At 40.4% G+C, this 62,525-nt stretch overlaps 2 protein-coding genes across 2 annotated transcripts; one reads left to right on the top strand and one right to left on the bottom strand.

Moving 5' to 3' along the window:
• Window positions 1–6,078: 6,078 nt before the first annotated feature.
• Window positions 6,079–36,799, bottom strand: LOC124268197. Its single transcript, XM_046703223.1, has 5 exons — window positions 36,695–36,799; window positions 15,927–16,000; window positions 13,585–13,787; window positions 7,176–7,400; window positions 6,079–6,853 (listed from the first exon to the last, which is right to left on the bottom strand). The coding sequence occupies exons 2-5, from the start codon at window positions 15,988–15,990 to the stop codon at window positions 6,374–6,376; spliced, it is 972 nt and encodes a 323-aa protein (XP_046559179.1). The 5' UTR covers window positions 15,991–16,000; window positions 36,695–36,799; the 3' UTR covers window positions 6,079–6,373.
• Window positions 36,800–39,936: 3,137 nt separating this feature from the next.
• LOC124268196 (putative tRNA (cytidine(32)/guanosine(34)-2'-O)-methyltransferase) lies at window positions 39,937–56,282 on the top strand. The gene is given in 12 exon segments (XM_046703222.1): window positions 39,937–39,960; window positions 40,501–40,626; window positions 41,981–42,050; window positions 43,128–43,197; window positions 43,199–43,231; window positions 45,810–45,888; window positions 46,310–46,362; window positions 46,838–46,891; window positions 49,723–49,825; window positions 51,132–51,215; window positions 52,322–52,425; window positions 54,417–56,282. Coding segments are annotated over 11 exon segments (1,068 nt in total). The 5' UTR covers window positions 39,937–39,960; window positions 40,501–40,505; the 3' UTR covers window positions 54,714–56,282.
• The last annotated feature ends 6,243 nt before the right edge of the window (window positions 56,283–62,525 follow it).

Raw genomic sequence — 62,525 nt, 5'->3', positions numbered from 1 at the left:
AACATGGTTATTTTGAAAGAAAGAACAATAGCAATTGTTGGGACCTTATGTGATATCGACGTTTAGTTAAAAAAGCTTCAAAAATATATATATTAACAAACAATGTGCTTAAACGAAAAAACACTTTTTATATCATTTTGACAATAAAATGACCTGACGGTGGAGTTGTTGGGTTTTAAAATACAAATATTAAACAGCGCTGATTACACTTTTACAGCATTGACAATACCGTCAATGTCTAAATATTTACTCCCCTTTATGAAATAGCGATACTTCAGTTCTCTGAAAGAACTTTTCAGAAAAAGTCAGATCCAAAAAGGTCAAGCTCTGCGATAAAAACAATCTCTCACCACCAACTTATCTTTTCGTCAATTATTGAAAAATATCATCATAGGAAAATCCTTATAGCCCATAATGAAAGAAGCAAACAGTTTCTTACCGGCCATGAAGAGAACAACGAAGAGACCAAGGAAAGTTCTCATGTTGTAGTAGTGTTGTGTTATTAAGACACTGTGACTATCACAGTTTGTGGATAAGTTTTATAGGATCCACAACGCCTTTAATCCGATTAAGAACCACAGGGTGGTGGCGTGTTAGCCTTGCCGCTGTCTCCGTGGTAAGAAAAGCCGCTGTGTTCGCCGGGGGAAACACCACATGTTCGACCACATCATGCGAAGACACCATATTGTACCATAGCTTTAGAAACAACTCGATTTTGATTGGTAATTAACAGATTTCTATTCACACTTACGACCTGTAGAAACAGTCACAGAAGCTGATATCTATTTAAAAACATTATATTTATTCACTGATCATGAGCAAAGCTTCCAGATATGCTTGTATTTACGTTTAAGAATATATAAACGGCCATTAAACATTCAACCAAAACAGAGAATTAGAATAGTGGAATTTTTATTGCATGGCATTAGGTGGACATCCATGCTCCATATTTGATTAGTGTGAGTGAGTTTAGTTTTACGCCGCTTTTAGCAATATTCCAGCAATATCAGGGCGGGGGACACCAGAAATGGTCTTCACACATTGTACCCATGTGGGGAATCGAACCCCGGTCTTTGGAATAACGAACGAACGCTTTAAGCACGAGGCTACCCCACCGCCCCATGTTTGATTAGAAAACTGTGTTGTGTTTAATTGTTTCTGTCATTCAGTGGAGGACAGTGGTATGTTGGTTTTTGTATTTGGACTGTGAAGCATCAGTAGGCTAATCTAGTAGTTTCTTGAACAGCATGGATTAAATCAGCATGGAGTGGAACATTCCAGGAGGTGGTTATACACAGTAGGTGGGGCAAACACAGGTGTATCACATCTCACATTACATCAAGGTGTGAGTCAGTGAGTTTAGTTTTACGCCGCTTTAGCAATATTCCAGCAATATCACGGCTGGGGACACCAGAATGGGCTTCACACATTGTACCCATGTGGGGAATCGAACCCGGATCTTCGACGTGAGGAGCGAACGCTTAAACCCCAGGCTACACCATTGCCCCATATTACATCAAGACTAGCTGTCTGTGAAGTTCGTTATTTCACCCTGATCATCCAGTCAAGCTTCTCTTGGAAGCCTGTCGCCAGTTGCTGCCAGGTTAATATTTATTATTATTATTATTTACTTAAATGCTGTTACCGCCGCTATCTTATACTGTCATCGCATTTCTATTGTTTTTACTGCCATTGTCATTCCGAAGCAGTAAATCGAATCGTAGTTTGTAAAAATCGAGTTGTAAACCGTGTTTATTTTAGAAATCATTTCTATGTTGTTTGTTGTTTTCACATAAAATGATTTTGTGTAGAACTGTAATAATTTAAAAATCAACACGAAACAACCAATTTTGCATCATGGAAACGTTCATGGACAATGGTCAGCAAAGTCGCCTGCCGCGAATCACGAGTCACTGACATATTTCATGTTCTGGCATATTTTATAAGACACAGGACGGCAAGGTAACTATCGAGAACTGACACTGAAGTGTTGATATATCCTGATAAGGAATCGCGGTCAGAAGCCACGTTGCTACTGGGATGAACCTTTCTGGATGTGCATAATTGTTCACAAATGCTGATGGAGTGGGAAATACAAGAAAAATGGCTCCCACGAGAAAGTCACAAACAGCCTAAAATGCGATTTTCCAAACAGTGGGCATTGTCTTGGAAATCAGGACGACAACAATACCGTTTGACAACGTCACCAACACTGACAACAGGTACACAACGTCACCAACACTGACAACAGGTACACAACGTCATCAACACTGACAACAGACACACAACGTCATCAACACTGACAACAGATACACAACGTCACCAACACTGACAACAGGTACACAACGTCATCAACACTGACAACAGGTACACAACGTCACCAACACTGACAACAGGTACACAACGTCACCAACACTGACAACGGGTACACAACGTCACCAACACTGACAACAGGTACACAACGTCACCAACACTGACAACAGGTACACAACGTCACCAACACTGACAACAGATACACAACGTCACCAACACTGACAACAGGTACACAACGTCACCAACACTGACAACAGATACACAACGTCACCAACACTGACAACAGGTACACAACGTCATAAACACTGACAACAGGGTACAACGTCATCAACACTGACAACGTCACCAACACTGACAACAGGTACACAACGTCACCAACACTGACAACAGGTACACAACGTCACCAACACTGACAACAGGTACACAACGTCACCAACACTGACAACAGGTACACAACGTCACCAACACTGACAACAGGTACACAACGTCACCAACACTGACAACAGATACACGTCACCAACACTGACAACAGGTACACAACGTCACCAACACTGACAACAGATACACAACGTCACCAACACTGACAACAGATACACAACGTCACCAACACTGACAACAGGTACACAACGTCATTAACACTGACAACAGGTACACAACGTCACCAACACTGACAACAGATACACAACTTCACTAACACTGACAACAGGTACACAACGTCACCAATACTGACAACAGATACACAACTTCACCAACACTGAAAACAGATACACAACTTCACCAACACTGACAACAGGTACACAACGTCACCAACACTGACAACAGATACACAACTTCACCAATACTGACAACAGATACACAACTTCACCAACACTGAAAACAGATACACAACTTCACCAACACTGACAACAGGTACACAACGTCACCAACACTGACAACAGGTACACAACGTCACCAACACTGACAACAGATACACAACGTCACCAACACTGACAACAGGTACACAACGTCACCAACACTGACAACAGATACACAACGTCACCAACACTGACAACAGATACACAACGTCACCAACACTGACAACAGGTGCAACACTGAACGTCACCAACACTGACAACAGGTACACAACGTCACCAACACTGACAACAGATACACAACGTCACCAACACTGACAACAGGTACACAACGTCACCAACACTGACAACAGATACACAACGTCACTAACACTGACAACAGGTACACAACGTCACCAATACTGACAACAGATACACAACTTCACCAACACTGACAACAGATACACAACGTCACCAACACTGACAACAGATACACAACGTCACCAACACTGACAACAGATACACAACGTCACCAACACTGACAACAGGTACACAACGTCACCAACGCTGACAACAGATACACTCCGAAAATTGTGAAGTGTGTCGATCACAAGTAGTGCCTGATCTATGGTGTATGACAACGTTTTTCTGCCTTAGACCAAATTAAGATAATACGTGTAATCTTGCTCTGCATCTGTTTATGAGGGGCGATGGGGTTGCCTAGTGGTTAAAGCGGTCGCTCGTCACGCCGAAGACCCGGGTTCGATTCCCCACATGCGCAGTGTGTGAAGCCTATTTCTGGTGTCCTCCCGCCGTAATATTGCTGGAACATTGCTAAAAGCTGCGTAAATCTAAACAATCAAAGGACATGTCACTAAAACAATTTCAATCCATTGTGATCGATGGTTGACGCTTATTTGAAAAAAACGGTATTGATTCCCTTACTCATTGTGGCTTTCGCGGCGATTCGCTTATGACTTGTAAGTCACAATTAAATCACTCTTCGAAATAATTTGTCGAAAATAATCCCCAAACTCCAGGTGTGGAATTTCTTGTGTACGTCTGTTCAGGTACAAATATATATGAACTTACATAGTAGTATTCCCAGATCCCAGAAAATATTGAGAAAGTTGTTTCGGCAAATATCTAATACATGTATATAAATTACAGAAGTTTTACTCGGGCCGTTGGAAGGAGGTGACCATTTAAGATGTCAACATATCGTTCCTTCGTGAAATTGCCAGTGAAAATACACAACGGCGTCACTCCACGTGATGATATCCCACCCCGCATGTGAAGTTTCGGGCTGTTTTGGGCGTTTCATCAAAAGACAACATTATCCCAATCATGATTTTCGTGAGCCCTTCACCAGTTAAAACGTCTTTCGTTTAGTGCACCTATCACCCATTGTGAGGGAATTTTTCACCCAGTTAAGTCTTTATAATTCTTGTCTAAGGGTTTCATTACATACCCGAGGACTTCCTCTATTCATCATCTCATTTCTAATATTCTCAACGCATTTCTGTTTTCCCCAACTCACAATCTGACCGTCGTCGGCGATCTGTAGTACTGAACTACCTTGGCCTCCCTGCCCCTGTCTTGGGCTGAATCTCTGACTCCTGACTGAATATTCTTCAAAGTTCTGTATACTGTAGACAGAGGAATGTCATGTCTACCAGCTAACTGTTAATTTGCATAAGTCACATCCCTTTCAAAGTCATATCGGCTGTCAAATCTGCTACACAGGGGGAGATAACTCTTGATGTAGTTAGGTTCATTCTCAAGCCTACAAGAGTTGCCTCCCATATTGAGTACCTTACTACATAATGTAACACCTATTTTAAATTCAATTATCAGTATTAGGAAACAAAGATTTTCTCAATAATTTCTGGGAAAATTGTAAAAGGAACAGATTTTAACATTCTGATCAGTCAAATGACCGCACATTGAACCCTTTTGACAATCTTGCCCTATGTTTCTTCGTAACGGGGCTGACTTCAACGACAACAACATCAATGTGACAATCATTTTCCAATACACACGTGGTTTGAACTTATTTCACACGGAATATAACGAATTAACTTGATTATTAATCACAACAGGCGTGCATGGATCGGCCCAGAAAGTGTTGTAAGGGTATTGGACTATCGTCACTACCGACAGAACGTGTTTGGCCGTACTTCTTCTAATTAAGTCGATAATAAATAAACAACACATTTGATATTAAACAAGAGTTGTTTTTAGTGGCGTATACAGGAATGAAGACATCGCCGTTAACACGATGTATGGGATTTCGTCTATGGCCTGGCTTGAGACAGATAGTTTCAACTTGTCCTTTCAAGACGTCACTAGTATCGGATGAGTGAAATAATGAAAGTTCTTACAGTTTTCACGACGTACTTCCGGTTACTAGGGCTTACCACTGTGCACTGATGTCCTTCCGGGTCTATAGATTTTATCCTGGTGCCTCTATGTGATTCCGGTTACCTGCGCATAACCACTGTGCCACGATGTACCTTGATGTTTAACTACAATGCATCCATGTACTTCGGTTAACAGGGCCTACTTCCAGGCTTTCAATGCTGAAATGAATACTACGGGAGTGCGACGACCAGGTATAGTCACAGAAGCCCCAAAGACATTTGGATGGTGATTGTAGGGGTTGTGAAGGTGGGTGAGGGAGCAGACGCCAACCCTTCCTCATGTTACAATCACATCAACTGTACCAGTCATTCTATCATGTTTAGTGGCTCGTGTTCCGTGCATCCCCTTTAATATACTTGAACCTGCTCAGCGTATTCCTTATCATGTGACCCGTGAAGATCCGGGTTAGAATTGTTCTTCTGTAACCCATGCTTGTCGTAAGAGGCGACTAACGGGATCGGGTGGTCAGGCTCCTTGACTTGGTTGACACATGTCATCGTGTCCAAATTGCGCAGATCGATGCTCATGCTGTTGATCACTGGATTATCTGGTCCAGATCCGATTATTCAAGACCGCCGCCATGTAGCTGGAATATTGCTGAGTGCGGCGTAAAACTAAACTCACTCACTCTTATTACGTACGCGTCTCATCTTTTTCATACAGTTTTAGTATTCCCAACCTGTTCGTGAATACACTATTGTCTTTTATTAAATGTGAACAATGCCATCTGTTGTTGAATTGATGATCACTGCATCGCGCGGACTTCCGGTTTCAGACAACAGATGTCAAGTCCAGTCTGTGTATGCTTAACCACTACAACCTGCTGTCTGCTGTCCCGTTAGAGGTATCCGGTTGGCACTGGTGCCTGGCTTCTCTTCCATTTCTTTATAATGAGGATCTAGCCACGTTGGCTCAAAGTTCAGTTTCGTGACACTCCTAAGCTGGTGACTTCCTATCGTCTGATGTGGATCAACAGATGAAACTGACGAGTCAGTCCTGACGTCACGTGTGTCGGTGACGTAACCATTATTCACGTGACCTTTGCGCTCGTCCTTTTCGACATCCGGGCTTCCGCACGAGCAAACAGGTTTGCCTGCCTTTCGTCGTCGTTTAACACAGACGGTGATGGGGATGAGGAAGGCAATGAGGATGATAACGAGAACGAGGACGCCTGCAAACATCGCTGCCCCGTGGGGTCGGCCCTCGTCGGGGGGATGATCAACCCTTACGGCGAATGGCAAGGGGTTGGACACAATCTGGTTAGTATCTGACGTCACAAGTACAACCTGAAACAGATGAAGGTTATGTAGCGTCAGTTTCATCGAACCGGTTGACACCCGTGAAGATCCGGGTTAGAATTGGTCTTCAGGAGCCCATGCTTGTCGAAACAGGCGACTAACGGGATCGGGTGGTCGGGCTCGCTGATTTGGTTGACACATGTCATCGTATCCCTATTGCGTAGATCGATGCTTATGCTGTTGATCACTGGATTGTCTGGTCCAGACTCGATTGTTTACAGACCGCCGCAATATAGCTGAAATATTGCTGAGTGGGGCTGTTACGACGTAAATTGTAATAAAAACCAATCTATCAACTACAGTGACTTACGTAGAACTGTATTTCTTTTTTCTCCCGCATCACATCAGGGTTACTGACAACAAGGAAGTAGGCGTCGTCCACGTCGATGAGTTCAGTATTGAGGACGTCAAACTCCACGCCGTCGGGGAGGTCGACGATGGCGCCCTGCGGGCGCTTGGTGCCACCGTGTGGAGGCATGATAGTAGTGGTTGTTCTGGGGCTGTCCGTCTTCTTGTGGTGAATAATATCGGGGTTCTAAAACATTGAGGTATTATGGTACTGTTTTGGCAACACGTGCACAATGCTTTTGACTTGTAAGCCACAATCAAAACTCTGATCTAAATAATAACGTTGCTTTCTAGAAACAAATCCACCCAAACCCCAACATTGTATACATTCTTTTGTGCGATACGGAAAGCAGGAGGTAATACGCTTGAATTATCTCGTTCAAGTGGTAGATCTACAAAATACAATGTAGATGCCACAGAAAATAATGGTGGGATTGAGCAAAGGAGATAATGAGGGTATTGTGCAACAGGAGATAATGGTGGGATTCTACAACAGGAGATAATGATGAGATTCTACAACAGGAGATAATGATGAGATTCTACAACAGGAGATAACGATGAGACTCTACAACAGGAGATATTGATGATGGATTCTACAACAGGAGATAATGATGAGATTCTACAACAGGAGATAACGATGTGATTCTACAACAGGAGATAACGATGTGATTCTACAACAGGAGATAACGATGAGACTCTACAACAGGAGATAACGATGAGATTCTACAACAGGAGATAACGATGTGATTCTACAACAGGAGATAATGATGTGATTCTACAACAGGAGATAACGATGAGATTCTACAACAGGAGATAACGATGAGATTCTACAACAGGAGATAATGATGAGATTCTACAACAGGAGATAATGGTGATTCTACAACAGGAGATAATGATGAGATTCTACAACAGGAGATAATGATGAGATTCTACAACAGGAGATAATAACGATGTGATTCTACAACAGGAGATAATGATGAGACTCTACAACAGGAGATAATGATGAGATTCTACAACAGGAGATAACGATGAGATTCTACAACAGGAGATAACGATGAGACTCTACAACAGGAGATAACGATGAGATTCTACAACAGGAGATAACGATGTGATTCTACAACAGGAGATAACGATGAGACTCTACAACAGGAGATAACAACAGATGAGATTCTACAACAGGAGATAATGATGAGATTCTACAACAGGAGATAATGATGATGATTCTACAACAGGAGATAATGATGAGATTCTACAACAGGAGATAATGATGGGACTCTACAACAGGAGATAATGATGAGATTCTACAACAGGAGATAATGATGGATGAGATTCTACAACAGGAGATAACGATGAGATTCTACAACAGGAGATAATGATGAGACTCTACAACAGGAGATAATGATGAGACTCTACAACAGGAGATAATGATGAGAGTCACAACAGGATAATGATGAGATAACAATGAGATTCTACAACAGGAGATAATGATGAGATTCTACAACAGGAGATAATGATGAGACTCTACAACAGGAGATAACGATGAGATTCTACAACAGGAGATAATGATGAGATTCTACAACAGGAGATAATGATGAGATTCTACAACAGGAGATAATGATGAGATTCTACAACAGGAGATAACGATGTGATTCTACAACAGGAGATAACGATGTGATTCTACAACAGGAGATAACGATGTGATTCTACAACAGGAGATAACGATGAGACTCTACAACAGGAGATAACGATGATTCTACAACAGGAGATAACGATGTGATTCTACAACAGGAGATAACGATGAGATTCTACAACAGGAGATAACGATGAGATTCTACAACAGGAGATAATGATGAGATTCTACAACAGGAGATAACGATAATGATGGAGATTCTACAACAGGAGATAATGATGAGATTCTACAACAGGAGATAATGATGGGATTCTACAACAGGAGATAATGATGAGATTCTACAACAGGAGATAATGATGGGATTCTACAACAGGAGATAATGATGAGATTCTACAACAGGAGATAATGATGAGATTCTACAACAGGAGATAATGATGGGATTCTACAACAGGAGATAATGATGAGATTCTACAACAGGAGATAATGATGGGAGATATTCAGGAGATAATGATGAGATTCTACAACAGGAGATAACGATGAGATTCTACAACAGGAGATAACGATGAGATTCTACAACAGGAGATAATGATGAGATTCTACAACAGGAGATAATGATGAGATTCTCTACAACAGGAGATAACGATGAGATTCTACAACAGGAGATAATGATGAGACACTACAACAGGAGATATTGATGGGATTCTACAACAGGAGATAATGATGTGATTCTACAACAGGAGATAATGATGAGACTCTACAACAGGAGATAATGAGATGGATTCTACAACAGGAGATAATGATGTGATTCTACAACAGGAGATAACGATGAGATTCTACAACAGGAGATAATGATGAGATTCTACAACAGGAGATAATGATGAGACTCTACAACAGGAGATAATGATGTGAGATTCTACAACAGGAGATAACGATGAGATTCTACAACAGGAGATAATGATGAGACTCTACAACAGGAGATAATGATGGGAGACAGGAGATAATGATGAGATTCTACAACAGGAGATAATGATGAGATTCTACAACAGGAGATAATGAGATAATGATGAGATTCTACAACAGGAGATAACGATGAGATTCTACAACAGGAGATAATGATGAGATTCTACAACAGGAGATAATGATGAGATTCTACAACAGGAGATAATCAGATGATTCTACAACAGAGGAGGAGATAACGATGTGATTCTACAACAGGAGATAATGATGTGATTCTACAACAGGAGATAACGATGAGATTCTACAACAGGAGATAATGATGAGATTCTCTACAACAGGAGATAATGATGAGACAACAGGAGATTCTACAACAGGAGATAATGATGAGATTCTACAACAGGAGATAATGATGAGATTCTACAACAGGAGATAATGATGAGATTCTACAACAGGAGATAACGATGAGATTCTACAACAGGAGATAATGATGAGATTCTACAACAGGAGATAATGATGTGATTCTACAACAGGAGATAATGATGAGATTCTACAACAGGAGATAACGATGATAATGATGTCTACAACAGGAGATAATGATGAGATTCTACAACAGGAGATAATGATGGATTCTACAACAACAGGAGATAACGATGAGATTCTACAACAGGAGATAATGATGAGATTCTACAACAGGAGATAATGATGTGATTCTACAACAGGAGATAATGATGTGATTCTACAACAGGAGATAATGATGGGAGTCAGGAGATAATCTGAGATTCTACAACAGGAGATAATGATGAGATTCTACAACAGGAGATAACGATGAGATTCTACAACAGGAGATAATGATGAGATTCTACAACAGGAGATAATGATGGGAGTCAGGAGATAATGATGAGATTCTACAACAGGAGATAATGATGTGATTCTACAACAGGAGATAATGATGAGATTCTACAACAGGAGATAACGATGTGATTCTACAACAGGAGATAATGATGTGATTCTACAACAGGAGATAATGATGAGACTCTACAACAGGAGATAATGATGAGATTCTACAACAGGAGATAATGATGGGATTCTACAACAGGAGATAACGATGAGATTCTACAACAGGAGATAACGATGTGATTCTACAACAGGAGATAATGATGAGACTCTACAACAGGAGATAATGATGAGATTCTACAACAGGAGATAACGATGAGACTCTACAACAGGAGATAACGATGGAGTTCTACAACAGGATTCTACAACAGGAGATAACGATGGGATTCTACAACAGGAGATAATGATGAGACTCTACAACAGGAGATAATGGTGGGATTCTACAACAGGAGATAATGGTGGGATTCTACAACAGGAGATAATGATGGATTCTACAACAGGAGATAATGGTGGGATTCTACAACAGGAGGTAATGGTGTGATTCTGCAACAATAGATAATGGTGGGATTCTACAACAAGGGATAATGATGTGATTCTGCATTCTACAACAGGATAATGATGTGATTCTACAACAGGAGAGATAATGGATGGGATTCTACAACAGGAGATAATGATGAGATTCTAACAGGAGATAGTAGATACAACAGGAGATAATGATTCTACAAGCAGGAGATAATGGTGGGATTCTACAACAGGAGAAAATGGTGGGATTCTACAACAGGAGATAATAATGGGATTCTACAACAGGAGATAATTGTGGGATTCTACAACAGGAGATAATGGTGGGATTCTACAACAGGAGACAATGACTGGATTCTTCAACAGAAGATAATGGTAGGGCTCCACAACAGGAGATAATGATGGGATTCTGCAACAGGAAATAACGATATTATTCTCCAACACACGACAACGATTGGATTTTACAGGAGATATTGATGTGACTAAAACAAAATATAATGATGGGATTCTACAAAGGAGATAATGAGGATTCTACAACAGGATTGTGCACAACAGGAGATAATGACAGTAGGAGAAAATAATGATGATTCTACACAACAGGAGATAATCATGGGATTCTACAACAGGAGATAATCATGGGGTTCTACAACAGGAGATAATCATGGGATTCTACAACAGGAGATAATGATGGGATTCAAACAGGAGATAATCATGGGATTCTACAACAAAAGAAGATAATGGTGGGGTTCTACAAAATTCTACAGATAATGATGGGATTCTACAACAGGAGATAATCATGGGATTCTACAACAGGAGATAATCATGGGTTCTACAACAGGAGATAATCATGGAGTTCTACAACAGGAAGTGGATAATCAATGGGTTCTACAACAGGAGATAATCATGGGGTTCTACAAAAGGAGATAATCATGGGGTTCTACAACAGGGGATAATCATGGGGTTCTACAACAGGAGATAATCATGGGATTCTACAACAGGAGATAATGATGGAATTCTACAACAGGAGATAATCATGGGGTTCTACAACAGGAGATAATCATGGGGTTCTACAACAGGAGATAATCATGGGTTCTACAACAGGAGATAATCATGGGGTTCTACAACAGGAGATAATCATGGAATCTAATCTACAAAAGGGAGATAATCATGGGGTTCTACAACAGGAGATAATCATGGGGTTCTACAACAGGAGATAATCATGGGGGTTCTACAACAGGAGATAATCATGGGGTTCTACAACAGGAGATAATCATGGGGTTCTACAACAGGAGATAATCATGGGAGTTCTACAACAGGAGATAATCATGGGGTTTCTACAAAGGAGATAATCATGGGGTTCTACAACAGGAGATAATCATGGGGATTCTACAACAGGAGAGATAATCATGGGGTTCTACAACAGGAGATAATCATGGGGCTCTACAACAGGGAGATAATCATGGGGGTTCTACAACAGGAGATAATCATGGGGTTCTACAACAGGAGATAATCATGGGGTTCTACAACAGGAGATAATCATGGGGTTCTACAAAAGTGAGATAATCATGGGGTTCTACAACAGGAGATAATCATGGGGTTCTACAAAAGGAGATAATCATGGGGTTCTACAAAAGGGGATAATCATGGGGTTCTACAACAGGAGATAATCATGGGTTCTACAAAAGGAGATAATCATGGGGTTCTACAACAGGAGATAATCATGGGGTTCTACAAAAGGAGATAATCATGGGGTTCTACAACAGGAGATAATCATGGGGTTCTACAACAGGAGATAATCATGGGGTTCTACAACAGGAGATAATCATGGGGTTCTACAACAGGAGATAATCATGGGGTTCTACAAAAGGAGATAATCATGGGGTTCTACAAAAGGAGATAATCATCATGGGTTCTACAACAGGAGATAATCATGGGTTCTACAACAGGAGATAATCATGGGGTTCTACAAAAGGAGATAATCATGGGGTTCTACAACAGGAGATAATCATGGGGTTCTACAACAGGAGATAATCATGGGGTTCTACAACAGGAGAGATAATCATGGGGTTCTACAACAGGAGATAATCATGGGGTTCTACAAAAGGAGATAATCATGGGGTTCTACAACAGGAGATAATCATGGGGTTCTACAACAGGAGATAATCATGGGGTTCTACAACAGGAGATAATCATGGGGTTCTACAACAGGAGATAATCATGGGGTTCTACAACAGGAGATAATCATGGGGTTCTACAACAGGAGATAATCATGGGGTTCTACAACAGGAGATAATCATGGGGTTCTACAACAGGAGATAATCATGGGATCACACTAAAGGACAATTTACAACTACAGCCAACAACAGCTTACCCACGACACATTGCGCACGTCAATCTTGAGATATTGCTCCACGTTAGTGACACAGGCTCCGCCCTGCAGGTCCTTTTCTAGGTCCTCCGGTTCCACCGGTATGAGAGCAAACAGCTCCATGTTGGAACACACACGCCCTTCGAACTCCTGCTCCGCTGCATCGATGATGAATGGGTACCGGAAATCGTGGTGGACGGAATGTTCTGCGAATATACACAACAGTGCCAATATTACACCAGCACCTTTTCATCCAGAAACAAGTTCGTTCGTTTTGGTTTTTGTTGTTGTTGTTGTTGCTGTTGTTTGTTTAAGGCGTACTCAGCAATATTTCAGCTATATGACGGCGATCAGTAAATAATCGAGTCTTGACCAGACAATCCAGTGATCAACATCATGATTATCGATCTACGCATTTGGGATACGATGACATGTGTCAACCACATGGGGCATGGTGGGCGAGCTGGCTAAGGCGCCAGGCTAGTGATCCAGCGAGCTCAAGGTGCCGGGATCGAGCCTACCTGTGACCGGGTGTAAAAAACCTTGGAGTCAACTTTGTGTCACATCCCCTACTGTACAGTGCACTTAAAAGAACCCACGAATCCGTTGGTATATGACCAGATGGTGGCCACATGCAAACACCTAGTTGCGGGTACACGGGTAACGTCCCAGTCTACCCAGCTGTGAATGGGTACCTCGTAAGGATGGGAGAGCCGCAGTGCGCCTTGTGGCAGCAAGAATTGTATGATCCCAGGTAAGATGTGCCGTTGAGGTTGACATTCAATGATCGAGGGAAAAAATACCAGCGCCTTGAGCATGTACTGGTCGTGGATATGTGCGCTATATAAATATCCAATAATAATAACCAAGACAGCATAGCAAGCCTAACCACCCGATCCCGTTAGTCGCCTTCTACAACAAGCATAGGTTTCCAATTCTAACACGAATCATCACGAGTGTCCAGAATCTGGAGAGTGGTTTTATGCCGGTTCATACAATATTCATGCACAGAAGGGGGGACATATGCAGTGACATTGTACTCAAGTGGGGAAACGAACGAGGATCTTCAGTATACTTGGCAGCCCACCATCCCTAAAATATATGGTAATCTTCAAACGGTGGTTACAGCTACCTTGGTTGAAAGTGTGAGTGTATTCAGTCCTGCTGCACTAACGCTGTATTTTGTAACTGAGTCAGAAGGAGCATGGTTTTAAAATATTCCAGCAATATCACTGACTGAGGGGGGGCCTAGTGGTTAAAGCATTTACTCGTCGCGCTGAAGACCCAGGTTCGATTCCCTACATGGGTCAAATGTTTTGAAGCCCACTTCAGATGTTCTGCACATAGTACCCATATTAGGTACACACGGCCCCGAATCAAAGTGGATCATGAATGAATGTTGTATAAGGCCACATTCGGACATATTCAGGTTAACGAAGATTATATATTTATGGATGACAACTTCTTGTTTATTCCATAGAGCGTTGGTTCTGTGTAGATTCTTACACCGTTATCAAACTAACTGTTTTAAGAATGTACACGAACAAGAAGTTGTTATCCATAAAGCTGTAATCTTCCTTACTGACTTTCCAACTTCATACTGTCGCTCCAACATTTATTATTCCAGGCATATGACAGCGCACAGTAGATAATCGAGTCTGGACCAGACAATCCAGTGATCAACAGCATGAGCATCAACCAAGTCAGCAAGCCTGACCACCCGACCAGCCTCTCACGACAAGCTATATAGTATCAGTCAGTGAATATTCGAGTCTGAACCAGACATTTCAGTAATTGACTGACTGACTGAGTTTGGTTTTACGCCGCTGTTAGCAATATTCCAGCAACATCACGGTGGGGGGACTCCGGAAATGGGCTTCACACATTGTACCCATGTGGGGATTCGAACCCGGGTCTTCAGCGCGACGAGCCAACGTTTTAACCACTAGGCTACCCCATAGCCCAACTTCAGTAATTGACATCCTGTGCATCGATCTACGCAATTCTCTACTTCAAGCATTGTATTTGCTTGTTTCTTGCTCCACACCACACTCGGCACTGTTCCAGCTATATGGCGGCGGTCTATAAATAATCCAGTGATCAACAGTATGAACATCTATCTACGCAACTGGGATACAATGACTTGTGTCAACTAACTCAGCGAGCCTGACCACCAAATCCCGTCAGTCGCCTCTTACAACAAGTTTGGGTTTCTGAAGACCAATTTTAACTCTTTCTGGGTTCAGGGTCTTGTCATTTGTGCTTAGTTCGGTTATATCACGGAACTTCTATGGAAAATGCTACATCTTATTCACAAGAATGTGTAATACAGGCCACACACTCACCTTTTTCACTCGCACCTTCCGCCAAACCCAGGCACAAACATAGGACCAGAGGCAACAGCGCCATATTGCGGAATCTGAAATTATAACATGGAACTGAGAACACAATAAACTCCACAAAACTACATGAAAAACATTGACCTACAAATCAACTTTAGTCTCCATGGTAATACATGCTGTTGTATTGTAACTAATCTAGTCGATAGTAACGTATACAAACACCAAATGTTGCAGGTAATCCGGGCAGTTCATGCCACTGCACGTGCAGAACAGATCGCAGCCGATGAAACATAAAGCATGGTGACAATAAGGAAGTTTTTCATCGATAGCCTATTTGAACATTTACTTCGCAGTATAAGGCATCAACGTTTTGACTGTAACCTTTCTGTATCGCTGTTGCAATGGTACAAAAGTTACCTTCACTTACTCAGATTAGAACCTGCTGGTCGGAGACACGTAATAAGGCTAAAAGGGGCGGTGTGGTAACCTATTGGTTAAAGCATTTGCTTGTCGCGCTGAAGACCCGGGTGTACCCCGCCGTGATATTGCTGGAATATTGCTAAAAGTGGAGTAAATAAAAACTCTATTCCTTAAAGTTGCTCTGTATCTCTGGGAAGTAGGACAATGTATTATTTTTTTATTAAAAAGGGAAATAACGAGGAAGGACTCATAATATCTTCTCCCCACCAAGAATACCAACAATCTAAAATAGGCATACATTAATATTCCGGCTCAGATTTACAGTTTTGCCATTTTGTCATATTTCATCTCTAATCAGCGGGCATATAACTGGTGACAGGACTTTCTAATGACGTAGACGATAATTCAGACGGTAGTTCAAAGCTATCAAGTCATCGATAACACTTCACGAGTGTGCCCACAGCACAGGTCGCTGTTAATTGTACCCTAAAGCATTGAGAGCAGCCTTCCGACTGATAAAAATGTCATAGGAGTTTGTGGTAGGCTCAGAGTGCAGCTTAGTGTGTACTTTTTAGGCTGGACTTTCTCGTAAACATGTTGAAACTGACCAGTATATAATCATTACCGTTGCCCCTGTAAGCTGTAAGATTTAAGATATTAAAGTTTACACTCGTTTAGTGGGCACCTCCCATTTTAATCCCAGGAGGTAATGAGTTCGGATCCCGAGTACAATATATTAGCATGTTGTTGTTTTCATCAGTGAATGGGGGTATTAAAATTGCACAACGACTAATAATAAAATGGAGATTGTACGACTGGTAATAATTAAATGGCGGTGGTACGACTAGTTCTAATTAAATGAAATTGGTACGACTAATATAAATTAAATGATGATGGTACTAACAGTGGCACACCTAGTATCATTTAATAACGGCGGTACCACTAGTGGTTAATAAAATGGCGGTGGTACGATTAGTAGTAATTAAATGATGGTGGTACGACTAGTAGTAATTAAATGATGGTGGTACGATTAGTAGTAATTAAATGAAAGTGGTACGACTAGTAGTAATTAAATGAAAGTGGTACGACTAGTAGTAATTAAATGATGGTGGTACGACTAGTAGTAATTAAATGATGGTGGTACTAACAGTGGCACAGCTAGTATCATTTAATAACGGCGGTACGACTAGTGGTTAATAAAATGGCGGTGGTATGACTAGTAGTAATTAAATAAAAGTGGTACGACTAGTAGTAATTGAATGAAAGTGGTACGACTAGTAATAAGTAAATGAAAGTGGAACGACTAGTAGTAATTAAATGAAAGTGGTACGACTAGTAGTAATTAAATGAAAGTGGTACGACTAGTAGTAATTGAAAGAAAGTGGTACGACTAGTAGTAATTAAATGAAAGTGGTACGACTAGTAGTAATTAAATGAAAGTGGTACGACTAGTAGTAATTGAATGAAAGTGGTACGACTAGTAGTAATTAAATGAAAGTGGTACGACTAGTAGTAATTAAATGAAAGTGGTACGACTAGTAGTAAGTAAATGAAAAAGTGGTACGACCAGTAGTAATTGAATGAAAGTGGTACGACTAGTAATAATTAAATGAAAGTGGTACGACTAGTAGTAAGTAAATGGAAGTGGTACGACTAGTAGTAATTAAATGAAAGTGGTACGACTAGTAGTAATTAAATGGAAGTGGTACGGCTAGTAGTAATTAAATGAAAGTGGTACGACTAGTAGTAAGTAAATGAAAGTGGTACGACTAGTAGGAAGTAAATGAAAGTGGTACGACTAGTAGTAATTGAATGAAAGTGGTACGGCTAGTAGTAATTGAATGAAAGTGGTACAACTAGTAGTAATTGAATGAACGTGGTACGACTAGTAGTAAGTAAATGAAAGTGGTACGACTAGTAGTAATTGAATGAAAGTGGTCTAGTAGTAATTAAATGAAAGTGGTACGACTAGTAGTCATTAAATGAATGTGGTACGGCTAGTAGTAATTGAATGAAAGTGGTACGACTAGTAGTAAGTAAATGAAAGTGGTACGACTAGTAGTAATTGAATGAAAGTGGTCTAGTAGTAATTAAATGAAAGTGGTACGACTAGTAGTAATTAAATGAATGTGGTACGGCTAGTAGTAAAGTGGTACGACTAGTAGTAATTGAATAAAAGTGGTACGGCTAGTAGTAATTAAATGAAAGTGGTACGACTAGTAGTAAGTAAATGAAAGTGGTACGACTAGTAGTAATTGAATGAAAGTGGTACGACTAGTAGTAATTGAATGAAAGTGGTACGGCTAGTAGTATTTAAATGAAAGTGGTACGACTAGTAGTAAGTAAATGAAAGTGGTACGACTAGTAGTAAGTAAATGAAAGTGGTACGACTAGTAGTAATTGAATGAAAGTGGTACGACTAGTAGTAATTGAATGAAAGTGGTACGACTAGTAGTAATTGAATGAAAGTGGTACGACTAGTAGTAATTAAATGAAAGTGGTACGGCTAATATAAATTAAATGATGATGGTACTAACAGTGGCACACCTAGTATCATTTATTAACGGCCGTACCACTAGTGGTTAATAAAATGGCGGTGGTACTACTAGTACTAATTGAATGGTGATGTACGACTACTAGTAATTAAATAGGGATAATCTATCAACAATGGCACGACTAGTAGTAATTACACGTTGGTGGTATTAACAGTGGCACGACTAGAAGTAATCAAATGATATTACTATTAACAGTGACACGATTAGTAGCAATTAAATGATGGTAGCACTAACAGCAACACGACTAGCAGTAATTAAATGAAAGTGGTACGACTAGTAATAATCAAATGAAAGTGGTACGGCTAGTAGTAATTAAATGAAAGTGGTACGACTAGTAGTAATTAAATGAACGTGGTGCGACTAGTAATAATTAAATGAAAGTGGTACGACTAGTAATAGTTAAATGAAAGAGGTACGACTAGTAGTAATTAAATGAAAGTGGTACGACTAGTAGTAATTAAATGAAAGTGGTACGGCTAGTTGTAATTAAATGAAAGTGGTACGACTAGTAGTAATAACATGAAAGTGGTACGGCTAGTAATAATAAAAGGAAAGTTGTACAACTAGTAGTAATTAAATGAAAGTGGTACGGCTAGTAATAATTAAATGAAAGTGGTACGACTAGTAGCAATTAAATGAAAGTTGTACGACTAGTAATAATTAAATGAAAGTTGGACGACTAGTAGTAATTAAATGATGGTGGTACAACTAGTAGTAATTACATAGGGATCGTATATTAACAGTAGCGCGACTAATAGTAATTATTGTTGTTGGTATTAACAGTGGCACGACTAAGTATTTACATGTTTCTGGTTTTAACAGTGGCACGACTAGTAGCAATTAATGATGGTGGCACTAACAGTGACACGACTAGAAGTAATCAAATGACGGCGGTACGACTAGTTGTAATTAAATGATATCAGAAACCGATTTCTGGAAAGGTACAGTCCAGATTAAGTGGGTTTCACTGTATTTAATATCAAAAATCAGTTTTGGTCACTGGAAAACGTGTTGGCTGTGCTGGTCTAGGATTGTACGCTGGTGGTTCGAGTATCAAAGTGTGAAAATCCTGCAGATTACAGCTTACATATTCCAGTCATAGATCCACCTCTAATCTTCTCCTCCCACCACTACATAACCCTATCCATCTTAATCGTGCTGGGCATTTCAAAATTGGTTTACATATACGCCAAGCATAAAAAAACTGGAAAGGCAGAAAGCATATACCAGGTAAGTATATCCATGTAGTTGGCCAATATCCACTCCATAAGTTTTGCGAAAATGGAAGCGTTCGCCGCAAAATATTTCGAACACAATTGGTCAACCTGAAGATCGTAGGTTACGCAACGACACAAGCTTTGTTTCAACATGCATACATTAGATCGGCAATATAGCGGCATTCAGGTAACCTCTTGATGACAACAAACATAATAGGAAATTTATGTTAGTTTGTTTTCTACACACCGAACAATATATTTCATCAAAATATTTGAGAACCAAAAAACAAAAAAACCTGTCCTAAGCATATGACTTAAGCAACACATGTCCTGACTGTCTAGATTACATCCATGTGTAATTGAATGCTTTTGGAATCCTAACACGAGTGTAAAAATCCACGTTATCGTCCGTGTTCTGCCCACGATACATAATCCGATGACAAGACCGACCCATGGGACATGATATTCACCTGTGACTCTTGAGATGTCAAGTGCGTGAACTACGACCAACATATACCTGTAAAAACTGCTTAAATCCATCACGCCTGCTTGGGCAGGAATGGATGAATGGTAGATATTGCTGTCGATTGGGCTTGTAAAGGACGGAACATGTTTAAAAAAACGGGAGAAGAGCAGATCTGAATAAATGCACGCTTGTTAACCAAGATTATAATTCAAGTGATTGAATGAGTGAGTGTGGTTTTAAGCCGCTTTTAGCAGTATTCCAGCAATATCACAGAGGGGGGCACCAGAAATGGGCTTCACACATTGTACCCGTGTGGGGAATCGAACCCGCGTCTTCGGCGTGACGAGCGAACACTTTAACCACTAGACTACAATCAACGCCCCTATACCATAAAGTGCGGTTGAAACGAGCTCAAAGAACCCATTAACTTTTGTTCGTTTTAACCGCAGTTCGTCATACGCAATTCGACTAAAATATACATTAGAAAGTGAGTCAGTAAGGTTTTTATCGGCTTTTAGGATTACTCCAACAATATCATGGTCAGATGTGGGCTTCACGGATAGCGCCAATGTGAGGAATCGAACCCGGGTAAGCGGCGTAAAACCATACTCACTCAAACTAACTTGAGCTTACCCTGCCTGCGCTCGGCAAAAATTGGAAAAGACAACGACTGGTCGACATGGTTTAATGTCTTAACGACAAAGTATATCAGTGGGTTGGAGCTAAACATGCACAAGCATGCAGCCACAAACACGTGCGTATGCACGTGCTGAAGATGTGAAACAACCATGAACGCGACGTAAAACCCCGTTTCACCGCACCTCGCACGCTTGCAGTCTTATACCTATACAAGTTTTACGTAACAAGTCAAACTTCGCAATCAGTCATTTCTGTGATTGTTACGACAACGCCAAAGAAAGCTTCAACTCATTCATGTACAAACCTTCGACTATATGATATCCTTTATACTTCTTTCCAAATGTGCATACATCTATCCTTCCGATCATGATAATGACTTACTTTAATAATGACATTTTCTTCATTTTCTAGCAACGTCTCCAATGTCGTCAAGTCAATGGACAAGGCTAACTGTAACGCCGTCTCAGATTCTGGTGGAAAATGGGATACCACGAGAGAGAAATACAACCAAGGTTTAACATTTTCAACCGAAACGGAATCTTTTGGTCATTATAGCCGAGTGAAGTATTAATGTAAAACAATCTGATGAAGCAGAGACAACGCGCTCTGTATGTTTCGTTGGTCCCGTTTCGTTATACGGCTCTTTACCGTACAATGGGGAATCACGTTTACCACGAATCGAGCGTGCAGGAAGAGTCAATCAAAAGTAGAAATGAACACGTTGTTCATTGCAGCATAAATAAACTCTTCAAAAGCGTAGGGAAACCTGAACTTTCAACTTGGATAGGAGGTATAAGCGTAAACAAACATTTCAAAGACAGACATCTTATAAACGGTTACGCACCACCATTTCTCTTTATCCCCTAAACGCATGGGATGCGCGTGCACAATGCAGTAGCCCCATACACATGCATGGGGTATCGTTCTTGATTTTGACGGTTTTCAAGAAGGCTGATAAATCACTGTGAGCCATTAATTTTGACCATCATCTTGCATCACACAGTTTGTTTCTAGCCGTTTTTCATTTGTTTGAAAATGAAAATCGTTCACATGCAAATGTTTACGTCAAACACCAATCATCTTTCAAGAGCGATTACTGTACAAACAACTATGGTCATAAGGAAGTGCAAGTGGTGATGTGAGAAAATCCTGGTGGTCAGACTCGCTGACTTGGTTGACACATGTCATCGTATCCCAATTGTGTAGATTGATGTTCATGTTATTGATCACTGGATTGTCTGGTCCGGACTCGACTATTTACAGACCGCCACCATATACAGTACAACCAGAAATTATTGAGAATTTAAGACTGTAATTTTTTATATTGTTTTCACTCATTACTCACGTATTAAATGTGAATATTAGAAGAACATAACTCCAGATTCAAAGACAGGTGAACAGTTAGTATTTTGTCAAGTCACCATGGGCAGCATTGCAGGCTTCAATGCAGCGGGGCATACTACTGATCAAAGAAGTTAGAAAGTCGTGGTCCATGCTGTCCCAATATCGGACCACCTCTTCTTTCATTTCAGCAATATTTGTCAGATTTTTCTTATTGACACTTTCCTTCGTAAGTCCCCAAACATTTTCTATTGGATTTAGGTCAGGGCTATAGCCTGGCCAATGTAATAATGTCATATTTTGGGTCCGAAACCAGGCCCCTAACACAGATATGCCATCCCACACGTTAAATTGCGGACTGTACTTTGGGCGCTGATACAAAGGTTTTTCAGTTTGTTTGGGCCAGAATTTCAGTGTATTAGGAAAGAGCCACACAGAACTTTCATCTGAGAAAATCACATTGTCCCAGTTAAAATTTCTATGCTGTAAGCACCAGTTCAACCTTTGCTCCTTTCGTTCAGGTTTCATGATCGGTGACGGAATTCCTCGACCTTTCTGCCAACCCATTGCATGCAGCTCAGTTCTAATTGTCTCCTTACAGACAGCCACAGTTCCTCTATCAATCATATCCAGCCTTAAGTTTTCTAAACTCCTTCGTTTCTTTTTAGACACAAGAATACCAAGCCGCCTCCTGTCACTGACAGTCAATTTTCTGGGCCTACCTGCGCCTCCCTGGTGCTCAATGCCATATCCATTTGCAATATTTTTCAAAACACCATAAACAGTGGACAAAGGGATGCCTGTTCTACTTGACATCACTTTAGCTGATCTGATGTTCTTGTTATAATACTCTAAAATCAACTTCCTCTTCTCTAAATCATCCATACTGAGGATCACCGAAAATGTCGTCTGCTAGCAAGTAAACAAAGGGGGATAACTCTTCACAAACTAGTGAAAAAGGATTAACGGAGTTGTCTCTCTTGAATGAAACCAAGCACTTGATAGCTGGTCAAGGTTGTTATACTAGAAATCCAATTAAACATATTCCTAAAATTCTCAATAATTTCTGGTCATACTATAGCTGGACTATTGCTGAGTGCGGCGTAAAACTAAACTCACTCACTCAATGTGATCGCTAGAGTTTGGCTTAAAACACTTGATTATAGCTCAATTGTGGTACAGAGTGACATTTTACATCTAAAAGATACTTTATTAAGAAAAAGGAAAACTTATAACATATGTTGCAGGAAAACTGTAGGTTATCAATCTGACGTTGTGTACGCATTTGGAGTTATACACGTGGAGACCCGACACGCGTTTATACCTCAGTTTATGCAAATATATATTTACATCTTTCCGCATATATAAATCCGTCAACAGTAATATCGACTATAAATTTAATCATTTACACAAGAAACTGTTGGCCGCATCAATACGACATGGGTGTAATCGTGCAACCAATAATGCAACCAAGTCGTTCCGTTGCCATCCATCATCAGCCAATCAGGTACCTAGGCCTGGGCCTAGCCTGTGACGTCAACAATAACATAAATAATGCAAAGAATCCACTCATAGTGATCGACCGGCAAATGACCTGGTCACCTTCGTGCGTCGACGTCTGAGTCGTCGTACCAGGTTCATGTTGTGATAGATAACGAGTTATCACATTATCTCTGAACTGATAAACAGGCTGATATAAGTCAGTGAGTGAGTGAGATTTTAGAAATATTCCATCAACATCACGGCGGAGGACACCATAAAAGGGCTTCACACATTGTACCAATTTGGGGAATCGAACCCGTTTTGGAGGGTGAGGCGTGACCACAAGGCTAACCCCCAGTCCCCTGATACCAGTGAGTGAGGGGGGTTAAACGCCGCCTTGAACGGTACCTGTTATATCACAGCATCATTCAGTCAGTAAAGCAAATGGTAAGCAAGTACAACATTAGATAACATGAGCACGGGTCCTGACAAACCGAGGATCATATTCAGTACCTATCAGACTTTTGTACCAACGATCAGCAGATCCTGAGACATCTAAGGGATGCAACACTGCACAACGATTTGCGGCGCTTTAGATGAAAGGGTATCGGATACAACACATGCGCATCGTGGCTTACTTAACCTTCAGGATGCCGTTGTTCAAAATGCTCATAGTGAGTGAGTGAGTTGGGTTTTACGCCGCTTTTAGCAATATTCCAGCAATGTCACAGCGGGGGAACACCAGAAAATGGCCTTTACACATTGTACCCATGTAAGGAATGGAACAGGGGCCTTCTGTGTGACGAGTGAACGCTTTAACCGCTGGGCTACCCCACCGCCCCCAAAATACTCACAGCGGTACGACTGTCTTAAGTTTATGTGAATGTGTTGGAATTACGATCACTTTAAGCGCTAAGATCGCTTTGTGCAACGTCACCCAGAGAGACAAACCCTGCAGCTGCAGAAACGGTCAGCATGATGCCTACTGTGTTACGTCATCAGCTGGCTTCCGTCGTTGAGATACGAGATACGAATAATATAAATTATAAATAAAGCATTTTGTCATAAAATGTGATACATTTTACGCATAAATTGTAAATATAGTTGCCATAGAATTTTTTACAAACTTTAAAAAACCTCAAAGCCTCAAAGCATTTTGCATATAAACTGTAAACACAGTTTTCGTATATAAAATGTCACAAGAGCTGTAATACTCACTGCGTATGAAGAGAAGAGTTTAATTATAATACTCGGTATTACTCGCTGATGTAATGTTGATGTTTCGCTGGTGACTCAAACACATTCCCGAAGTGTTAACACAGAATTACACGCGTGTCTTACCTGTTCAAGGACGGGGTTCCAAGTGGTGGGGGACAGTGTGTAGATATGTAGGTGTCTCACTGAGCCACGCGTCGGCTAATATCTGTGTTTGTTTACAACTATCTGTGTTCCTAGTAACTCTTGAACGTGATCTTGACCCAGTAAATCGTATAATTAAGTCAAACAGGTGTCTCACAAGTCCCGAATTAAAACCAAAATGGATTACAGTTCCTGGGATCCGTAGAAACTGAGAATGCACAGATTCAAAGAAACATTTGGAATGGTTATAGTTCAGTTTTGTTTGTGAAAGATGAAAATAGGTTTAACGACGACCGAGTTTGTGAATAACATTACATCTCTACCCTGGTTTTAATGCCACCATTTTCCCAGAAAGATTAATGGCGTTATACCAGAGGGTGGCATTAGAACCAAATCCAAGACTCGGTTCTTTACTGAATTTGTCCTTATTGTTTATGGTGTCTCCGAGTGTCTTCTTTGGATACTGCTGTTCCAAACAGTTCCAGTCCGATATACAACACTGTCAGTGAGAAAGCCCATCGGATTAACTACTGATAGGTTTAACTAATGACTAATAGCCTCATTTAACTATGTACATACTCTAATGATCAAGGCAACTGATTTGCCAAATAAAAATGGCAATATTACCACGAAAATGGAACATTTGTTTCTGGAAAACGTTCGCAGTGGCATTTTAGTTAATGCATGGACATCGGTTCTGGCGCTCTATATCAGGTTGGCGTTATAACAAGGGACATTATAACATGGGTGCACGGTACATGATTAAGAGACTTTCAACCCGCATACAAGATATGTACCATCCCAAAACACACAAGAGTGATAACCTCTTTACATCACGATCGATATGTCGGTTTATATGTGGGAGGAGAGTGAGGTTCTCTAAACATTTACCACACTGTTTTATACTGATTTGGATGGTATTTCAGTTGTGTCAGCTTGTAACGTCTTCAACCTGAAGTTTCCCGGATTGTAGAAACTGACCACTCGGCTGGTGCTGCTCATGGGCGGACCACAGGCAAATTGTAGCGCAAATACGGTTGCGCAACAAAGAGAAAATGACCAGTCTTTCCATATGCTCGCATATGGAAAGACTGACATTTTCTCTGGTCAATCTTTGCGCTAAAATTCTTTGTGCTGCTGCCAACGTTGTACAATGCGATCTCAGTAGTGATCGTAACCAGAGAGGCATCAGCGTTAGTCTGTCTCACAGTCCCTGAACAACATTATTTTCCCTACTGCCTAGCGGACTGCGGTGCTGCTCTAAATAAAGCACCAGATTTCCTCGGTTCTGAATGCGATCTCCCTAGTAGTGATAAATGGGCTAACTATCCAAATTATATATATTCAGAGACTAAGCCTTAGTCTAGGTCAGCGTCTGCTGCTTGGTGTAGTGCCTGTGTGGTTGAGCTGCTCTTCTGGTTTAATAGGTTTGTTCGCTAGTGACATACTTTCCATCACTTAAAGGTACCATCGATAAGTCCTTTTATATAGAAGCGATAAAATCACTTGACGTGTAAGGCTCACCAGATATCCATGTGTCGGAATGTGCCAGGATGCACAGACTTTACGCAGTCAGATTATAATCGAATTTGGACCTGACTATTCAGAGATTGACATCATTAGCATAGATCCACGCAATTGGGTTACGATGAGTGAGTTTAGTTTTACGCCGCTTTTAGCAATATTCCAGCAACATCACAGCGGAGGACACCAGAAATAGGCTTCACATAGTGTCCTCGATAATCTCCAGGGTGTACGTTTCGATCACTGTCCACTGTAGTGAAGAGTGATCGTAACGTATAACCTGGAGATTATCGAGGATGATATTGTACCGAGATACGATGACACGTGTCAACGAAGTCTGACCACCCGATCCCGTCATTCGCATATTATGTCAAGCATGGTTAGTTGGTTGTTTTGTTATTTAACGCCGCTACCAGCGTTATTTTAGCTCTATGACGGTGGCCTGTAAATAATAGAGTCTGGACTAGACAATCCAGTGACTGATATGATCAGTATAGATCTACGCAAGTGGAAATCCTACGCATAAAATGAAACCCCGTCGTACAATGATCCTGTCGAGCCATGTCCTCCTTCGTATATATAAACTGATATAGAATCTCAAAATTGAGATTGGCATAAAGCATAAACGAGCAATTATCAGGTGACATTATCCAAAATTGTAAAATATAGGACACAGAGGAGGGTTATTGATAACTTTAAAACAGTCTGCATCAGCTTTAATAGTAATAACACACGGCGACATGCATGACAATTCATGTAATTCCGACACAACCCGAATTCATATTGCACTTTAAGGAAAATGGCGAGTCGTGACGAATGACTCGGCGATACCCTTTGCCACGGGAGATTATCGTTTGACTCTTTTTAGATGGGATTGGTTAGTCATTTATTTAAGTCAGCCCTTGGAGATAGATTTGCTCGGAAATGATAGGCAAAAAAGCAAACGCACCTTTCAATCAGTGCTTTGCAAATGCGCACAAAACAAATCGAATGGTTTCTTCGTCGGAGACCGGCCATGATGTTCGACCGCTGCACGCGACGATAAAGGTGCCCGGATGCAGGTCCTCTTCATCAGACCTCTTGCCAAAGAGCATCTCTCTTTTCGACAAGAAAACTCGGGAAGCTATTGTCTGACGTCAATGAACTAAGCGACCCTGACAATTACGTAATTGAAATACAATCAACGTCAAACAATATTGAAATGCAAATTACTACGTATCCGTGATTCGGGATGCTAAGATCTGTTACTCCAGACACTGTACGTGAGTGAGTGAATAAGTTTAGTTTTACACCGCTTTTAGCAATATTCCAGCAACATCACGGCGGGGGACACCAGAAATGGGCTTCACACATTGTACCCATTTGGGGAATCGAACCCGTGTCTTCAGCGAACGCTTTAACCACTAGGCTACCCCACCGCCCCACTCTACGTGATACCAGACAAACGGGATTTCAAGGATTGTTTTCAGCCTAAGCAATACTTTTTGTTGGTAAGGTTCCGATTGAGATTCCTAATAAAGAACGGGTAGAAGTGTCCCAAACACATCACTGGCAGTGTGCGAAATAGCCACTGGCCCGCTAGTACAAATCCAGTCGGGCCAGTAAATCGCCACAGTTACTGGCCCGACTGGCTTGTGAATTTTCATGGGGTCATTTTGTAAATATATCACTCTCCCTCGCTTTATAATACACTGTTACTGTTATAATACACTTTTAAATCATGCAAGATTATGGTCTGATAAAAATGTTCATCATATTAGCAGCTTAATGATGAAACCAGTGTCTACATTCAAATTTCGGGCAAGTGAATTATTTTGTGGGCTAGTAACTTTCAGGCATAGCTAGCCCGACTGCCTAGCAAAATCTTGAAACTATTTCGCACACTGATCACTGGCGGTCGTAGACTAACAACTAGTGAACATATTTTACAGATAAAACAATTTTTTATTTTAAAAATATATATATATACATATATAATGACTTCATTTTCAGACTGTGGAAATCTAGACTTGCCACACATTCTAGACTTGCATGGGCTTTCTTGGATATATTTGTTTCAGGCTCTGTGGTGGTCGTAAAGGGCGATGTAATAGAAACACGGAGGGTGAGAGTTGATCCCTAGCAACTGGTACTGGTCGTAAGAGGCGACTTGATGAATCGGGAAGGTCGTGAGTGTATGGGTGAGTGAGTGAGTGAGTGAGTATAGTTTTAAACCGCTTTTAGCAATATTCCAGCAATACACCAGAATTAGGGTACACCAGAAATGGGCTTCACGCTTTGTACTCATTTGGGGGAATCGAACCCGGGTCTTCGGCGTCACGAACGAACGCTTTATCCACTAGGCTCCCCCCACCGCCCGAAATCACTGATTATCATGTAGTAGACGTACTTAGTAATTACACCGATATCACCGCTACGACTGTCGTAAGTGTATCGCATGAGCCCTTGGGAGTTACGCTACGACTGTCGTAAGGTAATGGTATGACAACGTAGTAGTTACGATACGCCTGGCGTCAGGTTATGGTATGAGTAAGTGGGAGTTACGATACGACTAACTTCAGTTTACGTTACGATTACGTGGGAATTATGCTACGACTGTGGTCAGTCTATGTTTGGGTTCATTTAGGTTGAGAAACGACTTTCGAAGTGATTTCGAGTTTAAACGTCAAGGATAACACAGAAATCGTTCCGCAAAGTAGTGCATTGAAAAATGCAGTACATGACCATAATCTATATCCCTATCGCTTCGGGTGACTCAAATGTCCAAATCTGGCGAAGATATCACTTGACAGTTTTTACGAGTGGTTCAGTCATGTGCTACCCCAGACAGGTGCTGCAAATATACTCATGCCAATAATGGTTGTCACCCCCTTCAATTATTTTAATTGGAGAGGGGTGTGGGGGTGTGAGGTGTGAGGTGGGGGGTGACAACCGTTATTGGCATTAGTATACATTATCTATATGACAGGCATTAATCAGCAATGGACAGGTGTTATTACGACTGTCAATATATGTGGCTATCATACACAAAAATGAATAGATTCCAAAAGGAGCCCATGGCAATTCTCAATTTCAGGAGGTGAGGCAATCTGAACAGGCCACCTCATTCTAGGCTTAAGTTGGGTTCCTTGTTTGATTTATCCTCTTGGTCCTGGGAGTGAGATTCGTGACCGAGTCCAACGCTCCCCGTGCCATTTGTAGAAACATTGATTTATGGGGGCTAGTTCTAATCAAGACCTGATACAAGAGAGTAAGAATTACACCTATACTGGAACACGAAACAGCAGCATGGGATACTAGTAGACTGAGGGAATTTGGTTTCAATCTCCTTGGAACAATATTCCAGTTTCATCAGGGCGCAACGTAGTTTCATGTTGGAGAGAAAACAAAACGTAACAGGTTCCTAGACGCTTACCGTTACAATGATATCCTTAGTGACGGGTATGGTGCTGACAAAACTAGATCCATCATCAAGACAAATCGTAACACGAATCAGCTATCACAGGATCCTGGCAAGCAAAGGTATACAACTTTGCACAGCAAAATGCGGAGCCTTAGTTTACTTGAATACCCATATTCCTTCGGACAACAGAAGAGGAATTACACTTCTACGTAGAATACAGAAGCAGGAATGGTTCTGTGACCAATAATGGTATTCAACAGGTGAAAAAAAATCACTTGCAAATTCAGTCATCGATTTTTGATGGAATTTGATATACTACCAGTCTTGAATATATTTATTATTCCACAACCAACATATGTTCGAATAACAAATTAGAGACAAACTATTTGTCTCATTTTTACCGCTATTGCTTACTGCAGGTTCTACCGCAAGAATGGTGTCATCCCAAAATAATGAAATAACCTGAAAAGCGGAAAATGTGCTCCTTTTCGCCGTATTCATCGGGTTTCTTTCGCAAGGCACTTGCATTTTTTATATATCAATTGGTGCTGTACCCCTTGTAGCAATCGATAAAATAGTCTACAATATTCCATCAAGCCCAATATCGGCGTTCATTGCTAAGCAGCATCTGTTAGTATTTAAAAACGGCTGGGTATACTTACTAGCTTCTATTTCGGAATTACAACGAATGCCTATTTACATTAAATTGCATTTTGTATTTGTTTTCCAGACAGAGTGAGTTTATGTCTGAGTATCAATATGGTTGCAGAATTCGGTGTCGCGAGACGCGTGATCGGAAAATACGTATCTTTCTTGACAGGGGTTAACCCATAACCCCAAAACTGAATAGCTAAAAGGGGCGATAACTCACTGACTCTGCTCTGCAGCTTCCAACTGAAGACAAGACAGTCTACTCAGCACAATGCATTACATTATTCTGCTTCAAAATGAAAGATTAAATAGGTGAACATATACTACCAATAGGTTCAGCTGTGTCAGTAACAAAATCTATATTTAAAAAACCCCATTCGTGTAATCATAACAGGCAAGATAACCCCCAATATGGATTTCCTCAAAGATGAAAGGTGGTGGAACAGACTTGCGATTAAAGGTCAACTCCGCATTACAAAAATATTCCAGTTACATGACATCCTTCTGTGACTACTCCAATTTGGGCAAGATCTTGTTTGTTGTTTAACGCCGCACTCAGCAATATTCCAGCTATATGGCAGTGGTCTGTAAATAATCGAGTCTGGACCAGACAATCCAGTGATTACTATCATGAACTTCGTACTACGCAACTGAGATACGATGACATGTGTCAACCAAGTCAGCGAGCCTGACCACCCGATCCCGTCAGTTGCCTCTAACGACAAACTTGGGTTGTTGAAGGCCACTTCTTACCTGGACAAAACAAACCAGTGATTGATATAATGAACAATGTCCCTCACCTTCGACGATATCCAATTATGTGAGGAATTAGTACGTAATGGTACAGCTTGCCTATTTTACTCGGGTCAATAAGGGTTTGTAAGATTACGACGTACAAACAACGGTTTGGTTTGAAAGCAAAATATAAACCCGAATTATAAAGGCCTCCGAATGTCATTGTCGAAATTACTACAAACATGTACATAAATTTCAAGACGTACCTGTCTTCACCTGTAGTGTTAAACACTGTCTGGAGGGTAAACTAATGCACGCACCTTTCTTGTGGTGACATGTGCTTCTGATTGCTGACGCTTCTCTCCTTTATCGTGTAAGAAAATAACAGTTTAAACACTCGTTCACTGTACAACACCCCCGTTACCCCCCTTCAACCGTTTAGGTACATAGGTAGGATGATTAATAGCATTGGCGCTTCGTTCGGCTATTCTCGCGGCTTTCCGTCCGTCGCGTTGGTCCGCGCCTTTTGGCCTGTTCTGATACAGTTGCAGGCTGCTTCCTTGATACAGTAGGTGTGTATGGCAGGTTTGTTCTGATTGCCATGTATGTCCCATAAGTGCAATCACATGATCATCACATGTACCTCGCTGAATTTTATCTTTAATCACAAATGACAGTGCATTGTTTGTCGAAGTGGCAGTGTAGTCGACATTTAACTTTGACGCTGGGAAACGACTGATTAATGGGAAATTGAGGTTTCATGGACGATAAGGTGCACTTATTTGACGCTGCACACATCAATATTCAAGCTATATCTGACGGCGTTCTGTAAGCCATCAACAAGTCTAAGTAACGACTGATCCTACGCCGTCTGAGCATATCTGCACATTCTGTTACCGAGACCGAAGACCCAGACTTAATTAGTTGCCCCTTTCGACAAGCACAGGTTACTGGGGACTTGTTCCCAACCGGAGCAACCATACACATGAACCCATGCATGCTGGGGGTTTTCCACACACACGCAGGCACACGCATATGTATATACTGTATTATTTAGTTAGTTAGTTAGTTAGTTAGTCATTCATGTATGTATGTATGTATGTATGTATGTATGTATGTATGTATGTATGTATGTATGTATGTATGTATGTATGTATGTATGTATGTATGTATATATGTTTCATTCATGTATGTACGTATGTATGTATTCATTCATTCATTCATTTAATTATTTAGCTAGTTAGTTAGCCATTCATTCATTCATGTATTTACATATGTATATATTCATTCATTCATTCATTTATTTATTTATTAATGTTGTTATTTATATGTTGTTGCTTTATTCGTTGTTTGTTGTTGTTTGTATATGTTTGGTTATATAGGATTTCTTTTCTCAGTTAAAGTACTGAACCGTGTGCTTCCCAGTAGAGTTATGTGGCGTAAGTGTACCATGATCGGCTAATTGATGTGGGTTGGTCTTTTTTATTTATTATTTTTGAAAATTCTGAATTGATTGTTTGGGGAAATGTACGTAAACAACTGTAAAACAATCTTAACTATCAGACGGCGTCAATCAATAGACAATACTCGGATATTATCTGATATTATCTGGTGTACATCTGATAACTACACGCGTGTCCGTTACATACTACTTATCTTACAACTAGTTGTTTATCTGTATCTCACCGGAGAGAGCGACTTTGACAGGTTCCGAAACAACGAGTTATGAAATAGATGAAATCCCACTGGCAAGAGTGTGTAAATTGTTTCTTACACGCCTTATAAACGCTCCGAATCGATGCATATTTTGCCAATTATCATGATCATGGTGGCGCATTAATGCATGTGCCAGACGAGTCTGAGACGACAGCTTACCACCCATGTTAAGTATGAACCTCCACAAAAAGTGTCCACTCCGCAGATTTGTTTTACCAAGGCGATGGCGATAATATAGTCCGAACAGTGGCCGATTCAACAAGACTAGTTAATACATTCCAGTCTGTAATTTATTGTGTTGACCCTGGGCCCGGTTGCACAGATGGTGATCGAAACTGCCATACTTTCCATTGTGGTACGATCATCGATAGGTGTTTTATGGAACGAGATCCAGGTAAATTAGTCACTGAAAGCACGCCCATCAATTCATGACATTGGGGAATAATAGCACGCGAGTACTATCATCAAATTTAGTGTCATCGTACGACGGATAATTGTTTTCGATGCATCAGTTGTTAAAATGTTGAACATAAACATTCATTTTTGCTTCCACAAAATATTCGAAACACCTAAAGTGATTTTAAAAATGAGTCTGTTCCTTTCAACCAAGCGCCTTGTCGAAAAATTAATATTCCTGTTTTGCTATTATTATCAGGGGCGGTGGGGTAGCCTAGTGGTTAAAGCGTTCGCTCGTCACGCCCAAGACCCGGATTCGATTCCCCACATGGGTACAATGTGTGATATACCCCGCTGAGATATTGCTGGAATATTGCTAAAAGCGGCGTAAAACTAAACTCACTCACTATTGTTATCAATAAACGTGTCAGGTAAATTTGATATAGATTCTTTTTTCAGCCTCCTGCTCGTCAGGGCTCCAACTGAATGAGAGATATACACACTCCGTATCCAACACTACACCATGTGGGCGTATTAGGTAACACAGACAGACTCATCACAACACTTCCAGTCACGTGTTCAGATAGTGAAAGCTGTAAACAAGTGACCTGTCAATGCGATATATCACGTACATACATGCATTGTTTCTTGGTGCTTTTATCCACTCTCCTACCCAGAGTTCCATGCGGCAAGCCAGCATAGTACCTCTGCCTCAGGCCAGTAAAATGTGACGATTCGTCACATCTTGCAATGTCCATTCAATATAATGTACAGATTTCTTTTACTCTTTTATTTTTGACGAGTCTCCACATCTAACTAAACATCTTTAATATAATGGTTAGTTTCACTGTGAAAGTATCCAAAAACATGTAACACTATTTCAATTTGCGTAGCGATCCTTTGTTTACATAGGTTGTACGGCTCCACGTGCAGTCATCGAAGCCGACGGAGAGCAAACGATGCAGCCAGTTTGATATCTAAATATGTACTGTCATAGACCTAACTGTCGCAGTTGTGGAAGAATATATATGTAACAATGTAAAACATTATGAAGAGAGCGCCGAAAAGCTTTCGTGAGTCCAGTCTCTTCTTATTATGAATATGCGCGTTTGATTACAAACAAGAGAAAAGTCCGGTCACGTGATATACAAATTAGCCTGTGGCAGTGATGTTATGTTAAGTCATCACTGCGCCGGAGTGTGGCTTTTATCCAGACGGTATTCTTATATTTGCATATTAACGAAAACGCAAGTGTCCGGATAAGCGAGACTTGACTCTACTACACACCCATGCATCCAAGCATGAATACATGTATATGGCATTGCAAAATGAGCAAACATGATTTATTTATTTTGAAATATCACGAACGTAGCGTACTCTTTAAACACTGACAAACTATGACCGATTACCGTTATTACTTCTTCATCAAATACTACTGCTGTCTCGACGAAGAATACTCTTAGACAAATTAAAAACATTTGCTTCAACTGCTGCTTCAAGAACAAATTTCTACTGATGAAACACTAAATTCGTTTCTACTAAAACGAAAACTAATGACTGCAGTTATTATTTCCATCTTGTATCCACCATGATTTTTGTCATACGGGTTACGATCGTCTTAGGGCTAAAAGCGGCGTAAAACCAAACTCAGTCAGTCAGTCTTAGTGCTAACATCGCTTTTTGAAAGGGTGCCCTGGTCAATATGAGGCTAGTCGGGATTTTTTCATAATCCTTCCTCTCGCTACCTAGGTACGAAAACGTATATGGGCCACAGTCTAAAACCTTCAAGCTGAAGGGGCGGTGGGGTAGCCTAGTGGTTAAAGCGTTGGCTCGTCACGCCGAAGACCCGGGTTCGATTCCCCACATGGGTACAATGTGTGAAGCCTATTTCTGGTGTACCCCGCCGTGATGTTGCTGGAATATTGCTAAAAGCGGCGTAAAACCAAACTCAGTCAGTCAGTCAGTCTTCCTTCAGTTACGTTCGCCTACGTAATTGATACTTACATCTACATACATGATACATTCATTTACGTTGAAGTTACGTTACATATGGTATCTCTATGTATTATATAATCATGTGTATCGTTATTGAGACAGTTACATTGTGTAGTGAAGTTACGACCTTAGTTGGATATAGCTTTATCATACATGATACTTTCATTTACGTTGAAGTTACGTTACATATAGTATCTCTATGTATTATATAATCATGCGTATCGTTATTGAGACAGTTACATTGTGTAGTGAAGTTACGACCTTAGTTGGATATAGCTTTATCATACATGATACTTTCATCAATGTTGAAGATTCTTTACATATGATATTTCTATATATAATATAATCGTGCGTATCGTTACTGAGACCGTTACATTGTGTTGTGAGTCACGACACTAGTTGGATATAGCTTAAACAAACGCTGGATATACTTTATACATTACCTGTATCACGTAAACGTTATAATAATCAGTCAACTTTTTAGCCAACGGGACTACCGACCTATATCGGGTCATACGTACTTCGAGGCAAGCACAACACCAATGTAAGACGCTAATTAGTAACTAGTGGAGGAATCTGATTTGGACTCTTTCCATGAGCGAACCTGCTTGCCGTTACGACTATCGTACGTTTCTAGTAGAGAGCGGAAGTTACTCTCTACAGGTGTTTGTACGCTTTTTAGTACGCGTTCGGCCTTGACAATCTATATTACGTAATGCTGAATAATGTTGCATAACTTTACATGAAAAGATCGTGTTAACGGATATATCGAGATAATATGAAATTCGAGTAAATAAAAGTTGTTGGTTTTTTTACAGATACAGGTTTGTTTCTACCTGGCTAAGTTTTTTGTCGACTTTAAAATCCCTTACCTGTATAGCGCTTTAGTTCCTGTATTCCTTATGAGCACACAAACCTTACGAACATTATCAATGACTGCATCCTTGGGTAGCCCTATCAGATGACAGAGATGTGAACACCGTGTGGATTCAGGAGGTGGTACTATGACCTCTCAGCTGGCGACAGCGCGTTATCACGACGATGTTGATAATACGTAGATCTAGTATTGTTATTGATCAGCTGGTATTGTAATGTAACTCTCCTGAATCTGAATGCTGCCATCTGTTCCTGATACACGCGTTAGCAATGTACATCAGAGGAGGTATTAGAGGTGGAGATTGAGCGATACCAAAGGCTGGAGGAAGTAAACTAACACGTGACCTTATGCACAAGATATATACTCTGTGCTATAACTGTCGGCTCCGAATGATGAGTAGAGTGTCCCTATGACCCTACAAATGGCACGATGTGTTAGTCTAATTTGGTGGCAACTTTTATTCGGATTTAAACCTCGAGCATTATTTATATGTCGGCCTACGTAACAGTAACTAAGATACAATATAATGGCAGTCTGGGTCGCTCTATTGCTGAAAAGTTAACTTTTAACTCACTCATTCTGACAACCTGATTGTAATGGTAGTTCCACGTATGGGCATTGGGAGTTCGAATGCCTTACGTATGTGTATTAGTATGCGAGCGGCTGATTTGCGTTACGAATCCCTTACGTCGTAAGCGCATAGGGGAAATAAACATAAGGGCATTACGATCGTCTTTGTGGGACGGATCCCCGTGGGTCGTGTTTCATAAAGCGATCTGTCCAACGACTGTTGACACTCTCATGCTTTAGGGTAGACTAGTGGTTAAGGCGTTTGCTCGAGTCAGGCTGAAGCCCCGGGCTCGATTCCCTACATGGGCACATTGTGGGAAGCCCATTTCTGGTGTTCCCCGCCGTGATATTGCTGGAATATTGCTAAAATCGGCGTAAAACCCAACTCACTCACTTACTCAAGATAGACTTATGATACAAGATAGCTGTATGAGATAAGGCCCTGGGTGTCGTTGTACTAAGCGATATCTGCACTAAGGAAGTCCCAACTCTCATCTGTCCTTGGTCCATTTTTGTTCCTTGTGTACATCAATGATTTACCTGAAACTGTAACAAATGTCACAAGACTGTTTGCCGTCGACACTTCAATTGGTGTTGCAGGAAAAGATGTAAAAACCATAGAAGCTACTCTTAACTATGGTTTAGCAAAATTGAATGAATGGGCTGACAAATGGTTAGTTAAGTTTAAACCGAATAAGACCAAATTCATGCTTTTTAAAAATGGAAACTGTCCACAAGTTCCTGACTTGATTTTCAATAATGAACATTTGGAACGTGTACATCAACATAAACACCTCGGTGTCATCTTTTCAGATAATACAAAATGGTCACATCATGTATCTGCTGTAATAGAAAAAGGCCTAAAAAATTGTTTCCTCATTACGGACGCTAAAGTACGTATTACCTAGATATATCCTTTCTAGTATGTATGAAATATATATTAGGCCTATTTTAGAATATGCATCTGAGGTCTGGGGTAATTGCCCTAGCTATATTTGTGATAAACTTGAATGTTACAACTTGAAGCAGCAAGAATTGTAACCGGATCGCCTAAATTCGCTTCAAGATATAGTTTATACAGTGAAACTGGTTGGTTACCATTGAAAGTTAGATGAACACAAAGAAAACTCTGTACATTCTACAAAATTGTTAATATGCAAGCTCCTGATTACCTGATAGATTTACTTCCACCTTTTACTGAAACTATTTCCGGATACAACTTGCGTTACAAATCAGATTTGTCTGTTCCTAAATTTCGCACCTCAATTCTCCAAAAGTCATTTATTTATGATTCTGCAAGTTTATGGAATGCTCTCTCCTCTACAACAAAATGTACAAATTCATTATCATCGTTTAAATCAAAGTTATCTGGAAAAATGACAAAGTTCCAAAATATTTTCTATTTGGTGAAAGAAAGACAAATATACTACACACGAAGTTAAGACATTCGTGTAGTTCATTACATGCAGATCTGTTTCGTGTTAATCTATCAGAGAGTAGAGCTTGCAATTGTGGTGCTCCGGTGGAAGATGCTAACCATTTTTTTTATAATGTCCAAAATTTGTCAGTTGCCGTTTTGATCTGAAGCAAGACTTTGAACTATCAAAAGTTCACTTTGACATTGATACCATTCTTTACGGCAACCCTGCTCTGCCAAATACTATTAATGAAAATATCTTTAGACATGTGCATAAATACATTGCACGAAGTAAGCGCTTCAATTAATCAATAATATGTCTTAATATTATTATGTCCATTTATTACGTCCATTCATTATTGTTCATGTTTCTGATGGGAGCGGACGGTAATAAGTTACATAACTTGTGCCCAATCCATTTCAACGCTGAATAAAATATTTTAAACGGCTAGCATTAGCGATAAAGTTTTGTAACAATGACACCCGGAAACAAAACTATGTCAACACGACGAGTGTCTTAAAGGGAAACAAAACTCTCAGTCTTCAAACCAGCGCCTTTTTAATTATCCCGCATAATCACCTGATGCCAATTCAGCAACTCAGCCATCTGGATTTCTAACGATCGAGGACTGACCCCCGTTGACTACCTGGGGAATCCCCTTAACGATGACGTACGTATTACTTCTGTCTTTGTAAAAATCGCTTTCTGGAACAGGGGACTGCTGTGTCGGTGACTCAAGGGTAATATAAGGTTACAATGCCTCTCATTTTCTTCCAGGAACATGCCCCACGCTATTGCCATGCATGAGGCATGCCGCCTCTTTAACCTCTAAAAGTCAAAGCAAGTTACTAGTATACAAGTGTCGATAATAGGTTAATAACAACTGTTTAGTGATAAGCGTTGCACCACAACAGTACTCGGTACTAGAATGATAAAAGACAAGGTAAGGCAGAAGCATGGTAGCTATGTGGTGGGTGTGCTTTCTCGACTCACCAGTGACTTGGTTCGATTCCAACATGAAAGCCGTTTTGGAAATCTTAGTTTTTTTCTGTGATGTTGAAGAGGACGAGCACTGCAATATTTCAAATTCAAAAACATCTCATTCTTATGGAAACCCAGTCATACAACCGGTTTTGTATAAATCTAATCGTCTTCCTAAGTTACAATGACTGTCGTTATTTAGTTTGTGTATCCTGCAACATCCATTGAGTTTTTTAGCGGTATTTATCAACGTTAAATATTCAGAGTTATCTCCCGTCGACGAACGAATTTGGTAGGAACACACGGATAATGTGTTTTCAATTATTTCCTTTATGGCGACATACGGAGTGTGATCAACTGAACATTTTAGTTTGTGACAACATTATGAATTATTTTATCAGTCAAAGGTTTTTAAATTGGTGGAGAATGATTCAATCGTAAAAAAATTCTCACGCTGACAATGGTCTGTGTTAACATGTATCATCGTATGATGAAAGTCTTCAGGCTATGTTTTACAGTTGATGCCATTGTGATCATTTGGACGGTCCTCGTTCTTATCGTATTTATGCATCTGAAATAACTATCGCTTGGTTACAATGGTTGTTCTGGCTAATGATGGCAATCAGTATTAATTTATTGCTGGCTGATTACGTGATTGTTCTGTCAACCACGGCGTTGGTCTGTTCTCGTAGCTATGCTCAGCTAAAATGCTTGTTGGTAATGTTGTTTCGATGATGGTATTCTGCCTTGATGACAGAACTGTGATAACCTTTAACACCTCATTGTGTTAATCACGATAGCAAAATCAGTATAAGAGTTTATATTTCTTCAGGTATCATGGGTAGATCCTCGAAGGACAAGCGGGATGTTTACTACCGCCTTGCTAAGGAAGAGGGATGGCGAGCAAGGAGTGCTTTCAAACTGCTGCAGATAAATGATGACTTCAACATATTCCAAGGTTACTGTATTGCTTCCCTACTATGTGTAAAGCCCATTCTGATGTCCCTCGCAGTGATATTGCTTGAATAGTGCTAAAAGTAAAAGCGGCTTTATGGAATCCTTACAACTGGTCCCGAGTAAACAGTGTTTGTTGTAAGAGGCAAATAAAATGGACTTGGCGACTTGGTTGATTGCATGCCTTTTTACACTGCACAATTTGTCAAAATATCAACCGGACTCAGTTATATACAGGCCACCATGATGAAGCTTAAACACAACTGCCAGCAGCATAAAAAGAAAAGAAAATACACTTCACTTCCACTTACAATCTTTGATTCAGGTGTCATAATAATTGATAATGAATACCAGAATGTTGCTGTGAATAGAATTCTGTTAATAGTCCTAGTTGGCCCTGATAAACCCTGAAAAACAAATGACTACAGATGTCTGAGCTGGTTCACCTGACCTTTAGTCTTTCTGAGCCATTAGTTGACTTTAATAACATAGGACTATGAATGTCTGCAAGAAACATGGACAATCAAAGTATTATCTCAGCTCTATGAGTGTTGTCAGTTTCTGTTAAATCCTGGGAGTTTTGGTTGTCATAAAAAAATGACACAGCAAAAGTATCAGTCTGTTTAAGTGAGTGAGTTTAGTTTTACGCCGCTTTTAGCAATATTCCAGCAATATCAATATTCCAACAATGGGAACACCAGAAATGGACTTCACACATTGTACCCATGTAAGGGAATCGAACCATCGCTTTAACCACTAGGCTACCCCACCACCACCCCAGTCTGTTTAAGAGGGTCATGGAACAGGATAAAGTATTTTGATGGGGCTGTAATATTAGGGGTGTTGTCAGCAAAATATGATAAAATGATGCAGTTTCCTAAGACAAATGACCCGTGAAGATCCAGGGTAGAATAGGTCTTCAGCAACCCATGCTTGCCATAAAAGGCGACTATGCTTGTCGTAAGAGGCAACTAACGGGATCGGGTGGTCAGGCTCGCTGACTTGGTTGACACATGTCATCGGTCCCAATTGCGCAGATCGATGCTCATGCTGTTGATCACTGGATTGTCTGGTCCAGACTCGATTATTTACAGACTGATGCCATATAGCTGGAATATTGCTGAGTGCGGTGTAAAACTAAACTCACACACACACACACACACCCTAAGACAAATCCCACCATCATCCTGCCACCACCCATAATAAATGATAAGTCGTTAAAGTTGCAGACTGTATCCATTACTGCCACATAACATCAAACAACCTGATACTGTGTTAAACTGCAGAAATATCAGACATCTTTAAAGTAAGTCAGTCACCTACATACAAAGTTTTCTGATGTGCCTTTCATCTTACAGGTGTGACAAAGGTTGTTGACCTCTGTGCTGCACCAGGAAGCTGGAGTCAGGTGTTGTCACGGAAACTCAGGTGAGAATTTTACCAGGTACCCATGCCAGGCCATCCGAATTTGTGCTTTTAATTTACAAGCTTTTCACTGTTGTGATCCTTTAACAATGTAGTGATAAACCTTTGCAAAAATTGCCCTCCCGAAGGAAGTGCCAGTTTCATTCCAACAGATCACCATTCAAACACCTTGTTTTGATACTGGGTCAGAGTAGGTTCACAGCAACCTTTTTGTCACCCCAAGAGTTACAATGAATGATTGTTGGGTGGTTTCTGTCCTGGCTGATCGCTGGAATTATTGTCCATCAATCACTATTTGCCCTGTTTCCTTTTAAACCGGGGCGGTGGGGTAGCCTAGTGGTTAAAGCGTTGGCTCATCACGCCGAAGACCCGGTTCGAATCCCCACATGGGTACAATGTGTGAAGCCCATTTCAGGTGTCCCCCGCGGTGATGTTGCTGAAATATTGCTAAAAGCGGCATAAAACTAAACTCAGTCAGGCGGTCCTTTTAAACCGTGTAACTGATGGCATTGGTTTGTTTATCTCAACCAATGGTTGCCCCCTTCTTTAACATACAGAGTCACTGATGACATTGGTTGATTTACATAAACCATTGGTTTCCCTGTTCCCTAAATGATCTCTGTCTTTGATGGACTTATTTTCTTTACATCAACCACTGGTTGCCCTGTTTCCTAAATAAACTGAGTCATTGATGGTGTTGGTTAATTTGCATCAACCATCTGATGCCCTTTTCCATAACAAACTGTGTCACTGATGCCATGGGATGAGTTTCTGCTTTATTTCCTGGTCAACAGTGGTATATCTGGTCCAGGGTTGATTGTATAGAGAATGCCATGATACATTTGGATTATTGATATCTGTCGTATAAACCATGTAAACTGACCTTATTTCATGCGCAAACACTGAATTTAGTATCTTGTTTCACTTTTTCAAAATAAAATTAAACTCATATTTTGAACTGCATAAACAATCAGAAAATGAGACAATGTTACAAACAAGAGAATGATTAGGTTCTTTTTAAATATTTGATTGAAATCAAACCTACTGTTTTTAGAAACTAATCCTGTTTCCTTCTTTCAGAGGTATTGATGGCAAACAGAGTGATGCTAAGATTGTGGCAGTGGATCTGCAGGCCATGGCTCCAATTCCAGGGGGTTATACAGCTTCAGGGTGATATTACAAAGGTACTTGTAGCATCCCTATGCCCCAACCATGGATAAATCGGTCATGATGTAAATACCATGTTAGCCTTGAAAAACAGGGCTTTCCTCTCAATAAAAGTGGGAGTAAGTTTAGTTTAGCCCCCCTTTGAACAGTATTCCAGCTTAGGGGTGAAACGGTATACCGCGGTATTAGTAGAATGGCGGTATTTTGCCTTCGGTTCGGTATACCATAATGCAATCCAAACATTCGTTATTTTTGGTTTACGTACCATCATTTCTATCAAGTCATAAAGTGACGGTTTAGTTCATTCAAAATAACAAAGATTATAGTTATTGTTTTCGATATTATCAAACAGTGTAAGGTGTGAACCGAAGGCCTTGTACCGCAATACATACTGTACTGTGGTAAGAGCATACCGTTTCACCCCTATTCCAGCTACATCAGTAACATGTCAGTTTGATGTTGGAGGAAAACAAGTGATAGAGGTTGTAGACGTTTACCCATGAGCACATGGGGTTGACAAACCTGGTCAGTCTCGGCGAACAAGGATTCAAATCCAGGGTGCTGTTGTACAAAGCGATCTTTAAGCTAAGGTGACCGTAACTCCCATACCTTAACATAGACATAAGGTAGTCTTAGCGCTAAGGTTGTTTTGTACAACAACCCCAGGATCTTAGGATTCTGGTGTGCTGAAAAGACTCTGCAAATCCAAGAGTTGGGCCTCAGATGATTGGGACTCTCATGCCCCTTCTCCTTTTGAAGAAGAATTTTTCAACATTCAAGTATGACTGACGAAACTTCGTGTACATTCACTCACTTTTCTCCAAATTATGCTCTTGTATGCAGTTATTTTCAGAATATTCTCATAATGTTTTAGTATCTAGTATTCCCCACCATGATATTTCCAAGAGCATTGCAAAACAGTTAATAAAGCCCACTCTGTCACTGCATTTGTACTCTCCTGGATAACTTCATTAAAGGGAGATAACTCATGGATATTTATTCTCTTTTAATGATGCAGTTCACTTTATGTTTGTTTGTTTGTTGTTTAATGCCACACTCAGCAATATTCCAGCTGTATGGCAGTGGTCTGTAAATAATCATGTCTTGACCAGACAATCCAGTGATGTCAGGTTAGGTGATGTTAGAATTAACATCATTAGCATCTATTACACAGTTGGAATATGGTGACATGTGTCAACCAAGTCAGCGAGCCTGATCACCCGATCCCGTCAGTTTGCCTGGGTTGCTTAAGACCAATTCTAACCCAGAGATGAGAGAGGTGGAGCTGGTGCAACTATATTATTGTAGCACAGACGTATATTTAATGGATAATCAAGCATGTTGTCATAACTGACTCCCCCGTGAAGATCCGGGTTCAAATTGATCTTCAGTAACCCATGCTTGTTGTAAGAGGCGGCTAACGGGATCGGGTGGTCAGGCTTGCTGATTTGGTTGACACATGTCATCCTATATTGTGTATGAGGTAGGTCATACTGTTAAAGTCAGTTTACCTTGATTTGATTATTTCAGGTCTAATCTTTGAAGGGCATTTAGAAGTGGAATGCATAAGAAAAGCAAGATTTATGGATGTCAACTTCTTTATTGTGAATAACATGACGTTTCGGATGAATGAGTAAGCATACACTCCGAAATGTTGTGTTATTCACAATAAAGAAGTTGACATCCATGAATCTTTTTCTTTTCTTATTTCAGGTCTGCTGGAACATAGCTGGAGGGTTGCTGACAGCACTCTAAAAAATAATGTTATTCGCTCTTTCTTTTGATACTTGAAGTTAAGTGGCCATTTCTGTAACTTTTTGAAGTTATTGGGTGGCCTCATTGTGTCAGGCACTGTAATATTGCTGGGTGGGGTTGTGTCCCATAGCAACCAATATCACTGTGGGTTTGAATCCTAAGTTTCTTCACACACGAAATAAGTTTTGTCTGCCCGTACCTTTGTCTACATACCAAAGTCACTATTTTCCTCCCGTGTTGTTCTGTCATTGTTATATATATCTATGAAATACTGTTGAAAGCAGTGTTAATGAGGGCTGCAATGATTCGATTAGATTCACGGAAAATCAAATCTGACATCTTAGTTTCGATTTTCTATAACCATTATCACTATTTTGATTCGATATTTGAATATCTATTGCAACTGTTTCCATACAGCGAGAACATAATTTTTAATCCAGCTTGAGCAGTTTTGAGTGCTGAAATAAGGTGAAACATGATTGGTTGATGCCGGGCTAATAAGCATTGGCGTTAGTCGACATCGCCAAGTTGACAATGGATTTCACGGTAAAAAAGTTGACTCACTTGAACTGTGAGAGTTAAATGAAATCTGATGTTTTTACTTGTATGAAGAATCGATTCGAGGTCTGGGTGAATCGTTGCAGCACTAGTGTTAACCCCAATTCACTTGAGGGCAGGTGGGTGGCACAGTGAGTGAAGTGTTTGTTTATCATACTTGATATCCTAGTTCTAGTCTGGAGAAGCCCAGTGCTGGTTTTGTTCTGCTGTAATATATATACAGATAAAGGCAAGATGCACTTTGAGGTGAGGGTTTCAGTTGTATATTTTGAAATTTTTCAGAAATCTACAGCTCAAGAAATCATCAGCCATTTTGAAGGGGAGAAAGCTGACTTGGTGGTCTGTGATGGAGCCCCTGATGGTAATATGTTTGTATAGTTTGTTTGTAATGTTGTTCACAATACCAATGACTGGTATGTCTGGTCCAGGTTCGATATAAACAACAACGTCACACCCACCCTCTACATCTTTTGAAGACATAAACATGATGAAATCAAGATTGGTATCTGAATGAACCACTGATGTATTCTTTCAATCACTCTGGATGCCTGATAATGAAAGAAAAAAAACAAGACTTCACCATGCCTACTATTTTATTTGAAATGTGATGATGGAAGTTTATAAAACCAATACACTGGGGCGTGATGCTGAGAAACTAGAGGGATTGGTAATCCTAACATAAGGGAGACAACTCTGCAATGCCTTCTACAACAGGGTCACCAATGCCTCAGAATGTTTTGCAATGTGTAATGTTCAATATCAAACCTTGTCTTCTGTTTCAGTGACTGGTCTTCATGACATTGATGAATATATACAAGCTCAGCTTCTGCTGGCTGTAAGTCACTCTGTTTTTCATAACTTGTAAGTAGAAAATTGCCAGCCCAGTGTTGGTAATGTACTGTAATCCATTTGTGACATCATGGAAAATGGATGACATCATGTCGTATTTTTCTTGACAGTGAAGCACTGTGACGTTACATGGCTTCAAATAACCAATCATTATAGAAAAACATTAAGATGGACATATGCAAATATAAGAGTTATTCGTCACTGTCCTTTTTCCCATGTGAGCTGAAGCTTTAGATGTCTCTGCACTACAGTATTGTATTTTGTAACCAGGTTTACATGTAAATATGTTTACTCAACAACTTGTCATGTCACTGGTGCTCTTGGTTAATAATCTTACCTACTGAATAGTGGGAAGAGACAGATTCTTCTCAAGATTGTTTTGTGAAAAGATCCATCAAACTAGTATTTAAGAAATAACTTTTTTAAGTAAATGGTGAAAATGATGTTTATGTATGTTTCAGGCTCTGAACATCACAACTTTTGTCCTGAAGAAGAATGGAACATTTGTTGCAAAGGTGAGGCTTTATTAGGGAAGAATTATTGTTACAGTGTAACAGTAGTACAAAAGTCATAAACAGAAAATTATTATTAAATTTATTTTAAGATACAGAAGATTTTTCTTCCTTCCCACTTGTATGAAGGTTGTGCCACCAGCTACCAACTGCCTTATACTCTGAGGTCTGAGGGTGGTGGGGTAGCCAAGTGGTTAAAGCATTTGCTCATCACGCCGAAGACCCAGGTTCAATTCCCCACATGGGTACAATGTGTAAAATGCCCATTTTATGGTGACCCCAGCTGTGATATTGATGGAATATTGCTAAAAGCGGAGTAAAACTAAACTCACTCACTTCAAGGTGACCCGTGAAGATCCGGGGTAGAATAGGTCTTCAGCAACGCATGCTTGCCACAAAAGGCGACTATGCTTGTCGTAAGAGGCTAATAACGGGATCAGGTGGTCAGGCTCGCTGACCTGGTTGACACATGTCATCGGTTCCCAATTACGCAGATCGATGCTCATGCTGTTGATCACTGGATCCAGGCTGTCTGGTCCAGACTTAATTATTTACTGACCGCTGCCATATCACTGGAATATTGCTGAGTGCGGCGTAAAACTCACTCACTCACTTCAAGGTCTATCGTAAAACATCCTTGGATATTGTGCTCTTCACACACCTGATATCAACACAATATAGGCCAGGTCACAAAAAGTTGGACTGCCTCCCATGCACATTAAGTGGCCTGAGAGTGCAGCAACTCTTGTGAATTGACATGGAAACGCTCATAAAGGGAGATAACTCTTGAAGGACAGATGGTGACATGACTAAGTCTGAATTTTCACATAATCAAAGTTCGATCATTGTGTGACACTCATGGCTAGTACAGTGGTGGAGCAAATTCCTGTGATTAAACTCTGACTGTTTACCAGTCACAGACATAATGTATACACAAGAACGTATATTTTCTCCTGTATGCAAGGCAGGTGCAGCATACTATACTCAGTGAAGCATGACATGCTTTTTCAATTCAATCTCCATGACAGGCCTGCTCAAGCAGGACCCACAAATTCTGCATAATATACTGCAAAATTGTCCCAAACTAGATAACTAAACTTGTCACCATGAAACAATTAGTTTTTTGTGTTGTGCCACACTCAGTTATGTGACATCAGTCAGTAAGTAATCGAGACTGGACCAGACAATACAGTGATTCACATCCTGAGTATAACCTCAGCTGCTGGAATACAATGACATGCAATGAAGCTAGTCCCTGATTTACCCATAGTTCAGTTCTCACAGAATCAAATTGTGAAGTCAGTATCTCACAACACAAGACCAGTGAACAATCCCAAGAATGATTAAAACTCACAGATTCAGGTTTACAATCACTCAGCAGTATTCCAGCTATATGGCAGCGGTCTGTAAATAATCAAGGTGGGACCAGACAAGCCAGTGACAGGCAAGTAGTGTCAGTGCACTAGCAAACGATTAGATTATTGTCTCTTTTGAATATCTTGAAACACTCAAGACTCAGTTCTTAAATCCTGACTAGTATTAGAAGTTGACAGGAATTCACTGCTGCCAGACAGACAACCAAACTGTGTTTTGCAAGAAGATTAGAAATCGCCTCAAATTGCCCTCTGGTCAGTCTTTTTAAAGTACAGCAGTCTTCTGGAAACTGTCCCATTCCAAGACTTCTCGAATGATCAAGCTTGCTGTGATCCTGTAAACAAAGCAATGTAATTCAACTCTGCCAAAGACAGCATTTCAAATGTTGCCGCATCAGCACTATTGTACCTGCAGTTTAATAATTTGCTACCATGTATAACCTCTACTATTATAGTTACAACAGTTATATATTGCCACTTATTTTACATACACATGCAGCCCATTTCTGGTGTTCTTCACTCACTCACTCACTCTCACTCACTCACTCACTCACGATTCTGTAGTAGATTTGGTGCCTGTAACCTCTGCTTGTCGTAAAGGGAATATGTTGTCAGGCTTTAAGAATAGGATTTGTATGTGTCATCGGAACCTTGTATGAAGCTTTGAACATTCTACCTACCAATTTATCTTACCCAGAATAGCTTATCAGCAGGCTTGACTCACTAAATCACTTCACTCAGAATGTTTTTCTTTGAAAATCTCTAAGACAGACACATGTGTAAGTGAGAAACATACTTTTCTCTTCCTTGCTTATTCAGATTTAACTTTAATTGCCACTTTAACTATAAATATGATCTTGAAAATGTGCTAACACCACTGTGAAACTCCACACTCTCTCTACACAGACAGATCTCATGTCGCTGTCTTCATCATGTTGATAATGGCCGCCATGACTTCCTGTGTTGTGGTGTCGTACTTCTCAATCAGGATGTGGAACATTTTATGAATTCCTTGTAGATATTGGGGAAATTGTATTGTTTCTTACATTGGTTTCACCCACTAACTGAATATTTGTTTTGATTGTATTTTGACAGTTTAAGGCTGTCTAAATTGAAAGAAAGACACAGAGTTTGAAAATTAGATTTATTAGGTCATGATTTTAAAAAATAAATTATTGAGGCATTTTCCTTTGTTTTGCCTGAATCTGCACTTCATAAGCATCTGTTTGATCAGCATTTTAGAAGTTGAATAACAATAGAACCTTTAATGCCATAATCAGGATATAAGTACAATTTGTGAAGCCCATTTCTGGTGTTCCCCACCATGATATTGCTGGAATATTGCTAAAAGCAATGTAAAAAACATACAAGCTCCTTAGGACTTGAAATATCATATTCAATACTGTTTTCATATTTCATGTTTCTAGTTATGTGAAATGATTGTTGCTATGATTATTTCAGATATTCCGAGGGAAGGATGTGACCCTGCTCTACTCACAGTTGAAGATTTTCTTTCCATTCGTCACTGTCTTTAAACCGAGAAGTAGTCGGAACTCCAGTATAGGTGTGTATAGTATAGCTATATTGTTTGTAATGTATACAGGTTTGGTTTTGGTTTGGTTTGTTGTTTTACGCCAGTCAGCAATATTCCAGCAAAATGGTGGTGGTCTGTAAATAATCGAGTCTGGACCAGACAATCCAGTGATCAACAGCATGAACATCAATCACGCGACGGGATACGATGACATGTGTCAACCAAGTCAGCAAGCCCCACCTGTCCCGATAGTCATGTCTTTACGACAAGCATGGGTTGCTGAAGACCAGTTCTGACCCAGGCTTTCACAGGTATAAAGGGGACTTGTTGAATGTGTGCCTGTGCTAAACTGTTTGTACCAGTTTGTGATGTGTTGGAGGGCTTGTACGAAATACTGGTCAGTGTACCTGGTTGAAGAAAGAGCCAACTGACATTCTAAACTGTTTGTTTTAGTTTGTGATCTTTTAGAGGAGGAGGGCTTGTAGGAAATACTAGTTGGGTGTACCAGGTTAAAGAAACAGTCACCTGACATTCTAAATTGTTTGTACCAGTTTGAGATATACAGATGGGGCTTCTGGGAAGCACTGGTCAGTGTTACTGGTCGATAAAAGGTACAACAAATGTGCTAATTTGTTTGTATTATTTTGTAATGTGTAGACAATTAATAGTGTTTGTTTGAAGTACTGGTGGGGTTGCCTAGTGGTTACAGCGTTCGCTCGTCATGCTAAGGAGCTGAGTTCGATTCCCCAGATTGATGCAATGTGTAAAGCCCATTTCTGGTGTCCCCCCCACCATGATATTGCTGGAATATTGCTAAAAGCGGCATAAAACTAAACAAACTCAAGTACTGGTCAGTGTTCTGCTCTGTTGAAGAAAGAACAAACTAATATGTAGATTGCATGATCAGGCTCAGTTACCCGTACTGTACTGTGTCATCGTTGCCCAACTTCTTTGTTTATTGCACAGAGCAACATTTCTTTGACGTTGCATAGAGTAATGTTTCACTATTAGCTTGATAACGTTGTAAGAATCTAAATCAAAATGTCAGTCTATTCAATAAACTAGACGTTGTTGTCCATAAAGTTGTATGCTTCATTTTCATACAGATATTAAATATTGCACCTTGCCACATGATAAATAGTGTCAAATTGTACATTATGTTTCGTGAGTCAGCCATATTGAAAAAAGACAATGTCTAGTAACTTCTGACATTACTTTGTGTAGTGATGACATGTTGTCCACCATATGTTTGGTGAGTCAGCCATATTGAAAATCGACAATGTCTAGTAACTTCTGACAATACATTGTGTAGTGATGACTGTATTTTGTTTTTCAGAGGCCTTTGTGGTGTGTCAGAGCTACAGTCCCCCGGATGGCTACACACCCAACATGTCCAACCCCTTGCTGGATCAGCACTATGGTGAGTAGGACAACAACTTGCTGAGATTCAAAAACTGAATATAGGTTCCCAGTCCTATGTGATTAAGATCATGTGAAAGCCATCTAGGTAAATGCAGACTGGCTATTCGAAGGCCCAGGTTTATTATACCTCATGGATACAAAGTGTGCAGCCCATTTCTAGAATATTGCAAAAAACAATGTGTCTTTCAGGTTTGCTGTTTGTGGAGAGTCTGGGTTTCTGTCCACAGAGCGTTCGGAACATTACGACCTATCGTAACTCTGTACTATATCACTGGCTTACAAATGATGTAGTGCTATAGACACTTTGTGGATAGGGTCCCTAGTGTGATATTTGAGTGATTTTTGAAAGGCTCCCATTTTGTATTAGACACTGGGTTTGCTGAGATGTTCAAGGAACTGATTATATTTCAAGGATATTTATCATCCCTCTTGTATTCATAGGTGGTAGATGCCCAATGCAAAAAGACATTCCTGATGTTAGTTCTTGCATTTGTGCATTGGCGTGAAGTAGCTGAGTAGCTCCACGGCCTTCACATCAGAGCAAAAGTGGTGTTAAACCATTCCGCTCACTCATATGTTGCTCTAGAATATCATGGCTTCTCTGTTGTTGTAGCGTTGTTTTGTCAGAGGGACTCCTGTGTCTCGCTCGAGATAAATGTGGAATGAAATGCAACAGAAACACGTTTTATGTATTCTTTATTGCAGACCCCTGAAGATCCGGGGTAGAATAGGTCTTCAGCAACCCATGCTTGCCACAAAAGGCGACTGTGCTTGTTGTATCGGGTGGTCAGGCTCTCTGACTTGGTTGACACATGTCATCGGATCCCAATTGCACAGATCGATGCTGATGCTGTTGATCACTGGATTGTCTGGTCCAGACTTGATTATTTACAGACCACCACCATATTGCTGGAATATTGCTGAGTGCGGCGTAAAACTAAACTCACTCACTCACTCTTTATTGCAATGAAAAAGTTGTCAGCTCATATAACTTGTTCCTCATCGTCATACAAACTTCTAACTGCCACCTAGACGTGGGGATCTACAGTAAACTATGACCTTATAGTATGTGTGAACCTCTGTATTTATCCATCATTCCTCCAGATGTGGACTTCAACAATCTAGAAGGCCCCAACAGAGTTATTGTTCCCTTCCTAGCCTGTGGTGACCTCAGTGGCTTCGACTCGGACCGGACGTACCCACTGGAGGTAGGTATCTCTTTAATACAGGTCAGTTGCATGTGCCCTTGAAAACCTTTGTTGAGTCTTGAGCCCATTCCACACTGCACTATGACTGATGTAGGGCCATGTTAAAGTACTTCCGTCCATGATAACTTCAGCTTACCTTGGTCTGCATAGAGCGTACCACTTGTTTAGATTCAATCACAAACATGTTTTGAAAGTTCTTTGTTGACAAGTTTTATATCTGTTCCACTCAAAAAATCCTCTTTCATTCACATCATTTGAAAAATTGCAAAATTATGTCTGTGATGGATGAAAAGAAGCTCAGATATGTGAATCAGAGTAACTTTGCTGTGATTCATGTATCTTTGAATTTGAGGGAACAAATCCTACAAATAACTTCACCATCTTACAGTACTTTAGATTTTCTGTTGGCCGGTAGATAGAGTGTCCATTGTGTTAGTGGAGAGAGCAAGGTTAATTGTTTCATCAGCAATCGCAAAGAACCTGAAGATGCTGAAAGACGATACTTATGGTTACCCTAAATGGCCTTCCAAAATTGAGAGTCCATCATGAGTCTTCAGTCATACACACACAGTGGGTATTCTGGAGCAGAACAGAAGCTTGTATTTTGTGTAAACTGATGAAGATTGTTAGAGTCTTCATTCTTCATGAAAATTAGTTCCTTTATTTCTGACTATTTCGAAGGAAACTATTTTATGGAGAACTTGTTTCTGACAGGACTAACTTGTAAGTAGAGCTGAGCATTGTTACACAGACATGACCTTTTTGTGAGCAGATTGCAAAGATCATTGCTCATGCCATTAACCTCTGATTTCCCAGGACCAGACAAAATTAAAAGATGAAGATATACAGAGATTTACATGGTATCCTGTATTTGAGGGTCCCTGGGACTCATACTCTTTTTTCAGGGGTCCTGGACAACTAAATGGGGGTCCCAGACACTTAAATATTATTATTAATACTGTTATTGTATTGTGTATCATGATCATCACATTGTTACAGTAATGAAATTGCAAATGATACCATAACCCAGCTAGTAGCAAACTCAGTGATAACTTATTGTTAGTTGATTGGAATTTCTACAAAAAGTATTTTGACTTTTTCTGCATCTCTGTGGACGTGCTAATAAATTTTGTTGCGTCCATTGTCAATTTTTATGAGTATAGGACGCAGGAATTCACGTCCTGTAAATCCCTGGATATAACTGGTGTTGAACAGCTTTGTGTGACTCACTTCAAACATGTACACATAGGAAATACATTCAGTTATTGTATCCTGGTTTTGGTCAGGTCTGGTTATTCATGATAGCATGGATGGTGTTCGTGTTATCAACCACTTGTTTGTCTGGTTAGTCTTGATTACTTACAGGGCTGCTGTCTTGTTCCTATGATGCTGAGTGTGACATTGGTTAACAAATCAAAGTTTCCAACATATGTCTTAAGTGGAACATGTTCATCTTCCTCCATGTTTCACTAACAGAAGGTTAGGGTTAGCCTTGTGGTTAAAGCATGTGCTCTTCACACCAAAGGTCCAGGTTTGATTCCCCACATAGGTGCAGTGTGTGATGCCCATTTCTGGTGTCTCCAGCATTGATATTGCTGGAATATTGCAGACACTTCAATACTATCAGGGCAGTGTTAATCACAAACTATATATTTTAATTTTCTAGATACTCCCAAGAAACAGTCAAACAATGATTTGTCACAAACCAACATTAATTGCATGTACTGTAGTTTTGTCTTCATTTATGTTTCAGAGGTCAGTGAATGGATGTCCCCAAAATGACAGACACGTTTCTGCTAAACATTTGTTTTTTGTTTGCAGTGGTCTGTATATAATCAAGTCTGGACCAGACAATTCTGTGTTCTGCTAAACAAAGTTTAGCATTGAGATTGTTGCATTTTACCTTAATAAGATTTTAGGAGTAATGATGTATTCCTTTGCAAAATAACATCAAAACCCTATATATTCAATCTTTTTCCTTGGTGTTCCAGCTGGAGCCAGGTAAAGGCTACACCTACCACGCCCCTACTCAGGCTCCGATAGACCCGCCCTACAAACAAGCCTGTATCCTAAGGAAGTCTGACAAACTGGCCAAACAAGGGGCTCGACTCACTAATACCAGTAACACTAGTTGTGTTGAGAGTAGTGCACAAGAGACTGAAAGCAGTGGTGTGGACAGCAGTGTTCAATCATGTGAAACCAGTTGTGAGGAACATACTACCAAAAGTGAAGAAGATGCATTAGCTGGCGCTTGTGGTGGGATTGGAAGGTTGAAACTGGAAACATGACCCGTGATGTGAGATAACTGTTATCTGAATGCTCTTAAACAATTTTTATTGGGTTTTAAATCTGAAGAGAGAGCTGCTGTCTGTACAGGATATACAGCATATATTGTTGAAGTAACAACATACAAACTCATTTTCATAATGATATGGATGGATGTCTGGGAATTCCATAGGTTAAAATGTACCTGGTGGAACTGAGGCCTGTGAGTGAGTGAGTGAGTGAGTGAATGCTTTTGATCACATTTTTTTTAAATGCAACGAACCCTCAAACTATCTCATTCACCTCATACTCTCTCAACCGGCTACTCTGGGAAAGCCTCAATAAGAACTATTAGGAAGAACACTTTTTCAATTCCTCTGCGAGGTTGTCTTTAAAGACAGGTTTATTCTATCATATAAAAGAACACATCTGAGGATAGCATGATAACTATTTCAATAGTGTTGTGATACAACAATATAGTGATTTTATTGTCAGGTAAGTCAAAGTACAGCTGAAGGAGGTACCTCTTTTCTTAACTACTCGGTGAGGATTCTAGTGTGGAGTATAGCATGTCCTACAGCTGTTGTAACCAGTGATGTGGTTGACTGAATGTACTTCATTTGTGTTGAGGGGCGGTGGGGTAGTCTAGTGGTTAAAGCGTTGGCCCATCACGCCAAAAACCCGGGTTTGATTCCCCACATGGGTACAATATGTGAAGCCCATTTCTGGTGTCCCCCACCGTGATATTGCTGGAATATTGCTAAAAGTGGTGTTAAACCATACTCACTCACTCACTCATTTGTGTCGATGTCAGTGACTGGATTGTCTGGTTCAGACTTGCTAATTTATCTAACCTTATTGGGTTTTTTAATCCCAGTTCACCCTGGGTTCACCCTGGGATCTAGGTTTGTCAGCACTAGACCTATGTTCTTGGGTTTCATCAAAGTGGAACATGTATGAGACCTTCATCACTTGGGACTTTGCTCCTGAGTTCCGCTGACACACTGTGATATAAGTGGAATACTGTCAGTCATGTTAGATCCAACTCACCCACACACAAAATATGTGAAGCAGTCCACCTAGTCACAACATTAGGCAGACATGCAAGATTTAGCTACTGAAAGAATGGCATCATGCTCTATCTCACAGATGCATCATTGTTCATATATCAGGGCGGTGGGGTAGCCTAATGGTTAAAGCGTTTGTCACGCCGAAGACCCGGGTTCGAATCCCCACATGGGTACAATGTGTGAAGCCCATTTCTGGTGTCCCCCACCGTGATGTTGCTGGAATATTGCTAAAAGCAGCGTGTAAAACCAGTCAGTCAGTCAGTCATACATCACTTAGCATCCAAGGAAACAATATGTATCCCTTGTGCTACTGGGACCACATGATTGTCAGGCTTTCACTGTTGCAGCTCCTATAGACTATCAGTAATCAGTACCATAAGATCACTTTGTGCACCAGGGCCATCTGAGTCAAGGTCATTGATGTATGATAAAAAACCTCCATAAGGTTGACCTTGATGAACTTTATGTCATTGCATCAAATGTTTACAAAACTATTCCTGCAAATAAAGACAACAAGAAATATTTGCTTCTTTCTCTTTATTCACGACTTTACCATGTAAGGAATACTTTGTGATGTGTTCTCAACTGTACCTGCACTCTATAACTTCCAGGTTATTGTAACCCTTATGACAGAAAGCATGACGCATTGTTAACTGACCAGGAAGAAATGCTGCAATCTGATTGGTTGGAAACTATTAGTAAATGGGATTTTGTGGCATAAAGAAGAATGTAGGTTTGGTTAAATCTGCAATGCAGATCACTCTGATGAATTACTCAACACAGACAGTGTGTGTTGAAATATACAATTGATGCTTTTCTTGAAGTTACAGAGATTGTGGATCGTAAACAACAAAATAAATTGAAAGTCTCGATCAAACTGTGAAAGCCCTTATAGGGAACAGTTGGGTAGCCTTGTGATTAAAGTGTTTGCACGTCATGTAGAGAACCCTGGTTCGATTCCTACATGGATTTTGATGAAAGTGGCATAAAAGTAAACTCACTCACTCACTTAAGGAACAAGAAGTAGGATAATACGAAGGGTTATGCATCAGCTGGTTATGTAAAAGACCCATGTTCCATGCCAACACACGTGAATTTTGGTGTAGGCAAGCATCTCAAATATGGCGGTAATAATTCTAAAACGGCTTAAAACTCCTACTTTCTAAACCTTATCAAATGTGTAGTTTTTCTCCTTTATTTGTTGCCGTGTTGTCATTAAACATATCATTTAGATAACGTAACGTACATGTCAAAACAGATGTCCTCCTACTCCTGGGTGTACGGTTAGCCTATTAACAATGGCTGAAACTATGCCTGATTCACTCTTTGATTTTAAGAATACGTAGGCGTCTTGAGATGGTGTGCCACCATAATGTGTTTAACCAACACTGGTCATTTTGTCGTGCCAAAAATAGTTCCTGTTTATAGCTTAGGTCACGTTAACCCTCGTGTAAATGGAGTCAGAGAGAGGGTAAGTCTCAAACGTTTAACAGCTGTTTAAATCACAGCGTCACGTTCATATATTAGCTCACCTGGATCTGGAAGTAAAGCCAGTGGAAGAGCGAACTGCTTTTTAGGAGAGGGACAAGGGAGGGGTAGAGTTTCTGTTTAAGTATTAAATCAGTTTAAGGAACTAGTACGTGTATAAGATTGTCTGTAAAACGTATCTGCAGTTAGGCTGGGAGCGTTTCTTACGCTATGTGTAGTCTGTTTGTATCGGGCTGATATAATCGACTACAGCACAAAGCCATCACGGCGCGGGCCTTAAGTCCTGTTATATAGTGTACTATTGTATGGAGCACGTAGATGCTGAACAGCTGAATACTCTGGCGCCTGATCTAGGTTGGGTCATTGTTCTTGTCTCATCACGTCACAAACTATATCATTGTCTTTCTCAATTGTCCCTGTCAACAGTGTTCTAATTATGTGACAGCGTCATCTGAATGTATCTGAACGACTGTTAACAGACTGCACATGGGGCTGTGAGCACAAGTGAATTGGTTCAAGTAGTGTATAGATTTCTTAAGGCCACAATACCTCTACCTTGGTGTAGTGGATAGAGCGTCTGTCCACTGAGCAGAATTTCGGGGTTCGATGCTAAAGCCACGTCATTCTAAAGGAGCTTAAACGATTGTACAACATTTTCTAACTTCACTGCCCCTATAGTCAAGAAGGAGAACAAGATATGGATAAACAACTTATTACATTGAGAGCAACGATTCGGTTTACATTCTAACACCATTATCAAGCAAAAATAAACCCACCGAAACGTCGCTCTCACTGTAATCAATTGCTATCCTTCCTAACTGCTAAATGCCTCTCAAAGAAGTCCCTAATATATGTCCACACACCATCATACGGATCAGGGGCGGTGGGGTGGCCTAGTGGTTAAAGCGTTCGCTCGTCACGCCGAAGACCTGGGTTCGATTCCCCACATGGGTACAATGTGTGAAGCCCATTTCTGGTGTCCCCCCGCCGTGATATTGCTGGAATACTGCTAAAAGCGGCTTAAAACCCAACTCACTCACTCACTCACTCACTCACTCATACGGATCATGAAAATCCTGTGATCAACATCATTAGCATCGATCTATGCAACTGGGATACAGAGCCGCTGAAGACCCATTCTTGCTCGGTTCTTCACGGGTTGCAATGATGAAAACAGCCTGTTACTGCGACAATGACCACTCCATTCTTAACCTTGTGATATGTTGTTTATATTCATGGAATAGGGTCCGCCCGGAGAGCGGAAGGTCGTGGGTTCGATCCCCGACCGCGTCATACCAAAAAGACGTTAAAATATGGTACTTGTTGGTCCCTGCCTGGCGCTCGGCATTAATGGGTACAACAAGGACTGGTCGGCTCGGAGTCAGTATAATGTGTCTGAGTGGGGTATTCATGCTTCACTGCGGCATGGTATCTCAGTGGGCTAGCACTATAAAACCAGCTTAAGTCTGGGCTAGTACAAGCAGCCGCACATACACATACACATGCATGCACGTCGTCATATGAGCGAAATATTCTCAAGCACGACGTAAAACCCAATTTCACCTAACCTCATGGAATAGGAATACCAATATGTCATGAAAAGGTGATTGAACTGCGGGTAATTTACCATGAAATAGGTTTTTGAGCTACAGTGACGGGACGTTGTATTGCCAACCAGAGTAGTGTTTGGTAGCCTTTCCCACAGGCCCTGAACCACATTATATTCCCTTCAACTAGCCCTTTCTGCAATGCTAAAGCCCTAAATGAAGCAAGTCTAGATTTCTTGTGGCTGTGAATCTGGACCCTCTCACTTGGTCTCCTTTTCAATGTAAAAGAAATTTTGGTTTGAATCATAATTATACATATTCAGAGAATTAGTATTAGTCGATAGTGTTTGAGTAAGTGGTATTGTACATGTCCAGGTGCGGATACAGCTTTTTGAGAAGGGGGCACACTATTGAGAAGGGGTGGAGTGTTTCACGAGAGTTTCAATGGTAATTTAATAAACTTTGAGAACATATAAGTTGCACACCCTGCATCCCCACTCTGCATACGCCTATGATGTCAGGCTTACACCTTAGTAGTGAGGATAAATATCATGCGATGAAAGTTGAATGACCAATTTAATTACTCACATTATAGACATTATATCACATAGATTATACTATACAGCATACTAAGAAGCTCTCTGAAGCACCATTAAGTTTAATCTTAGTATAAAGTATATCAGCAATGGCGTTATAAAGACGACTGCATCTAATCCAGATATTTTTTAAACTTTCACGTTTAGTAAAGGTGAACTACAGAGCCTTCCAGTTCCACTGGGAATTGTTCTCCAATAAAAGATGCTAGTTGTATTAAATTCTCGATTTGACAGTCTTGAGACTTTCTCAAGAAAAAAACCAAACTTATATGATAACAGAAATATTCAGTAACCAGACAGTCTGTGACTATGAAGTGTAGTATTATTGTGGTAAACCGCTAGTCACGAACACCAGGTACGTACAGGTCAGAAAACGTAACCATTCACTCCTGACTGTCATTCCCACTCAACTATCATAAATAACTTAGATAAGATAAGGCATTACAATGGGTTCCTGTGGCTATTCTGGGTACATATCCTGGACTGGTCACAAATGAAGGGAACCCGTGAAGATCCGGGTAAGAATTGGTCTTCAGAATCCATGTAGGAGGTTGTAGGAGGCGACTAACGTAGTCTGGTGGTCAAGGTTGGCCCCGTTCGGTTATTCTGGGTACGTTACCAGGGCACCGTTCCACAAAGCGACCGTAGCGCCACGACAGTCGTAAGTCTATGTTAAAGTATGGGAGGGGCGGTGGGGTAGCCTAGTGGTTAAAGCGTTCGCTCGTCACGCCGAAGACCCGGGTTCGATTCCCCACATGGGTACAATATGTGAAGCCCATTTCTGGTGTCCCCCCGCCGTGATATTGCTGGAATATTGCTAAAAACGGCGTAAAACCATACTCAGCCAGCCAGCCAGTAAAGTATGGGAGTTACGATGACCTTAGCGCTACGATCGCTTTGAGGAACGGGGCCCAGGACTTGGTCACAAATGCAGGGAATCCGAGAAGATCTGGGTTGGAATCGGTCTTCAAATACCCATGCTTGTTGTAGGAGGCGACTTGGAATGCACAATGGCATTTAGAAGGAGGTCAGTAACGCTGAATGTATTTGTGATTTCACTTTCTCAATAAAGTAAAGATTCTGATACTAGGGGGGTTAAGTCCCATCCAGGTTGATACATGTCATCGTATCCCAGTGTGTAGATCGATGCTCGGGACATCAGCCAGTGGGATGTCGTATATCTGGAACACTGCCAAGTGTGGCGTTGATCAGCAAGAAATGTCCCTGGACACATTTATCATCAAAAGCTCTTCTAATCTATTTCCAATCAGCTGTAGATCAGAATGAGATCAGTATCGATTGGTCAAACTCCATGACGAGGCCGAGAGACTTTGGTAACACCTTGTGTCATTCCCGGACAAGCCTTCGACTGCCTATTACACATAAAGTCTTTAGGTACTGTCAGATTTAAATAAAAACATGTACATTTCATTATTCATACAAAGGATTTCGACAAACAAATGATCAAATAGTTTTAGATTAAATATTTTATTTCATAAAAAGCATAGGCGGATACAGAGGAGGTGCAGGGGTGTGCACCCCCATTTTGTCTTGAAATGAACTGTACACTCCCCCACCCCCACCCCCTTCTCATATCCGCAGCTGAAAAGTACATAAATTGATGCGTGAATAAAAATATAAATCTTCCAATTAGACGAATTTAAAAGAATGAAATAGAGGACACCATAAGTTGTTAGAGAATGGAGCGATTTCATTGGCATGCAGAATCAAGCAGCTATACTTTTGTTAAGCACGTGCTATCGACGTGAACGAAGACATATTGTCCAATGAGAAATAGTGTAAACTTCTGGAACAACACGGATGTCCTGATTCTTTTTCAGTAATGATGTTCATAACTCATTCTCGCAAACACAAGGACATTTTGAAAATGGTCCGATATAAAGGTCATGAAATATTTTTTTATTTTGTTCGTACCAATGTTTACTATGAGATCATTAATACATCATTAACTTAACTATACAATCATCTATGTGACGAAATCCTTCTATTGAATTACTGATGACTTTAAACATTCCCCTCAGTGACTGCCTCTTTAAGTAACCGATAATTGGAAAGATCTATCTATCCAATGTATGTTCCTGTTGAAAGGGAAAGCAAAAATTTACGCGGGTTTGTTGATCGTTTTCGGGAATTCCGATTTACACATAAATTAGTCACCCGTGAAGATCCGAGTTAGAATAACGGGATCGGGTGGTCACCCTCGTTAACTTGCGTGGATCGATGCTCATGATGTCGATCACTCAGTTATTTACAGACCGCCGCCATGTAGATGGAATATTTCTGAGTGCGGCTTTAAACAAAAAGATAAATTAGTCATATTTTTGTTGTAGAAAGGCTGTCTGTAAATAATCGAGTCCGGACCAGACAATCCAATGATCAATACTGAGAGCGCCGATCCACGCCATTGGGGTACGATACACGCAATCCACCAAATCATCAAGCCTAACCACGTGATCCCTTTTGTCTGTTCTTTCGACTGGCATTGGTTGTCCGGGACCGTTTCTGACGCGGAATAGGCTCTGGGTTTTCTGTATAACATGGTTTAAACAATGTATGTGACTCAGCCGTTTGGCGTATCAGCATGGGTTTCAAAGACTTAAAATACAATAGGATTTTCCAGTTTTTCCCTTCTCCAACAAATACGGGAGTATTTTACTTTTTATTGATCTAAACTAACTGTTTAAGGCCTCCGTTGACATGGATTATCAACTTCATGAACAAAGTGGGTATCCACTCGTGATGATATAGTGGAAGCCGATTCCCTTACATATGTTTGTCCAAGATATAGGCATAATTATATTTGTTCTGCAATCTTATAGGGAATTATGTGATGCATATGCAACTGTGTTTTCATGACACAGACTTTGTGGCAAGTCAAAAGTCAAGGTTATCCTCTTTGTCGCAGCCCAGAACATCTTGTTTATCGCGTGACTGGAGACGGATTTACTGAAAGCTGATGAAGCATGCTTTTCCTCAGGGCGGGACCGAGGTCTGTAAAAGGCCGTAACCTTAGGTAACGTCAAGGTCATTTAAACATGTTTTCACAAAATAACTCTTTCTGTAGGTATTTTTTTAAATGGTGAACAGTTGTGATGTTATCTTAATATGTATGT

This window comes from Haliotis rubra, unplaced genomic scaffold (assembly GCF_003918875.1).
Source record: "Haliotis rubra isolate DU_JTF1 unplaced genomic scaffold, ASM391887v1 Scf137, whole genome shotgun sequence".
NCBI classification, from domain to species: domain Eukaryota; kingdom Metazoa; phylum Mollusca; class Gastropoda; order Lepetellida; family Haliotidae; genus Haliotis; species Haliotis rubra.
Note: the sequence above shows the minus strand (reverse complement) of the source record. Positions and strands in the feature narration are given on the sequence as shown.

What these genes read in the sequence shown, in the direction of transcription:
- LOC124268197 (XM_046703223.1), bottom strand. Translation starts at nt 15,990, where the DNA reads ATGGCGCTGTTGCCTCTGGTCCTATGTTTGTGCCTGGGTTTGGCGGAA. An exon ending in GGAAGGTGCGAGTGAAAAAG is followed by an intron (nt 13,788 to 15,926) that starts GTGAGTGTGTGG and finishes GTATATTCGCAG; the next exon opens with AACATTCCGTCCACCACGAT. An exon ending in ACGTGCGCAATGTGTCGTGG is followed by an intron (nt 7,401 to 13,584) that starts GTAAGCTGTTGT and finishes TCAATGTTTTAG; the next exon opens with AACCCCGATATTATTCACCA.